This window comes from Sminthopsis crassicaudata, chromosome 2 (genome assembly GCF_048593235.1).
Source record: "Sminthopsis crassicaudata isolate SCR6 chromosome 2, ASM4859323v1, whole genome shotgun sequence".
NCBI classification, from domain to species: domain Eukaryota; kingdom Metazoa; phylum Chordata; class Mammalia; order Dasyuromorphia; family Dasyuridae; genus Sminthopsis; species Sminthopsis crassicaudata.
In genome coordinates this window covers 156309627-156381715 of record NC_133618.1, presented here as the reverse complement: position 1 = coordinate 156381715, position 72089 = coordinate 156309627, and positions in this window count along the sequence as shown.

Here is a 72089-nt window from a genome sequence, read left to right as displayed (position 1 = left end):
CTACAAATCTAATCCACAAAAGACAATGCTCATTGAATCAATTCGCAAGTCTTATTGAACCTATTTCTCTAACATTTTATAATCTGAAATATTCATATCATAACTATCCTAGTTTAATTTCTTATTCTTCCTAATTGTTTTCACTTCATTAACCCTCTCTTCTTTCTCTAATGCATCCTTCACACAATTCACACAAATGACCATATCATTTTCTATAAAAGAAGCTTCATTGTCTCCATATAACTTTTGGGTAAAATAGTAATAAAATAATCTCATCTAACATTTAAAGTCTTTCAAAGTTTGTCCTTGGCCTATCTTTCTAGACTAATAATTTGTTATTCTCTCTCACAAATTTTATATTCCAGTCAAACTTGCCTAATAGCCATTCTATCTGCATGATATATCATCTTCCACTTTTATGTTTTTGCATAGGCTTTCTCCCAAGTTTAAAATGTTCTTCCTCTTCAAGTGTGCCTTCGAGACTTCCAGGTATGAATAGAAAGTGCCAAGCAAATGCTAAAGGAGATATAAGAATGGTGGACATAGAAAATGAACCTACATGTCTCCAACAGTTCTTTTAAACTTTTTTTACAATGAGATGATTCAGACCAGATCCAATGATCTTTGATGAAGAGAGCCATCTATACCCAGAGAGAAGACTGTGGCAATGCAGTGTGGATCCCAAGATAACATTTTCACTCTTTTTGTTGTTGTTTGCTTGCATTTTATTTCCTTTCTCATTTTTCCTTTTTGATTTGATTTTTCTTATGTAACAAGATAGTTGTATAACTATGTATGCATATATTGTATTTAACATATAATTCTTCCATGTTTAACATATATTGGATTACTTGCCATTTAGTGGATGGGGAAATTTGTAACACAAGATTTTACAAAGTTTAATGTTGGGACATTATTTATTCATATGTTTTGAAAATAAAAAGCAAAAAAATAAACTCCTTAATAGCTAAGACTATTCTATTATCATAGATTGATAGAATTCTCTATAAGTGAAGCAATTTTCAATAGTGTGACTTCTCTACCCTGGCCAAAGTGACTTCAATTCTACTACCAACTCTGCAGGCAATTCCAGCAAACAATGACAGGGCTTCATTGCAATAGCAGCTAATTTGAAATCTACTAGGTAAGGCTCCAAGAGCTGGCTCTCCTATTTGGGGATGACTGTTCTGGACTTTTGTGCCTTCAAAAATATTTTCATTGTACATTCACCATGATGGAATAGAAAACATTTGATTTCTGCTGAAATGGTTGGGCTTATAAGAAAACAGCAGTCATTTGAGCCCCAAACTAGATGTCATTAATCCTGTGGCTTTAGTGGAATGCCTTGCATTTACGCAACACTTTTCATCTGACCAGTTTATTGCATTGCTGTAATTAGTTCATTAATCAGGCACTAGTTCAAGAACTGAGGATCGAAACACTACAGCTGACTACTGCTTCTAGGCAACACCAGCTCAATCATTTCAGAACCACAGGTATGAATAGAAAGTGCCAAGGAAACACTGGAGGAGATATGGGAATGGTAGGGGTCGTGGGGCAGTGAAAGTGAACCCATGTGTCTCTAACAGTGCTTTTAAACTTTCCATGACAGCTCAATGTATGCTTCCTTAGCAACTCCTCTTGGATTTCTTCCAAGAATGGTTTATGGTTTAAAAAAAAGAGAGAGGTTATATCACGAGCACAACCAAATATTGTTAAAGAGAAGGTTATAGAAGGACCTCATAAGTCTCACCTAGAGTATGAAGAGGAAATATTCAAAAGCATCTTTTAAATTAGAAGGACTATGCCCTAGCTTTTCCCTCTTTATCTCAGGTTCTCCTTGAAGGCAACCTGGCACTGGGGAAAGACTAGTCAATGTAGAATCAGATGATACAGATTCAAATCCTGGCTCTGTCATTTACTATCCTGTATGAGTTATTTAACTTCTCTGAGTCTTGATTTCCTTTTCTTAATGATGGTTTTGGATTAAATGACGTCTAAAATACTGTTTAGATTTAAATCCTATCCTTCTTCTGTATGTCATCTAACAATCATTGATAACTTGAACATGGATTCCATGTGCATGTAAGTAGGAAACTTAAGCAATAACTAGGTAAAGATTGACAATGGTGGGTGAAAACCAAATATAGCAAATCTAATTTTTAAAATAATTTTATTAATATTCTTTCTTACACTTTTATTCTTGTCTATATTATTATTCAGGTCTTTGGTAGCCTAAATTAATAATACTTAATAGAGCCTAATGAGTTATAATGAAATATTATTCATCATCCCCACTGTTATCATTTATGTCATAACAGTATTAAAGTAATTAAAGATGTCAGTCAGGAACCATTAGCAAATATTTCAGGCATATGAATTATTATTAAATGCTAAGGATACATGGTATAGATTAGACATAGTTTTATTCTCAAGAAACTTGTAAGTTTTAGCGCTGAATCTTATAACTCCCTAAAAATACTGGGTACTTATCAAAGTTTCCAAACCAAATAGGCATTTCCCTTACTGTTAACTTATTCCTTATATGCTCTGTCACACATTCTTTACTAGTGGGGCTTTCCTTATCCATTCCAGGCTCTTCATTTATTACCTTTTCCTATGATGGACTTTATTTCATGGCTTACAGCATATGGCTTCCTTTTTCTGAAAATTCGTTCTCCAGAAAGACAAAAAATAACATGTTTTCACTAAAAGTATGTGCATTTTTATGCTAAGTATGTAATAAGTATCATACAAATATATTAATGTATGCTGCTACTATTATATATTATGGTACTATCATAGTATAATAGATAGAGGATATTTAGTTAGATGGAACAGTGAATAGAATGTAGGAAGACCTGAGTTCATATAATGCCTGAGATGCTTCTAGACCTTAAGCAAATCACTTATGTTTTTTGTGCCTCAATTTCTTAATGTCTAAAATGGTAGGTTCGACTCTATGGTCCTTCCAATTCTAAATATTTCATCCTGTGACCACAGACAAGTCACTTTATGTCTAATTTGATTTTCCAAGTTAGATGCAGAGAATTATTGATCTGCTTGAATGGAGAGAGTTATCCCACTGAAAATTCTCTACACTGACAAAAATCAAAGTTGGTACAAAAAATAAAACATGCATAAATGTAATACTAATATTGGGGAATGTAAAAAAACCAAAACCTATAATACAGTTATTCCTTTACTTTCAAATGTAGTAAATATTGAAGATTTTTGCAAAAAGGTTTCTGGGTCTTCATGGTCCAAGGTTCATAGTTCTCAAATTCCTATAGGCAGAATTAAATAGAGTCAAAGATCTAAAGAAGTTTTTCTCTTCATTGACACCTTTATTGGGAATTTGGTTTCTCTCTGGCCTTCCATTAATCTTGTAGCTCAGCCTTGTCACTAGGGATAGTAATAAGGGCTCATATTTAATTAGAAAACAATGTATTAGCATTGTCTATATCTGCTGAATTTTTAATGATTTTGTCAAATCTTTCCTAAGTACCCTTTAATTTGATTCAGCAGCAATAATGGTCACAAGTGTTTGAAATCTCTGAACCTTCCTATCAGGCATTTATCAGGTATTTATTAGGCACTTGTTATGTGTTAACTCCTGAGGCTACAATGAAAGACAAAAAGAGACCCTGCCTCAAGTTGCTCAAACATGAAGATACCTATGTACTGATATGTAACATGTAAAAGGGAAGTAATTCCAGAGGAAAGGCATTGGCTGTGTGGGTGATGATAAATTTAGGGTAACAGGTTTTATTCATGTATGAATTATAGTAAAGGCTCAGGTGTGCTAAGTTGACACTTTTCCTAAGACAGAGTATGTGTCACTAAAACTCCAAATATTAACACAATCACAAATTTCATCAACAAAAGCCATGTCTATGGAGTCTCATTAAAAGAAATGGAGTTTTAAAAAAATTTCTATTTTTAAAATCTGAGTTTTTATTTTTGTTTCATGATAGATTGTGCGTTTGGGCTGTAAGGGAATATAATGATCATTTAGCTCACTCTTCTATTTTTATGATAAGAAAATTTAGCACAAGGACCACAAGAATAAAGGATCATAAAATCATAAATGTAGATTTGGAATGAAAATAATAGTTAGCATTCACATAGTACTTTAAGGTTTGCAAAGTTCTTTTCAATATTATCTGATTGTACCCTCAAACCAATCCTGGGAGTTAGGTGATTTTATCATCCTCATTTTACAAAGAGAGAAACTGAAGTAGACAGGTTAAGGGTGACACATGATCACCTAACTATTAGGTTTTTGGCCTAATTAGTTCTGGCCTAATAGGCCAGATTTTATCAGATCTTCTTACCTCCAAGTTCAATAGCCTATCTACTGCAGTAAAAATTTGTTGATAGGCTCTTAAAACTGTATATACTCATTTTATAGTTGAGGAAACTTGAGATACAGAAAAGTGAAGGGACCTTTACCCAGGTGGTAAAGCTGGGATATTAAAATATAAATATATATCCATATATTATTTTGAGTAATATTTATTTTGAATTAAATATAATATAATATTAAAAGAAATATTTAAATATTTATTAAATAAAGATGGGATTTAAAGAGATCCTCTTAATTCAAACCCAAAGCATTTTCCACTACACACTGTTTGTTGCTTTCAAAGAAACTAGGTCATTTTAATCACATTTCATAGAATAATAAAGATTATCATATTACACCCAAAGTTCAATATATTTATTGATCTTCCAGAACTTTGAAAAAAGTCAGCTGAAAATGTTTTCAAATAACTCTATGTTCTATGATTGCACTGGGGTCAGCAGTTCATAGAACCACCAAGATGCAGAGACTGTGATTAGTATTCTTCTTTTGTTTTTTACTTCAAAATTTCAAAAATCTGCACTTTTATTTGTGTGTCTATTTCCCTCACCAAAATTGTTCTTATTATCCTTTTTCTTTTCTTCCTATTCCTTCAATGCATCCCCCCATCAAATTGTGCAAGTTTATATACTTGTGTGTTTCACCTTATAAGTGAAAATGAATTTCAAATTCAAGGAATACCAGCTCTTCTTCCCCCATTTTTCCCCATTTGAATATACTTCTTGCCTACCCCAACAATAATTCCCCCCATCTTTTCTCTTACTTTTATACTAGGGAGTCCTTCTCCTTTCTATCTTATTATTGATGCTGACATCATCAATTTATATAGAAATCTACTTTAGTTTACTAAAATACTGTTGTTATTACTTACAAGATTTAGCAAGCTAGTTAACAAATGTGTATACAAGACTTTAAGATTTGCAAAATTTTACACATGTAAAACGTGTAAGTTAGGTGTTTTACACATAAAGGAAATTGAAGCAGAAAGAAGTTAATTGAATTGACTAGGATCACTTAGACAGATACTTTCTGAGGTGAGAATTAAACTTAGATCTTCCTGATGTTGAATTCTTGAAATCTAGTTAGGTGTCATCTAGCTGTCTCTAACATAAACTAAAATACCAATTATTGCTTTATAAACAAAATAGCTCTGAATTATTTATATGAATGTAGGTCAAAATAAGTAAAAAGTTATTCAATTCTATCTAAGTCTTCCATGACCGCACTTGGGATGTTTTTTGGCAAAGATACTGGAGTGGCTTGTCTTTTCCTTCTCCAGCTCATTTTACATATAGGAAAACTGAGGTAAACTGGGTTAAGTGACTTGCACATTATGTATACAGACTTGTGTATACAGCTAGTAAGTGTCTGAGACCAAATCTGAATTCACAAACATGAGACTTTCTGAATCTAGATCTGGCACTCTTTCCACTGAATCACCTAATTTCCTCCAATAAAATTAGTAAATAATTTCAAAGTCATTTGTTTTACTTTAGATTGCAAAGTCACAAAGACATCCAGAGATGCTTGTTTTAAAATACATGTGAATCCCACTCTGCTCAGAGCCTTAATAATCTGGTAATTCTTTGTGCTCTACTGACTGGGACTAAACTAAGGGCATTGTGAAAGGGAGACATCCTGAGCACCTGCAAGTTATGTATAAAATAGACAATGTACTTGTCAATGATGGGCATTTGTGTTTTGAAACAAAAGTAATTGAGATTACTCAGCATTTTATATTCTTCAGTGGAAACAGCACTGGTGTATTTGAGTTGGTTTTAATTCTAGATTATCCTTGAATTTTTTTTTTTTATTCTAATGAGTTGCCCCTTCATTGGTGGGGATGAGCTGAAGATTTGATAAACTGACAGATAATTCTAAAGAGAGCAGGCTAAAATACATTTTTAAGGAGCAAAATGAAATTAATCTTAAAACATTATTATTTTGGAGTATATCTTACAGTGTTAAGGATTTTTAGTCATATTAAAAAGTTTATTTCCTTTCCTTCAGAGAAAACCCCCTTCTTTACATTAAGGAAAAAGAAATCCTAGAATACTGACACTTCCTCAGAATTGTATGTATAGTGAGTGAGGGACCAAACAGCAGATAGACAGATCCCAAGACTTCTTTCTGAGTCAAAATTCTGGGCTCCCTTTTGGAATTCAGAGCCTCGCAGCTGCAGAGAATTAGAAAGTAAGTACACAACTGAACAGAGTTGGAATGGAACCTAAGTTTAGTATTTTTTCTTTATGCTAACTTCAGCGTACCAATGTCCATTACAGGATAAACTGGTAGGTCTTCAAATGTTTATTTCCTTTGGTCTTGTTGATTTGTCAAAAGAAGTATATAAATGTATGATATAGATGAAACCTGGAAAAATATTAGAAAGGGGAAGAGAAATTAAATTTGCACTCCCTCTTCCTTTGAAACCCTCCACCCCTCAACTCACTCACTTGTTGGCAGATTTTTAACATTATGTGCTTTTGGGCTTATGTCCAGATTCCCAAGGTTTAAGTGTGGAAAAAGTAGATTAATCTCTTGAAAAATCTCCCTGTGTATATTTTTCTTTAACAATTTTAAACTTAGCAGCCTTTAAACTATACTAAAAATCATTATCATTTCGATGCATTTTATTCTATTTTTAGAGCATTTCTTCTTGATATTGACAGAAGATATAAAATGTCATTTATCAAAGGAAGTTATGGACTACTGTCTCATTAAGCCAGTATATTAGTAATGGGAGCCTGACTTTCTCACATTTTTTTGGCTATTGAGACTGATTTGAGGTTATTTCCCACATGTCTTTTAGGCAGTTTTTTAAAAATTGTATTTTCTTAAAAAAGAGTACTAATGATCCAGGACTGAGATAATAGAACCCTGGAATCTTAAAGTCAGAGTAAGAAGGGGCCTTAGATACTATCCAGTGTAATCACCTCATTTTACATTTGAGAATACTCTTTTTTTCCACTAGAAGTCTCTTAAGCAACCCTCTAGCTTTTAATATGCATGTGTTGTCTCTCTGTTCATATTAAGGAGGCTATGTGTATGCATAAGAAGCCAAAAATAGATCCTTCTTATTAAGTTATCCTTGATCCTGGCTCTTAACTTCATCAAAGTCTGTCATAAACACACTCTGTACAGCATACATTTTGCAATAATATGCAAATGCCTTGGCTCCTGACAATAGCTTGAAAAGGAGTATGATGTTTTTACTTAAAGGATGTTTTCATACAGTTTAATAGCATCTCCATCTATGGCATTTATAACAGATGTTAACCAATGCATACAACATTTTCTAAGTAATCTAGCTGGATTTTAGCTGCTGAAATTTTCTGTATCATTTGGTGATCATATTTCATTTCAGACTTTTGAACATGACAGATTTTCCACCTGGATCTAATTTTGCCACATTTTATTGATGGCCTGACTCAGATCTTTCAAGTTTGTGCTAACTGACCTTGAAGGAGTCTCTTGTTGTTTAAATTTCATGACACTGAGAAGTAAACTGGTTGCAAATTATGCAACACAATGGTGATAGACAATGAGGTTTTTTTATTATTAATATTTATTGCTTATAGTTGAAGCAGTTAATAAGAACTGTTACACTCTAATGGTTCCTGGAATAGAAATTCCAAACTAGCTTTACTAGTTACACATGTGTTACGTTTAAAAATGTAAGAGAAAACAAAATTTCTGTTTTGCGACTCATGGACCATGGAGTGCCATGACATGGATTCATTCATGCATTCCTTTTTTTTTTTTTTTTGAAAAAGAAATATATTGATGCTGTTTTATTTTACATGGAAGTATTTTTTTATATAAAGATTCCCTTCTATCCGTGCTATAGAATCAAACCACCTCTTGTATTAAATTGTTAAACAAAAACAATTGTTAAAATTATCATAAATGACAATTTAGGTGACTTTCTCTTTGCAGTCAGTCCCTTATCTCTCTCTGTGGAGAGGAGAGGGGTATATTTTATTATCTCTATTTTAGGATAAGATTGGTTTTTGTAATTACTCAGAGTTTGCTTTCATTTATATGATAGTAGTATATGATATGATTGTAAGTCTATTATTCTGCCTTGCATCAATTCATACAAATCTTCCCATGTTTTTCGGAATTCTTCATATTTACTTTTTCTTATTTCATAGTAACATTCCATTACAGTCTTATATCATGTTGTGTTCATCAATGCCCCATTTCTTGGCACCTGCTTTATTGTGTATATTTTTTCTACTATAAAAAGCTGTTGTGAATATTTTCATACCTATTTAGTTCATGAAATCAATTCCTAAAACATTCTCAAAAATAAAAACACATTTTACTTTTGTAATTTCTTAAGCACTTTTAGGTATGCATGATAATTTAGACCTGTCAGCTAAGGACATAAAAGAAATCATCTTGAAAAATTTAAATTGAAAAATCACATATTGGACTATGCTTATTCAGGCTACTAATATACATTATGTTTTTTAATGTAGCCTTAGTGTGTCCTTGGCCAAATGTAGAGAGGTTACTAAGAATATACTAGAAGCATTGGGAAAAAAGAATAAAATTTGACAACATTCCTTCATGTCCTGAAACCTTCTGTTGTTTTTGAGTCCCATAATGTGACATCCCAACTAATCTCCTTTAGAACATAATTTTGGAGCAAAGAGATCTTGCCAAATACCCTTCCTATTTTAGCCATGTCTTTTCTATTTTTCACATTGTTTCTTTCTCCCATTGGTTAATACTTTAATATTTGATTACCTTGCTATTTGATACAATTCAATTCAACTGTTGTTCACTAAGCAATTCTTCTAATCCTATTGCAATACTTCCTTCCTTGATCCCTACTATTGGCAGTAACCATATTTCTACTTACTCATATAAATTTTCCCTCCTATTTATGATGTAGATGTAGTGTTGTATATCTGTCTTTATTTATGTCTTATTTTGCAACTATTAGACTGTAAGGTCCATAAGAGGGAGTACTGTCTTATTTAAAATTTGCATTTTCTCCCACCTATTATTAGTATTCCATCCCCACTGTGTATTAACAGCATTGTATTAAAATCAAATGAACAAAATTTACTTAAATCTGTTTGCAGTATTTAATACATTGTTGTGAATTGCTTAACTTCTTCAAGCCCCAGATTCCTCATCTATGAAATGAAGAGATTAAATTAAAAGATTTGTAAAGTCCTACCAGCTTTTTTAATTTTGAAAATACATTAGAGGGGCAGCTAGGTGGCGCAGTGGATAGAATACTAATCCTGAAGTCAGGAGGAACTGAGTTCAAATCTGTCTCAGACACTTAACACTTCCTGGCTGTGTGGCCCTAGGCAAGTCAGTTAACCCCAATTGCCTCGGCAAAAATAAATAAATAAATACATACATTAGAGCAAAAAGCACAACCAGTTTTCCACTTACATACACTTCAGCAAGTGTTATAATTGTGATGAGTAGGAAATAGACATATATGCTTGAGTGAAACTAGTAGATTTTATTTGTATGACTATAGCTTTGCTGCTTTTCTCATGGGTTATAGACCCTTTAGGGGAAGCTAAGATATCATAGTGGATTAAGCACAAGTCCTGGAATCAGGAGAACTTGAGTGCAAGTTTGACCTCAGATTCTTATTAGCTTTATGACCCTTCTATACAATTATAGAATTGTCCAATATTGGTTATAGGGATTTTGACTTTATTATTGGTATTAAACTGTTAATAAATTTGATCTTTTACTCTTTCTTAATTAGTGACTACTCTTACTCAATAAAGTTTTTGTAGAATTCATTATTCTCTAGGAAAGCTTTTTTACATAATCAAGAATTGTTCCCATTTTGAATAGCTTTTAAATTTAAATTATGTTTAGTGGTGCTTTAAATTCATATTTTGGACAATCAGGTAAATCCTTTAAACCCTTTTGCACAGTTTCCTTATTTATAAAAATGAAGTAGATAAGAAGATGGCAAACCATTTCAGTATCTTTTTCAAGAAAACCTCAAATAGGATCATAAAAAATCAAACTTGACTGAAATGATTGATCACCACCAAAAATACTAACCTATTTTGGAATCTACTACTTCCTTACCTCTATTTTATAGAATCTCTCTCTTTCTTCTAAATATTGATAAGGGTTCAACTTATTCAATATTTTCCCCAATGATTAAAGACCTTCCTCTCACAGCATCTTTTATATAACTTTGAATATTTAATTATTGATTCAATGTATATTTATTCTGTATATATTATGTGTATACTTATTACCATGTATACTTAAATAAGTGGGGTATATGGACTTTCAGGAAGGACCAGCAACTGTGGTGTGAGGGCTTATTGAGCCTTTTCAAGGACTTTCATTCACTTTTTGTGTCCACTTGACACTCAACTCTCATCTGTCATTCATGGTGACCACACCATAGTAAACTCTCTTGGTAGATGGACTAAAATCAGGTTGAGGTAAATCAATGGATTCCAAACCTTTTGGTCAGTTACGGAGTTTTTATGCATGTGAAATTTTCCCTGGTGGATTGGGAAGATGAAAAAAAATTGTTTTAATGGCCATTAAGGTTGCCGAAGTAGGTGCTAAGGAATGCTTAGAGCTTGGTCAAATTAAAAATACCAAAGTCACTTACTGCAACCTAAGCCTACACCAGTTGCCCTGTCTTATTTTGCTCCTAGACAGCAATGACGCTGGAAGAGATAGTGAAATTGATGACTTTATGTAACTCTGTCTTACTTAAATCCAGTTTACCCTTGAGTCAAAATGTCAGTCTATGATGTCAAGAATATAAGCTTCTTAAGAATATGAATTATTTTAATTCTTTGTATAATAGGGATTCAAGAACTGTATTTTGGAATTTTTAGTTCATGTGGACAAATATTCTCGTCTCAGACCTGGGGACTGATTTGGTATTATCATTATTTTCATTTTGATTTTATTTACTATTATGGGTATTTGCTTGTGTTATTACTTTTTGCCATCCTAAAGATGATGCAATTTTACTACTTTTTTGGTTTTAAATTTTTTTGTTTTTTTAACACTCACCTCTGCAAAAACTTGTGTTTCAAATTTTTTCTTCCCCCACTCTCTCCTCTTCCCTCTCCCAAATACCAAGCAATGTGACATAGGTAAAACATGTACAACTTTTCTAAAAATATTTCCATATTCATCATGCTGCACAGGAATCATATCAAAAGGGAAAAACATAAGAAAGAAAAAAAAAACAAACAAGTGAACTACAATGATGACAACAAAGGTGAAAATACTATGCTTTGATCATGTTCAATCTCCATAGTTCTTTTTGTGGATGCAGATGATACTTTCTTTCCCAAGTCTATTGGAATTTTCTTGAAATCACCTCATTGTTGAAAAGAGTCCATCACATATTCTTGTTGTTACCGTGTGCAATCTTCTCTTGGTTCTGCTCATTTCACTCAACATCAGTTCATATAAGTTTTTCCAGGCTTTTTGAAATCAGCCTGCTCATCATTTCCTATAGAATAATAGCAATATTTTATTTTCCCAGTTACATAAAACATTTTTACATTTGTTTTTAAAATATTGAATTCCATAACTGTATGTATATGTATATATATATATATATATTGTATTTAATATATACTTTAACATATTTAGCATGTATAGGTTTACCTATCATCTGGGGGAAGGAGGGGAAAAATTGGAGCAAAAGATTTTGCAACTGTCAATACTGAAAAATTACCTATGCATATATCTTGTAAATAAAAAGCTATATTTAAATATTTAATTCCAGATTTTCCCTGTTCCTCCCCAATCACATCCCTATTGAGAAGACTCATGTAAAAACATTTCCATAAGGGTCATCTTGCAAAAGATACAAAAGAAAACATAAATCCCGCTTCTTCCCTCCAAAAAAAGAACTTCAAGGAAAAAATAATTTTTAAAAAGTATACTTCAGTTTGTATTGAGATATAATCAATTCTTTCTTTGGGTATGGACAGCATTTTTCACCATAAATCTTTTAGAATTGTCAGGGATCATGGTATTGATGAAAATAGCAAAATCATTTGCAGCTTATTAACCCATAATTTTGTTACTATGATCTACACATTGCATTTCATTTTGCTTAAGATAGAGGACTTTCCAGGTTTTTCTGATAACATCCTGCTCATCACTTCTTATAGAACGATATCATACCTTCATAATCACATACCACAATTTTATTCAGCCATTCTCAAATTGATGGGCCTCCCCTCAGTTTCCAATTCTTTGCCCTGAGAAAAGAGCTGCTATAAATATTTTTACATATAGGTTCTTTTCTTTTTTAAAATCTTTTTTTGGGACTTATGCCTAGTAGTGGTTTTGTTAGGTCAAAAGATATGCATGTTTTTATAACTCTTTGGGCATATATAATATCTTTTGAACATTTATCAATTGGGGAATAGATTTTAAAAACAAATTACTCAGTTCATTTCTTCTTCTTTTCCTACTTACCAGATGAGTGAGATAGATTTCTATATCCATATTGAGTATGTACATTATTTTCTCTTTGAGCCAACTCTGCTGAGAGCAAAATTCATACTTCTCCCCCACCTCTATTCTCTCTTCCTTTTCCTCTTCCCCTTTACTGTAAAAGCTTTTATTTGCCCCTTTTAAGGCAGATAATTTACATCACTCCACCTCTCCCTATCCCTTCCTCCTAGCACATTCCTACCTCACTCCTTGAGTTCATTTTATGTTTTGGATACTATCCTTTCATATTCAACTCACATTTATGCCCTTTGTCTAAATATTCTCCTTCTAAGTGCCATAAGTTCTTATGAGTTACAAGTATCATTTTTCCATGTAGAAATGTAAACAAATAAACCTTGTTGAGTCCCTTGTAATTTCCCTTCCTAATTACCTCCTTATATTTCTTTGGCTCCTGTATTTGAAAATCCAAATTTGCATTCAGCTCTGATCTTTTCATCAAAAATACTTGAAGATCCTTTATTTGCTGAATATTCATCTTACCCTCTGAAGTATTATACTCATTTTTGCAGGGTAGCTGATTTTGTATTGTAATCCTAGCTATGTTGTTCCCTGAAGTATCATATTCCAAATCTTCCGATCCTTTAATATGGAAGCTATAAAATCTTGTATTATCCTGACTGTGGATCTAATATACTTGAACTGTTTTGTTTTGTTTTTCTGGATGCTTATAATGTCTTCTTCTTGCTCTGGAGGTTCTGGAATTTGGCTACAATTTTTCTGCAAGTTTCAGGAAGTGATTAGTGGATTCCTTCAATTTCTCTTTTACCCTCTGGTTATAGAATATCAGTACAGTTTTCCTTGATAAGTTTTTGAAAGTGGTGTCCAAGTTTATTTTTTGATTATGGCTTTTAGGTAAACCAATAATTTTAACATGATCTCTTCCAGATATATTTTCCAGGTCACTTGTTTTTCCAGTGAGGAATTTCACATTGTTTTCTACTTTTTTCATTCTTTTGGTTTTGTTTTATTATATTTTGATTTCTTATAAAGTCATTAGCTTCATTTGCAGAATTCTAATTTTTGAGGAATTATTTTCCTCAGCAAGCTTTTGTACCTCCTTCGTATTTGGACAATTTTGCTTTTTAAAGATATCCTTCTCCTTAGCTTTTTGTTTTTTTCTTTTTCCTTCACTCTTATTCCTCTTCCCAAATTTTTTTCTACCTCTTTTACTTGATTTTCAAAATCTCTTTTGGGCTCTTCCATAGCCTGAGATCAATTATTTTTCTTAGAGGGTTTGGATATAGGAGCTTTGACTTTATTATCATCTTCTATGTGTTTGTGTTTTTTTTTTTTTTTTAATCTTCCTTGTCACCATAGTAGTTTTCTATAATTAGGGTCTTTTTCCGTTGTTTGCTCATTTTCTCAGCTTATTAATTGAATTTTAACTCTTTGTTGAAGTAGGGCTGTTTCTAGGGTGAAGGGTGTGATGCCCCAACCTTCTGGAGTTTTGTGTTCTGTTTTCAGAGACGTTCTTAGGGAGTTGTACTGTGAGACAGCATGGCTACCAGGTGTGAGTATGGGCAAAACAACAGAGTCCTGCAATCTACTTCTGATCAGCTATTTTCTTCCCCTCCTCACCCTCCCACTTCGGCATATACCTCTGTGCTGAGATCTCTGGAAACTATTGCTGTTGCTGCTGCAGCTGCTTTTGTTACTACCTGGTTAATGGTACTACTGAGCTGCTGCCCTTGCTGTTGATTCAGTGGCTCCTAAAACCATACTGTGAGCTGGGGTTCTCCTTATACTTTAGTTTGTCAAATTTTTCCTGCTGAATTGCCTTTACCTCTGTTGGCTGAGAGGTCTGGAGATCACTGCCACTGCCACAAATTTAGAGGACTCCACAGCTTGTTCCTGGTTTCCTGGGGCCTAGGCTTTGCTGGCACAGTCTGTATCACTTTGTACTCCAGACTCATTCCAATGCAATAGACCTTTCCTGCTGATCCTCTAAGTCATCTTTGGCTGGAATATTGTTTCACTCCATCTTTTTTTGTGGATTCTGATGTTTTAAAGTTTGTTTAGTCATTACTTAAAGGTATTTAAAGAGAAGTGGGGGAAAACTCAGGTGAATCCATATTCCACCTTCTATTTAGAGATGTATGTACTTTAAGATCTCTGCATGTGATATATTATGCAAGTTATTTAGATTTGAAGTTACAGAAGTAACCCTGCAGCAATCATACATTGTACAAAATCTATTGCATGTAATTCAATCTATACATTTACTCTGAATGCACCTAAGGTGATTTCATGGGATCCATGCTTAATAGGCCTTTTGTCAAATCCTGATACAATTTGAAAATTTCATTTGTCAGGTACCCTAACATCAATTTTGCAAGAGATTGCAAATTTCTGACTCCTGGTGAGGAATGTTATGATGGTTTGTGAACGGATTTGGGATTTGTAGTTCACAGGAAAAAGTATTTCACTTATCCTTAGTTGTGATTTAGAATTCTAATGATCTTTAAGGCAGGATTGAATTATGGCCTTGAATTCTTGGTTTGAGAGGACATGAGAAGTAGTAGTTAATTTTAACACCAAGCAGCAGCAACAATAGGAGGAAGACATAAAGCATTAATTAAGCCATTGACAGATCCTTGGCTAAGTATTTTATAAAAGTCATCTTATTTGATCCTCACAACAATCCTGTGAGGTAAGTTTTATTATGACTTTTTTTGTACAATTGAGGAAAATGAGTCAAATAGCATTTGAATGGCTTACTTTGCTTCACACAGTTAGAGATGCTTTCTGGTTTTTCCAGTAATTTTTGTTTATATTACATCTTTAACTTAGTATCTGGAGTTCATGTGTTTATCAAACATTAATTCTTCTAGGTTTTTTTGCATCTAATATGTTCTACTTATCTTTTGTTTTTTTGCTAGAAGTATCATTATTAATTGTAATATATTTCAAGATCTAGTATTATGAGGTCTCACTTTCTTCCCAGATTTTTCCTTTAATTTGCTGGGGTCTTTCCAGATGAATTTTGCTTTTATTTTTCTAGCTCTACAAAATAATCCTCAGATAATTTGGTTCATGTGGCACTGAATCTGTAAATTAAGAAAAAATATATATATTGGTAGAATCCAAGGATGAGAATTGAATAATTTTCCAATTATATGGGTCTGTCTTTATTTCTCTAAAGAGCAGTTTATTGTTTTATTTAAGATCAGAGAGTTATAAGAATCAAATGAGATAATACATGTAAAGTACTACATAAATGTAAGTTATTATATTTTTATTATATAATTCTTGTATGTTTCTTAATGCCTTGACTCCTAGATATTTTATATATCTTATACTTATTTTGAATGATGTTTTTCATAATTTCCAGGTGTATTTTGATGGTAATATGGAGAAAAGTTGATTATTTCATAATATTATTTTATATATTGTCACTTCACAGAAGTTATTATTTCAATTAATTTTAGTTGAATATGTATGGGTCTCATCTGTAACATCATCTTTAAAAAATAATAGTCTGATTGTTTTTTGCCTAAAATTATCATGTTTCCTTTCTTAGGGGTCTTATTGTCATGTCTACAAATATTTTTAGAACTATAGCAATTAAAGAGTGTTGCTATTAGAAATCCTGGTGGTACTTCTGATCTTACTAAAAAGACCAATAATAGTCTTCTTCCCTCACCAAAAATACTAGCTCTTTTTTTTAGTGAGATACTATTAACTACATTTAACATCAGGTTTTAAATGCTTTTTTTGAACATGTAATTGTTGAATTTTGTCAAAAGCTTTTCTCCATATACTGACATTATCCTGCTACTATTATTTTTGTTATTAACATGAATTATTACATATATAGTTTTACTTCTATTGAACAAATCTTACATTCTTGATATAAATCCAAGCTGGAGATATGGTATAATTTTAGTATATCTTTTTAGTTCCTTTACTAATATTTAGATATGCTTGCACAAAAATCATTAGAGATATTAGAACATACTTATCTACTTTATTCCTCCATGACTTAGACATCAGAGCAATTTTTGATATTGGTGAATTGTTGTCTCTTTTTGTGTATGTGTAAGATTACCTATTTTTTTTAACCATTATAAAACCCTAATGCCTTATATATTTCTAGTAGAGCATGAGATTCTTGATCTCAAGGTCATGGATTTGAGCCTCACATTGGGGGCCATTTGTTGTGACCAGCACAACACAAATGGGCTAGTGATGGTTGAAAATAAGGACATGGGGTTGTTGATAATTCAACAGAGCCATCGGACTACTTGCCATCCAAGAGATGGGGTGAGGGGAAGGAGGGAAAAATTTGGAACAAAAATTTTTGCAAGGGTCAAGTCTGAAAAATTACCCATGATATGTTTTGTGAATAAAAAAAAAAGCTTTAATAAAAAAAAAAGATATGTTATTATGAAAGACATTGTTCTGTGACCAACCCTAATTTTTGTTTTCTATAATCTAACTCTCTGAAACATGTTGTTAGTTTCCAGAGACTCAACCTTATGTAAAGTTCACAGTGCTCCAGTAATTATGCCAGGATCTTATTTTTTCTCATGATTTCAAGCTTAAATGCACTCTTGATTAATTTTAAGAGGAGGGCAATATTCCACTTACTGAAGTTTCTAGCTTCCTGGGAGTTCTCTACATCCAATGATTCAATTTTTGTTTGTTTTCAACTTTTATCTCCTCTTTGACTCAGATTTTCAATGTTTATTTAAGTTTTAAAATTTGATTGTTTTTGTATTTTCTTTTGAGTTGCATGCTTAATTAATTGATTTCTTTTTTTCCCCCCTCTTCTGTTGATGAAAATATTTAGAGATAAAAGTTTTTTCTAAAGACTGCTTTGGATGCATTCCAAATGCTTTGATATATTATTTTATTTTTTATCATTTTATTTAACTACATTATGTTTTATTTTTAGGATTCTTTAGTTGAGCAATTCTTCAAGATTAAATTACTTGCTACAATTAAGCTTAAATTCTTTCTTTCTTTAGTCACTCTTTATGGAATATGTCTATTGGATTCTGGTCAGCTAATTATGTTTTAAGATTTCTGCTTTTCTGAATTTGTTTATCAAGGTTTTATACTCCACTGAAAGGATAGAGTCTTGAATAACTGAAAAATATATATTAACTAAAATTCTTTGTGAGTAATTTTTATAAAATAATTTCTTACTGATGTTAAAAATCTTAGGAGTCCTTATTTCTTCCTCGTTTTAATGTAATTATTCTACATCTATATCTTAAAAGGACACAGAAAGATCCCCCATCCATTTTATTTTATGTTCTACTTTCTTCTACAAATTTGATGAACTTTTCCTCTAATCATCTTTTCTGAGTTGCTATGCCATTTGACATATTTATGTTAATTCATCGTCTACAGTGCCTTAAGTCATAGCATAGCTTCTCAATTCATCTAACTTTGCCTACTTTTATTATTGCTATGTCTGAAATAATTATTGATCAATTTTTGACTTTTTTTTTGAAAGGAGAATAAGGATGAGGAGTAGGCAGTAAAGCTTGAGTTCAAATCTGACCTTAGACACTTATTTGTTGTGTGACCCTGAACAAAACACTTAACCTCTATTTTCCTCAGTTTACTCAACTGCCACATGAATATAACAATAACATCTACCTCCCAGGGTTATTATGAAGGGTAAATGAGAAAATAATTGTAAACTACTTAGCACAGTACCTAGAACATGGTAGTGTTATATGGATGTTAGCTGGCTATTTGTTGAATTTTGCTTCAGTCCCTGATTTTACCTTTTTAATTTTGAACTTTTAATATTTCAAGTGTGTTTTTTAATGAATGATATAATATTGGATTCTGTTTTCTAATCCATACTGTTTCTTCTGTTCTATAAATGATTGCCTTCTATTCATATTACTTCTATGATTGTTAATCGCACATTTCCCTTCAGTAAAATCATTTATGCTGCTTCATCTTCCTACTTTACTATTTATAAGGAAGAGGCTAGAGAAAGAAAAGTAATCTTATTAAAAATAGTAATCTATAATTGAAGTCATCAGTTTTTAGCCTTATGCCATTCATCTTTTCCCCAACACAAACTTCAGTCTCTGATCTTTATGCTCTCTTTATATTTAATTACAACCTTTATGGCCAATATTTGATGCTAAACTTTATTTTTTCTGGAAACTATTTCATTTCTAGTCTTTTTTACATACTTCATTCTTCCCTTTCCCTGATCTTACTATTTTCTTTTTTAACTTAATACATATATTCTCCATGTTCTATGTGTATATATAGTCTAGTTTCTTTTATCAAATTCACATTTCTATTTTAATAATTATTTTGTTTTAAGACTAGGGGCAATGTAAAGTTCTCTTGTGTCCTTCAGGTTATTTCCTTGACTGCTTTAGGGAACTTGTATTGAACTAAAAATAAGGTATATAATGACAATTGCTCTGACTTCCCAGTTGAGTAAATTCCCATTATTTAAGCAGAATTCGTGATCTCCAACCTACCTGATGTTCATATCTATAAATAATTTCTGGTCTTTTTTGTGGTTTCAGCAAAATTCAGATTACTGAAAAATTTCAGTAAAGAAGTAGTAGAGTTTCTAATGATGTTTGTGAATAAGTAAATACAGAGAAGAAAAGTTGGAGAAAGATAATGTTTTTCTTTGAACTTCTTTCAGTCCTTAAGGAGATAAGTATAACTAGTGACACAAAGTCTTCTATTCTGAGATGTCTGATGCCTATCGAAATCACATGCATTTTTTCAGATCATGATGCAATAAAAATCATATGCAACATAAGGTCAAAAAATTAATTTGTAATTAAATAATCTAATCCTAAAGAATGAATGGGTAAAATGACAAATCATAGACACAATCAACTACTTCATCCAAGAAAATGACAATAATGAGACAACATACCAAAATTTGTGGGATGCAGCCAAAATGGTTATAAGGGGAAATTCTATAGCTCTAGATGCTTAGTTGCACAAAATAGAGAAAGAGAAGATCAATGAATTGGACTTACAACTAAAAAAGCTAGAAAAAGAACAAATTAAAAACCCTCAATTAAATACCAAATTTGAAATTCTGAAAATAAAAGGGGAGATTGATAAAACTGAAAATAAGGAAACTATTGAATTAATAAATAAAACTAAGAGTTGGTTTTATGAAAAAACAAACAAAAATAGATAAATCTTTACTTAATTTGCTTAGAAAAAGGAAAGAAAATCAAATTGTTATTCTCAAAAATGAAAAGGGAAAACTTTCCACCAATGAAGAGGAAATTAGAGTAATAAGTATGAATTAATTTGATAATCTAAATGAAATGGAGGAATATATACAAAAATATAGATTGCCCAGGTTAACAGAAGAGGAAATAAATTATTTAAATAGTCCTATTTAAAAAAAAAGAAATAGAACAAACTATTAATCACTCCCTAAGGGAAAAAAAAAATCTCCAGGGCCAGATGAATTCTACCAAACATTAAAAAAAAACAAAAAAACCAAAAAAAACAATTGATTCTAATACTATATAAACTACTTAAAAATATGGAAAGATGGAGTCCTACCAAATTCCTTTTATGACAAAGATATGGTACACCAGGTAAGGTGAAAATAGAGAAAGAAAATTATAGACCAATTTTTCTAATGAATATTGATGAAAAAAATCTTAAATAAAATATGAGCAATGAGATTATAGAAAGTCATCCTTAGGATAATACACTTAGGAAAACTATTAGCACAATTGACTGTATCAATAACCAAACTAACAAAAATCATGATTGCCTCAATAGATGCAGCAAAAAACATTTGATAAAATCCAACATCCATCCCTATTAAAATACTAGAGAATATAGGAATAAATGGACTTTTCTTTTAAATGACCACTAGAAAACATTTTTACATTTAAGAATTATGATAAAGGCCTCATTTCTAAAATATATAGAGAATTGGCTCAAATTTATAAGAATTCAAGCTATTCTCCAATTGATAAATGGTCAAAGGATATGAACAGACAATTTTCAGATGAAGAAATTGAAACCATTTCTAATCATATGAAAAGGTGCTCTAAATCACTATTGATCCGAGAAATGCAAATTAAGACAACTCTGAGATACCACTGCATGCCTCTCAGATTGGTTAAGATGACAGGAAAAGATAAAGATCGATGTTGGAGGGGTGTGGGAAAACTGGGACACTAATACATTGTTGATGGACCTGTGAACAGATCCTGCCATTCTGGAGACCAATTTGGAACTATACTCAAAAAGGGTATGTGTATGCCCTTTGATCCAGCAGTGTTTCTATTGGGCCTATATGCCAAAGATATCTTAAAAATGTTTGTGTAAAATGTTTGTGGCAGCCCTTTTCATAGTGTCAAGATACTGGAAACTGTGTGGTTGCCCATCAGTTGGAGAATGGCTCAATAAGTTATAGTATATGGATGTTATGGAATGTTATTGTTCTGTAAGAAACAACTAGCAGGATGATTGCAGAGAGGCCTAGAGAGACTTACATGAACTGATGTAAATAAAATGAACAAAACCAGGAGATCATTATACACAGCAACAGCAATATTATATACTGATCATTTCTGATGAACGTGACTCTAACAATGATGATTGATAGTTCCCATGATCTTATGATGAAGATAGCCATCTGCACCCACAGAGACGATTGTGGGACCTGAATGTGGATCACAACATAACATTCTCACTCTTTTTGTTGTTGTTACTTGCATTTTAATTTCTTATTCATTTTTTCTTTTTGATCTATTTTTTCTTGTGCAGCAAGAGAATTGTATAAATATGTTTATACATATTGGATTTAATACATATTTTAACATGTATAATATATATTGGATTGCTTGCCATCTAGGAGAGAGAGTAGGGGGAAGGAGAGGGAAATCTGAAACACAAGGCTATGCAAGGGTCAATGTTGAAAAGTTATCCATGAAAAATATAATTGAAAAATTATATGTTTTTAAAATAAAAAAACAAACTTTTAAAAAGGGCTGCTGTTTTAATAATTGTTTTTTTCAAAAAATGCAAAGCTGGTTTCTAACATTCAACTTTTCAAAATCTCGTGTTCCAAATTTTCCTCCTTCCCCTCTCATTCTCTTCCCTAGATAGCAAGCAATTCAATACAGGTTAAATGCAACTCTAAATATATTTCCAGATTCATTCTTATGATTCTTAATGGATGTTTGTCTCTTCTTCTATTTTAATGCAAACATTATATCATTTAAATACTTCTAATTGCTAAGATGTATTTAATTTTCCAGGTTTCTCTTATCTCTCATATTAGTACTTCAAAGTTTCTATTTAACATTGGCTTTTTATTAGGAATTCTGAGTAGAATTATATTAGCTTTCCCAAGATAAATTATTCTTGGAAATAAATATTTTTCTTTTTAGAATAAGGATTTTATTTCCTTCTAATTATTGCTTACTGAATGTTGTATGATTTTGAATTTGATTTCTTGTTATGTGCACTCTTTTATTAGGCATATTATGGTATTCTTTTGACTTGGAAAATCTAAATTTTGACTAGGACATTCCTTGGGCTTCATTTTTTTTTATCAGTTTAGGATTTATTTTAAAAGGTGCCCAATATATTTTCTATTTTTTACTTTTCCTTCTAATTCTATTATTGGATTTAAAAAAAATGTTTTTAATAGAAGGAACAAATGTATTGCTTGGTCCTAGTTTTCAAAGAGTTTGATAATTTTTAAACTCTTTACCTGTTTTTCAGCTCAGTTTTTAGTTTTCCAATATTTTGTCTGTATTTTGACATTTTTCCCCCATAAAGTTAGCAGGTTCTCTTTTATGAATTCATTTTTCAGGAATTTATTACATAGGTATGTTTTTTTTAACCTTCCATTTTAAGTTGTTTTTGTTTGTATTTTAGACCTTTGAACTCCAATTTTATATATAATCTAATTGTTTTTCCTTTTGATTCTTTACTTCCAGCCATCTTTGTAGACATTATAGCCAAGAGTGTCACAAAAGAACCTCTGATACTTTGCTTGTAGTTCAAGTTTTTGTGATTACCTTTTAAGATTCTCTTAATCTTAATATTTCTTCATCCTATCCAGCGTCTTCTCCTCTTTGCTCATACTTTTAGCCTCACTTCTTGGATTCAGAATCTGTGTTTAGGGCAGTTCCCTCCATACTTTTAGATGGATTAAAGGAGATCTTATTTGTTTCTGTTTCCTTTACATTCCACATACAACAAACATTGCTTATCCGAATGGGGTGGCTGGTGCTAATTATCAATACAATATTAGGTCTCCTTATCTCCCTCAGTTCCTGTCTTTTGTGTTTATTTTTATTTTTTGGCATATAAACTATGGATTTAGGTTTTGGTAGGCTTCAGCCTTCTCTCTGCATAATGCTTAACTAAAAATTGGTTTTGCCTCCTGCTAGGGCTCTAACAGGCTTCACTGCTTAATTGGAAATCAAGATGGTCACAGGATCTCTTGTAGGGCACATCCTTCCCCATCTGGCACTCATACTTAAACAAAGAGTTAACCTCGTTTTCTGTGTATATACTTTATCTCATGTACATATGAAGGTATTAAAACATGTGGTAGTGGGAATTAAGTGATCCACATTGACTCAATTTTGTGATTGAATTCTGGAGCTACCTTTTATTCAATTATGGATCTAGTCTAATTTCTGTTTTGTGACACTTTATTCAGTTGTGGGAATCATGAGAAAACTTTATTGCATTGTTTGAAGCTAGCACTGTGCAACACTGAGTCACCTCTACCTGCCACTTAGAGATCCTTATTTAAGGACCTGGGTTATGCTGACCAGAAACCCGATCAAATATGAAAGCTGATACAAGGAGGTTTCTCACAATTACATATCTCAGGCAACCCATATGTCTTATTTGAAACTGGTCCTATATTGGTCAATCAGTTATTGTTTCATATTCTTTTGATTGAATACAGATATTTGAGGAGAATGGGACATCTTTTTCTCTGATTTCAGAGAATCACTCCTTTTTGTGCTCTTCTTGCTAATTTGCAATATTTCTAATTTTTTATCCTATTAGAAATTAGATTACCTAATTTTATATCATACTTAATTGTTTTCCTTTAATTGGTCTTATTTGATGAATTGTTTTAATGCATAAAAATCTGTCTCCCCTGTTTTAAGTGCCCTAGCTGAAAGGTCTAATCATGATTTGTCATGCAACTGACAGACATTGTTTAATAAAGTGAGACAGTCAGAAGCTTGTACCTTTGTTTCCCCAATCATTTCACCTTTTACCTAATATATATCTCCAGTAAACCTCTCCCCAAGATTGCTCTACTGATTACTGCAAAACAATGGATAGCAAATCCAGCAATTCAGTTCTCTGAGGATGACAATAATTTTTTTCATTCCTTTCAGAAATTATTAATGTCTTCTCCATAGAAGAGAATTAAAATTAATTTTCTAAAAATATCTTTTCAGTTTCCTAAAATATATTAACTCTCAAAGTTCCTCTCATTATAATTAACTTATTTCCTAACATGCTATTTGTCTGTGATGGCTAACTTCTTTCACCAGACTTTGAAAAACACATTCAATCTTCTCTCAGTAGCTTCACATAGATTCCTTTAATGACCAGTATTATAATTGCATCTCTTAAAAGTATAGAAACAGTCTCTAATATCACTATGGAAAGTACCATTTAAGCTGGACTTAGATATACATATTCACACACATATAAGTATGTACATTATATATTTATAAATATCATATATCCATATCTTTGCAATATATTGTTAAAGAAAAAAATGATGGGGTCCATGATTTAGGCATAAAGAGGGAGATAATAAATAGATTAGAGGAACAGAGGATAGTCTACCTCTCAGACTTGTGGAGGAGGAAGGAATTTATGACCAGAGGAGAACTAGAGATCATTATTGATCACAAAATAGAAGATTTTGATTACATCAAACTAAAAAGTTTCCGTACAAATAATACTAATGCAAACAAGATTAGAAGGGAAGTAACAAATTGGGAAAATATTTTTAAAAGCAAAGGTTCTGACAAAGGTCTCATTTCCAAAATATATGGAGAACTGACCCTGATTTATAGGAAACCGAACCATTCTCCAATTGATAAATGGTCAAAGGATATGAACAGACAATTCTCAGATGAAGAAATTGAAACTATATCCACTCACATGAAAGAGTGTTCCAATCACTACTGATCAGAGAAATGCAAATTAAGACAACTCTGAGATACCACTACACACCTGTCAGATTGGCTAAAATGACAGGAACAAATAATGATGAATGTTGGAGGGGATGTGGGGAAACTGGGACACTGATACATTGTTGGTGGAGTTGCGAAAGAATCCAGCCATTCTGGAGAGCAATCTGGAATTATGCCCAAAAAGCTATCAAACTGTGCATACCCTTTGACCCAGCAGCGCTACTACTGGGCTTATATCCCAAAGAAATACTAAAGAGCGGGAAGAGACATATATGTGCCAAAATGTTTGTGGCAGTTCTTTTTGTTGTAGCTAGAAACTGGAAGATGAATGGATGTCCATCAGTTGGAGAATGGTTGGGTAAATTGTGGTATATGAAGGTTATGGAATATTATTGCTCTGTAAGAAATGACCAGCAGGAGGAATACAGAGAGGCCTGGAGAGACTTACATCAACTGATGCTGAGTGAAATGAGCAGAACCCAAAGATCACTATATACTTCAACAACAATACTGTATGAGGATGTATTCTGATGGAAGTGGAAATCTTCAACATAAAGAAGAACCAACTCACTTCCAGTTGATCAATGATGGACAGAGGTAGCTACACCCAGAGAAGAAACACTGGGAAGTGAATGTAAATTTTTAGCACTAATATCTGTCTGCCCAGGTTACATGTACCTTCGGAATCTAATGCTTATTGTGCAACAAGAAAATGGTATTTGCACACATGTATTGTACCTAGACTATATTGTAACACATGTAAAATGTATGGGATTGCCTGTCATCGGGGGGAGGGAGTAGAGGGAGGGAGGGATAATTTGGAAAAATGAATACAAGGGATAATATTATAAATATATATATAATAAAAATTATTAATAATAAAAAAAGAAAAGGAAAAAAAAAAGAAGAAAAAAGAAAGAAAAAAAAATGATGAACTGAGTTCAGGCTTTGCCTTGCTATTTGACATGGACAAATCACTTAATTTCTCAATATCCAAGACTATGCTCTATGGCTATAAGCTGTAGAATATTTGCAGATCAGAATAGATAGTTTTCTTTTCAGGAGTTTTATAATACCAACAATACCACAGATACTCTTTCTCAATATCATAGATACACACGCTCTCTCTCTCACTCTCTCTCACTCTCTCTGGTCTCTTTCTCTCTCTCTTCTCCCCTCTTTCTCCTTCCCTCCCTCTCCTTCTCTCTGTCTCTCTTTCTCAGTCTCTCTCTCTCTCTTTTTCTGTGTATGTTTTACTCCAACTCTCTGTATCTGCCTGCCTGTCCCTCTGTGTTTTTTTCTCTTTCCTTGTATATGAGTAAACAAAATATATGCACATATACATGTAACATACCTTGCAAACATATACATGCATGTACTTATCTTAATGTGTTTATATCCCATACTAAAATTTAACTACAAGTCCTTTGAATGAAGAAATTGAACACTATTCATATAATTACTTTAAGTACTAAGCAGCCAGATGGCATAGTGGACAGAACACTGTACTTGGATTCAGGAAGACTCATTTTTGAGTTTAAATCCAGCCTCAAATACTAACCAAGCAGCTATATTACCACAAGCAAGCCTCTTACCCTTTCTTGCTTCAGTTCTTCCATCTGTAAAATGAGCTAGTTAAGGCAATGGTAAAATGCTTCAAGTTTTCTTTGTCAAGAAAACTTCAAATGAATTCACAAAGAATCAGACACAATTGAAAATTATTGAATAACAAGGATACTTAGTATCTTAGAACAGTGCCCTGCCTCAGAGTAGGCACTCAACTATTTTTTGTTGAGTTAATGGCCTTAGTTTCTCTGTTTCCATGAGTCTCATTTTGTAGAATCTGTACCTTATCACCACAAAGATAAATGTGGCTTGCCATCAGGAAGTTATAGAGAAAAGGCTAGTAACAATTAATAATTTCTCCATATTCTCTTTCTTCTAAATATACATTGAACACAGGAAGCCCATAAATTTTCCTACTATAAAGAACAAAATTTTTCTTCAGGTTTTTTTTTTTAACCCGGACCAAATTCATCAGGGTTGAAAACATGTAATTTTAGACTCCTATAATTAAAACTCAAGTGGCAAATAATATATATATATATATATATATATATATATATATATATATATATATATATATATATATATATATATATATACATATAATATATTTATATCTATGTAAAATCTTTGGTTAAACACACAATTTCTCTCCTTAGGCTTAGACATTTACTAAAAACAATTATTATATCCTTACTTGTGGCAGAATGGGAAAGGAAATATGAATATTCTGATGTAACTTTGCTCTATGATCTTCACATCATTTGTTTATATGAGACCTGGTTAAGAAAACTCAATTGTCAAGCCAATTTAAATTAAATGCTAAAAATTAATTTTATACAGTATATTGGTCATTCTTTCTTCTTTTAGTTAACATTAGAAGATCAGCTTCTGGTGATCAATTCAGTTCCCCTCCACAAATCTTGATGTATCCAATCTGATACATCTTTACACAGACACACACACACACACACACACACACACACACACACACCCCACCTAGTGATTCTCACACCAAGTCTTTAGATGTCTGGAATCAATTTGATAGTCTTCTGAACATTATATTCTTGAAGTGTCCAACAGCTCCTATGATAATTCTGAGAGATGTGAATGCCAGCATCGAATGGTTCTGCCAAGGCTTCATCTATAGGAAATCTGGAATGGAAAACTATTACCCCATGGGATTTCTCCTCAGGAATAATTGCTTGAAGCAAAGAGGAAAACATCTGGTCAAACTCATTTATCACCACATCCTTATAATATTAAGTGGCAGTCCCTGGGATAAATCTAAGGAAAAATATATACCTCTCTCTAGCCAAGAAGGCAGAATTATTGTCCATTTAATATCATCCTTTTGTTGCTTATCTCCACCTTACTGACAGATATTTGATAGACATGTCAAAAGTAAATAGTTCTCTCTTCTTTTGACCTTTGGGGTTGTTGATCATAAGCCTGAATGAAAACTTAATTGAATCAGTGAGGTTTGGAGAGATAAAGAAACTAATATAGAGGGAAGAAGAGTCCCTTTAAAATGGTATTAATGAACTTCTGAGGCTTTAGTATTCATTCATTCATGAGTCAGTAACTAACTTCTAGTCTATCCAAACTCTGTAAATTGTTAAGGGAAATATGATATGAAAGTCTACAATCACCCCACCACCCTCTGATTTCAAGCTAGAAAAAAATACTATAATATATTACTTTGTCAGGAAGTAACTTTGTCAGGAAGTCCTAATTGTCCTATTCTCACACTAATATTTAGGAGATACCTCTTTAACTATATATCTATAGATATTAAATAGGCTGAAACCAAGACTTGACTACTTCTTGGTTGAGAAAGCAGAATATTAGCTGTCCCGTCTCCTGGTTGAAAAAAGGCCAACAGCCCAGAATTTCCTGGCAAAGTTATTAAAACAATATCACAAATGGATTGTTCAACTTTATAATAATCTCTTTTTTTGTCTCTTCTTCTCTAGTCTTCCCCCTACCTTCATCCCTACTTACCTCCCTTTCTCCCCTTTTTTGTCTTCTGTCTTTCTGTGTCTGTCTGTCTCTCTCTGTCTCTCTCCATCTCTTTGCCTCTCTCAGTCTTCCTGGCTCTTTGTCTTCAGAATCTATCTTTCTGGGATTCAGCAATTCCATATATTTTAACATATATATCAATGATACAACACTAAGAAAGCTCCAAGAAGATTTCTTTTTACTTACTTTTTTCCCCCAGAATCTTCTCTTAATGATATGCCCCAATCCATGTCACATTTATCTTAATAAATACGATTGGTATAATTCCTATGATAAGACATACCCCATTTTAAAAAAGGGAAATCCTTTATCATATCAAAATACGAATCAATAATATTTCCAGAAAATTCCTTTTAAGACCATTCTAGATTTTACCTCAACACACTCTCTCAAAGAAAAAAAAAAACAAAACTTGCATAAAGAATAGTCAAGAACCAGACACAATTATTCTCTCACTAATAAATTACCATATTCTTATTTGTATTTTAATATTTGATTTAAAAAGATAGATCTTCTTTGGATCAAATTATACATCCTTGATATTGTTATGAAAGCTTCTTCAATACCTTATACAAGCAACACTTATTTAAATAAGAGCATATGGAAATAGTATCTTGATAGCTGTAATTCCAATCTTAAATGTTTTCAAGCAGGGATGTGTGCTAGCACTCCTTTTCTATAACCTATGTATCATTGGTACAAGAATTCCAACATGGATCTGCAACTTAAGAGTTTTAGAGTTTCCTGAAGCTCCAATAGGCTGGGTGATATTTCAATTATAACACAGGTGGGCCTGTAGTCAAGAAGATTCATCTCCCTGAGTTCAAATCCAGCCTTAGACATTTATTAACTGTATTATCCTGGGTAAGCTATTTTACTCTTTTTGCCTCAGTTTCCTCATATGTAAAATGAGCTGGACAAGGAAGTGGCAAGCTATTCCAGCATCTTTGTGGAGAAAACTCCAAATGAGGTCACAGAGAGTCTGAAACAATAGAATGCAACATCAACATTTGATTAATCAACTTAAAACAATCCCATCTAGTACATCAATCTATTAAATTGTCAGTTGTGCACTTTTTCCCAGCTAATTTGGTAGATTCAACAGAATGCAGCTATTCTTAAAAGTAAACATTTCTTGAGACCATATAAAAGACCAGGTTCTTTAATGAATGATATCAAACGAAAACATTTACTGAAAAAATTATTTTACATTCACTGAAAATTGAATTTATAAATTCATTTATAGAAATGTTCAAGGTCATTAAAAGTTCTTTTTGAAGAAGATACTATTTTTACTTATAGAAGATACTATTTTTACCATACTTAAGCCAAGGTGCTGATGGTTTTCTGTTTGGGGGAATGAGAACACATAGAGTTTAAGCTTCCTCAGCAGAGTTTCAATTTGTTCTCATTATGTTAGATAGCTAAAGCACACAATTCTCCACTTAACCAATATCATGGAGTATGTGTACTTTTAAATGTTTGTTTAAAAATTCAGTTTTGAATTGACTAACCTGATACTTAGCAAGAACTTAAGATATTTCATATTTAAGAATTTAATCAATATATCAGCCATTCAATCTCCATGTTTCATTCCTGTATTATCAGAAATCAAAGAACCCAAATAATATTACTTTAACTTCCTGAAGGAATACCTTCAATAAATTATATGCAATTAGAATACCCTCCATCTTTATAATTCAATGCTAAAATTATTTACTTGAATAATTTGTTGTCTTTTGTCTTTTCAAAAAGTATAAAAATATAAATATGTGTCTTTTGCAAAAGTATAATGACTGTTACCCAATGTTCACAAATAAGGATCCACATAATAAATCTGTCTAGTTTCATGAAGTTTTTTTATCTTTATGAATATTTTGTATGTTTCCTATTATTAGAAAATATAATCTCTGAAAATGGTTTCCTTTTTTAAATCTACTAATAAACTCAGAGACAAATTCTGTGCTCTAAAATATTATTTCAAGAGCTGATTAACATGTACTTTCTCTCTCTCTCTTTTATTTTGATGGTTTTAGTTCTGCTTTTTAACAGTTAATAATATGTAAGAGTAGAATGTGAACCTGTGATTTCTGAAACTTGTCTATGGTTTTTAACTTTAATCATGGTTTTACTTCAAGGTTGTGTCCTGTCCTTCTCTTTTCTGTCTATTTTATTAGATAGGGACCTCATTAGTTTTCACAGTTTTCATTATGATTTTCTATGCAGATTTATCCTTGATATCTATATCTAGTTCTATATTTTTTGCCTAAATTTCTTCAGTTATTTACAAATGATTGATTACCAATTGTATATGCCAAACTGGATGTCCCAGAGACATCTCAAATTCAGCATGTTCAGAACAGAACTCATTATCTTTTACCTAAACATACTTCTCTTCCAGATTTATATATTTCTGTTAAGGACACCTTCTAGTCATCCATGCATACAATTTCAATATGATAGTAGACTCCACAACCTGACCTACCTCACATATTTAATTAGATGCCAACACTTTTTATTTCTATTTTTACAGCATTTTTTCTATACATTCCCTTCTGTCTATTCACAAGTCCAGCATCTTAGCTCAGACCTATTTTATCACCTATTTACAGGACTATTATAAAATCTCATAATTATTTTATCTACCTTAATTCTCTATCCATTTGGATCTCTATATTCACCAAAATGATTTGTATAAAATATAGGACTAATTATATCACTCCGCTATCTAGTAGAATCCAGTGGGTTGAAGGTTATGTTTATAAATTTGTAATAACTGATTCTCGACTAGAGGAAAAATATGCACAACACAGTTTTAATTTTAATCTGTATAATTAGCAGTGTCTTAAGTCTAGACAGTCAAAAAACCCCACAATAAATCAAACCTTGATATGTTGCTGATTTCTGATGTATAAATGTTCTCTCTGAAAACTTAACATTTGGGAGGGAGGTGGTTTGATCTGGATCCAGCATATCCCTGAAGGATCCCTATTAATTCTATGATCAAATATAAACTCTTCTGTTTGGCATTTAATTTTTTTCACAGTCTAGTTTCATCATATTTTTCCAAGATTTTTAGACTGCTCATTTCTAAATATACTAAAGTCCATACATGCTAGTCATCTGCTTCTTCCACATATATTCCATTCAATCTCCTATCTCCATGGCTTTTCTGTGACTATTCCTTACATTTGAAACATTCTCCTTTCTCATATCCATTTTTGGAATCTGTTTTGTACTAAGGCTTTTTAGGACAGCTAAGTGGAGCAGTGGATAGAACACCAGTCCTGAAGTCAGGAGGACCTGAGTTCATATCTGATCTCAGACACTTAACACTTCCTAGCTGTGTGACCCTGGGCAAGTCACTTAATCCCAATTGCCTCAGGGAAAAAAAAAAAGACTAAGACTTTTTTCAGTCTCTCCAAGTTCTAGTATCATCTTTTCCAATGTCACTTCATCTACTCTGTATGCATTCTGTGAGTACATTTATATGTTATTTTCTCTGTCAAAACCGTAATTTCCTCAACATAAAAGACTGTTTTGTTTGTTATTTGTATGCTTAGTGCTTAATAGATTTTGTAAATACTTGTTAATAGATCATTTTCATTTCTATTTTCTTCTCTCACTTAGGATAATTGATATAATTTTCTTGGCCATTTAAGTTGGAAACAATATTTCCTTTTGTGTGTACTCCATCCTTCTACGTGTCCAAATTTAAGCACAATACAGTTCTTACTTATATGTTTGCAGGAACTGGAAAATGGCTTACTGCTACCTGTTTCACTGAAGTAAATTTCTCCTTTTGAGAAATCTATGCCTGTTTTCTTGTTTTTTAATATATTATAAAGGTCTATTGTTAAGTGTATAACTATAATTGGACACTAATGATATGGGATTTAAACATTGAACACATTCATTAAAGAAAAATTGGGTAATGATAGTCCTTTTCAGGAGAGTTTATTATTCTTAAGAATTCCATCATATTGCAAACTTATCTGCAATTTCTACTACCATTTTTGTAAGTTTTCCTAGGATAAAAACAATTTTTTACCCATAATTTTATTACTGAGGTTAGGACTCTGTCACATGCTTTATTTATATCTTCTCCCCAAATCCAGTTTAACTTGGAAATACCACATATACCTTTACTATAAAATAATGTTAATTCTAATGCTTTTCATTTTTAAATGAACTCATTCAATAGAAAAGCAGTTATTGTGCCTAATATGACTATTAGAAAAATATATTCACTCCATTCCATTACATACTCTAATCAAATTGTCTTTCTTTTCCCCCTCACACGTAGGATTCTATTTCCTATATATCTCTCTTAACTTTGTATGCGTTTTCCTCTTTCTGGAATATACTCTTTCACCTCAAAATTTCCAGATTTCCTCAATGTCAGTTGAAATGTAACTCTTATCTGAGACATTTTCTGATCCTTCCAGCTACCAATACTTGCCTTGTCCCATCATCTTATATTTACTTAAGCATGCATAAATTTCATATGTACTTAAGTTTGCATATTTTGTTAGATTCATAGAATGGAAACTCCTCAAGAGGAGGAATTAATTCACTTCTGTCTTTGGCTCTTCAGAGCCTAGCACAGCATCTGATATATGATAGATAATTCATGCTTGCTAATTGATTGATTAGTCCCCAATTTTTGTTCATCTGATTTTACTTGAAGCTAATGATAATCTATTACTTTCTAGAGCAGTGAAATCCACATTTGGAGATCATATATATATATATATATATATATATATATATATATATATATATATATATATATATATATATATATATTATTGTTAATTACCTTGAGGACTGGAACTATTTTTACTTTTTTTTGTTGTTGTTGTTCTTAGTATATAGGAGAATACTTTGCATATGTTAAATACTTAATAAATATTTGGTAATGGAAATTAAATTGAAGCAAGTCTAAATTAGTACTTCAGCAACTTCAGCCATCTCTCCTACTCTATGAAGCCAGGCAGAATGTATTTAAAATACTTGAAAATTATTAATATTGACTCATAGTTTTTCTTCTTCAGGTTAAACATTCTTGATCTTTCCACAATTCTCACATGACACATTCTTGAAGTCCTTTTCTAGTCTTGTCATCATTCTCTGGATGCTTTCCAACTTAATGATTATTCTTCCTAAAACATGTCATTGACAATAGAACACAATAATTCAGGTAGAGACTGATGCATTGACTAGGTAAGAATATAGATGATTAATGTGTCAGTTTAACACAAGATCCCACTAAATTTTCATTGCATTAGATATTGGCAGGTACTCATAAGAAGATGAGACATAGCCATGATTTTAAAAAAGCCAAATAAGATTACAAGGCAGTCTGAATGCTGAAGTGCCAACTTTGTAGAACCAATAAATATATAGGGTTCAAGGAAGGAGGCATGAACTCTGGGTTGAAATAATCACATGTTTTTGGACATGAGATTTGGACTTTGAATGGTTGGCAGCATTTGGGTAGGTAGATGGGGAAGGGGGAAAGAATTTCTTATTTATCCAATGATCAAATCATGCTATAAAAAACTCAAAATAATCCAGAAAGACAGACAAACAGACAAAGACAGAGAGAAACAGAGATAGAGAGATAGAGAAATAAAAAAAGAGGTCTCATTGTCCTACTCTTAATCAAGAATGGGATTCTTACAACATGGAGGCTGACATTCTAGGGACCCACTCTATTGTTCTGTATGTTCAGTTGAGTAGTATAGAAAGGCAATGATAAGTATTATGCCCTAATGGAGGGTTTGACGCACTATACTATGACATACACACACACACACACACACACACACACACACACACACACACACACACACTCCTCCCTAAACATACATATATCCCCTATAGGTGGGGCTAGACAAACAAGTTTGCTTTCATTGAGAATTGTAAATGGTTTTTCTGCTCAACTTGTTAATATTAGTATTAAAAAGTATAGCTAGGAGTTACTATTTTCTCCTCCAGATAGTTCTTCCAAAATAAATCAATTGCCCTGCTCCTGAAGCTTACTTCATGCTTTTTCATGCTTGGCATCTGAGTCACTGCAAAAGTGCCTCTCCAAATCACCCTCAGTGACTGTCGAATCAAGGTTTCCATAGCATACTCAGAGGATAAGCACTTACTGACTTCTTCCAGCCCTAGACTAATAATGAATCATTTTGGGGTTCTGTAAACTCTTCTCTTAGCAAAGCCTGTGTAGATATTCTCCCTTTTTCCTCCTGAGACTATAGGAAAAATACTGTAAAAAACTTACTTTATCCTTCCTTTTTTTGCTGTCTTGCAGCATTTTAATTAATCCTTCTCTTGCTCTTATTTTTTTCTCAATTAGCAATTCCTTTCCTACAATGTTTTTTATCCTTTTTTTTTTTTTTTTTTTTTTTTTTTTTGCTTTCCTCCCATTGTTATTGTTCAATTATTCAGTTGTGTCCAATTCTTTGTGACCTTGTGGACCATACTGGGTTTTCTTGGTAAAGATACAGAATGGTTTGCCATTTCCTTCCCAATAGACTAATGTAAGAAAGTTAAGCCTATTAGGCTTTCCTTACTCCGGACTCAGCACTCTATCCACTGAGCCATCTACCTCTTCCCATTACAATTCTAGGTAATTCTATGACACATACTCATTAAGCTCCTGCTACTTTCTCAAGTTCTTTTCTTGTACTAATGATATTCTTCCTCTTTCCTACCCTTTTTTGGCTCCTCCTATATGCCTCTCTAAAAATGTAATTTTGTTACCCTTCTTTAGCTGATAAAGAGTTCTTCTGGCGAATGAAGATTTTTGATTCATTTGTTGATTATTTAAACATACATTCTCTTTGAGATACTTGAGGATAGCTATTGTACAACAGCATCTCACAAAACTGATAAATAGAAATGACACTGATTTTTCTCAAGTCATATAGTAAGTAACTAGAATAGCATATCTCTTGATGTCCTATCCAGTGAACTTTCAGATAGACTAAAAAATCCACAAGTATCTGCAAAAAAATCAATATAGTTATTTCCATATTTGCAAAAACAAGGCAATGTAATTTACCTAATGTCATACAATGAGTCAGTGCTAAAGACTGAAGCAGATACTAATACTCCTTTAGTTAGTAATATTTGCTGCTTGCCAGACAGCAAATTTTAGTTAAAATAAATAGTTTATTTTTAAACATGTTTTCTCCTCTTAGTTGTGGAAGGATACCATCTCTGGAAAAACATGAAGCAAAATAGCATGGTTGCACACACATACACACACACACGACCTTTTACTCTCAATTAGGCCAAGTTTGCACAAACCAAAGAGGAATGTTGCAATGTTCAAAAATGGATGTGCGTATTCCCTTGTTGCTCTGCCATTTGTGCCAAGAGATTTTGTTTTTAGATTTTGGAGGAAGAATTCTAGCCTGTTATGAAAGTGTAGATTAGAATGTCACAAAATATAATTATTCAAATAGTCCATTTTCCCACAACTTCAGCAATATGCACTTCATCAAAATATAATTTTGTTTCTGACAGTAAGTTGCATTTTCTATCATGGTTCTCAAAAAGATTTTTTTAAATTATTATTATGTATGGCTAATTAAAACAATATGCCCTGTGGTGCCACTCTTACAGGGCTATGCTATCAAAATGGTAGCATCTTTGTTTATTTTTAGTTTAAAAAAGTACCAAGTGGGACTTCCTTTCCCTCTTCACTTTACAGGCTGCCCTAGAACCCACTTTTCACCTTTTCAACTATGTCTTTTTCCCCTTTCTCTCTTCAAATGAAACAGTAAGCCTGTTCTTCCTCCAGCCCTATCTGTGCTCTACTCTAATGCTTCAGTCTACTCCCTGTTCCATTGATTGTATGTCTCATCACCTCCTGACAGTCTTTCACGGACTTTAAATAATTCCAGGTCTTGGTATCTCCCTTATATTTGAACTATTAGGAATTCAGGCCTTTTTATTTGTCTGCAACTAAACTCTGCTGTATATTCTGTCCTCCCCAATTAGAATATGAGACCATAAGAGCAAGCACTGTATTCTTTTTCTGTTTTTGTCCCCCAGCTTTTAGCATAATGCTGGGCTTATCAGAAGTAGTTAATTACTCTCCCTTCCCCCATTCATTGATTTATTGAATTTCTCCATATTAGGGTAACCAGAATTTAACTTTTTATTTATACTCTAAATAGGAGTCAAGATACAAATGAACAGAACTTAGAGCACATAGAATAAAATTAACTGATTAATAGGTAAGGAGTGATTGTGAGTAAATTGAAAGTCATTTATGGAAGAAATTGAAGGCTCTTCACAAAAGTTATTATTGCCCAGGTAAAGTCTGGAATAAACTGGGACCTAAATTAATAAGCAACTTCTACTCTATAAAAATATTTCCTGGGGCAGCTAGGTGGCACAGTGGATAGAGCACCAGCCCTGAATTCAGGAGGACCCGAGTTCAAATCTGGTCTCAGACACTTAACACTTCCTAGCTGTGTGACCCTGGGCAAGTCACTTAACCCCAACCTCAAAAAAAAAAAAAAAAATTCCTGAGACAGTAATAGCTGAATAATTAACATATTTACATCACTATTAAATATAACCTCTCATTTGATACTTACTATTGAAGTATCAAATATAAAACAGTTACTGAAGATATTATTTTTATCATCTTTTACTGCTAAATAATGAAGATCCTTTTCAAAGTTTCCATTTTAGACACCTTTTGAATCAGAGTTTCTTCATATTGCCAAAATCAGAATAAGTTTTTTGTTTGATATTTTGGGGTTTTTTTTGTTCGAACATTTTTTCATCTATTGTGAAAAATGTTGTCTGATTAGTAAACTGAGGTTCAGGAAGGTTTTCACATGACTAGTATCAAAAACAAGATACAAACCTAAATCACTCTGATTTCAAATTTTTCTCATTTCCAAGTATGCTACCTACTACAGATGTCAAGTTAACAAGCATTTATGTGCCTACTGCATATAAGCCTCTGTGAGAAGTTCTGGGGATGGAAAGAAATGGCAAAGCAATCTCTGCTTTAAAGGAACTCATAGCCTGATAAGGGAGACAATGTGCAAATTACAATGTACAAATAAGATATGAATAAAGTAGTTGTGAGAGAATCTCAGAGGGAAGACATCAAGATTAAAGAGGACTTGGAAAGATTTCTTTTTATAGATTTTTATATGCAAAACATATGCATGGGTAATTTTTCAACACTGACCCTTGCAAAAGTTTCTGTTTCAATTTTTCCCCTCTTTCCCTCCACCCCCTCTCCTAGATGTCAGATAGTGCCATACATGTTAAATATGTTAAATATAATATGTGTATACATATTTATACAGTTATCTTGTTGCACAAGAAAGATCGCATTTAGAAAGAAGGTAAAAATTACCTGAGAAGAAAAAACAAAAATTCAAGCAAACAATAACAGAAAGAATGGAAATGTTATGTTGGTTCATATTCATGTCCCAGTGTTCTTTCTCTGGGTGTAACTGGTTCTGTTCAGTACAGATCAATTGGAACTGATTTGGATTGGAAAGGTTTCTTAAAGAAAGTGAGGCTTTAATTGAGACTTGAAGGAAGACAGAAAAGGAAGAAGACAGAGAATATTCTAAAGCATGAGAAATAGCCAGTGAAAATGTCTACAGTGAAGAAAAGTGTTGCATGCAAGGAATCACAAGGAGGCCAGTAGCATTCATTGCAAAATATATTAAGGTGAGGATAAAGGGTAAAGTTTAAGAAGAGTAGGGGACAAAAAGGGGGTAAATTATAAAGAGCTTTAAATCCAAACAGGGAATTTCATATTTTATCCTTGTTATAGCAAATTAATGAATTTATTGTATACACAGGTGATGTGGTAAAATTTGTTCTTAGAAAATCAATTTGCAAATAGTGGAGGGCAGAGAGACTTCAGGCAGAGACTGCCTAAAAGGTTATATTGCCTTAGTCCAGATGAGGGCCTTCACAACTGCAGGGAGGTTTCAATGTCCAAGAAGAGAAGAGCAAATATGGAAGAGATGTTATTGAGGTAGAAATAACAAGACTTATCAACTAATTAGATATGAGTAATGAGAGAGGATGAGAAGTCACATGGTGAAGCTAGATTTTGAAACTGGGAGAACGGTGGTATTCTCAATAGTAATAATAAAGCAAGAAAAAAGGTGGATTGTTTTTGGGGAAAGATAATTAGTTATCTAATTAGTTAAATTTTTGACATATTGAATTTAAGATATCATTGTGATATCTAGTTTGTTGTGCCCAAAAGACATTTGGAGTTGTGAGACTGGAGGTCTAGGGAAAGGTTAGGACTGGAGAAATTCAACACAAAATTATCTGCACAGAGATTGCTGTTGAATCTATAAGAAATATTAGCCATAGGAGCTCTGTTAACAATCAGACCTTAGATGAAAATCCAGCAAAGAAGAATGAGGAGTGGTCAGGCAGAATAGGAAGAGAGCAAGGAGAGACAGGTGCCAATCCCTCCTAACACTGCCCACCCTCCAAAAAAAAAAAACATGGAGAGAAGATTTAGGGAAAAGATCACATAACAGAGTCAGACACAACAAGGAAGTCAAGACACTTGAAGCTTAAGAAAAGGAAGGAAAGAGGAAGGAAGGTAGCAAGCATTAATTGCTGACTATGAGTCAGACACTACTAAATGCTTTACAAATCTTATTTCACTCTCACAACAAGAGCTATTATTATCCCCATTTTGCACTTGAGGAAATTGAAGCAAACAAAAGTTATGACTTGCCTGGATTCATATAGCTAATATCTGAGATTTGAACTGGATTTGAACTCAGATTTTGCTGACTAGATATAAAAGTATTTTTCCTGTGTAGCAGCCAGACGACATATTTAAAAAGAGAGACAGAGAAAAGGAAGTAGAAGCATTCGTTGTAGATAGCTTCCTTTAAAAAAAATAATTCAATTGTATTTTATTTTCAGTTCTAGATTATCTTCTAATCCTCTTTTTCACCCATAGAGAAGACAAGAAATACAAAAACTATTACAAATGTGAAGTTGTATAGAACAAATTTCTATAGTATCCAGATTCAAAAAACAAAAAAGAAAAAAAGAAAAATATGCTTTAGTTTGTACTCTGAGTCTATCAATTCTCTATCTGGAGGTAGATAGCATTTTTCATCATGAGTCCTTTGAAATTGTACTGAGTTATTATTCTGATCAGTTACTGTCTTTTAAAATTGATTTTTTTACAATAGTACTCTTACTGTAAAAATTGTTCTGGTTCTGCTCATTTCACTTGGTATCAATTCATAAAATTCTTCCCACATTTTTCTGAAATTAATGTATTTATCCTTCTTTATAACACAAGAGTATTCCATTGCATTCATATTCCATAATATGTTCACTCATTCCCTAACTTATGGGCATCTCTTCAATTTCTTTTTTGTTTGTTTTTGTTTTTTACTAGGCAATTGGAGTTAAATGACTTGCACAGGGTCACACATCTGGGACACGTTAAGTGTCTAAGGCCAGATTTGAACTTAGGTTCTTTTCTGCTTTTTGTTTATTTGTTTGATTCCCTCAATTTCTAGTTCTTTGCCACAACAAAAAAAGATCTGCTATAAATATTTTTGCACATACTGATATTTTCCCTATTTAAATCTTTTTGGATATTGATATAGAAGCAATATTGCTAGGTCAAATAGTAAGTACAATTTAAATTTAGCTTGTTGATCACAATTCCAAATTGTTTTTCAAAATGGTTGAACTAGTTAGTTCATAGCTTTACCAACATATATATATATATATATATATATATATATATATATATATATAAAATCAGTATATCAATTTCTCTATATCCTTTCCACAATTTTTTTTTTTTTGCCATGTTAGCCAATGTGATGGATGTGAAGTAATATCTCAGAGTTGTTTAAAATTGCATTTCTCTATTAGTGATTTCAACCATTTTTCTGTTGAGATAATTTTTTGGTCAAAGCAAACACTTTTTCAACAATCCAAAGGTGACTATGGACAGTACAAAATGAACAATCTTGAAATTATATTAATTATCTACTTGTGGCCAAAGATGGAAAAGCTCTCAAGTCAGTTAAAGCAGAACCTGTAGTGTGGTACAAAGGGCTATTTGCTGGATTTGGAGCCAAAGGACTAGTAATCATATTTTGTCTTTGTTTTTTATTACTTGTGTTTTTCCCATTTATGAAAAAAAGGGAGTTGGTCCAGAAGACTTCTTATATCCCTTTCAGATAGAGAGGCAGCATGGCAATATGAAATGATGCTGGATTGTGAGTCAGAAGTCCTGCATTTAATTCCCATTTCTGCCACTTGCTATCTGGTATGTGTTGAGTAAGTCATTTTCTAGACCCCAGGGTCCTTATCTGTAAAATAAGGAAGTTAGACTAAATGAACTCAGATCTTAGCAGGGAGCTAGGTGGCTCAATAGATAGAATGCTGGACCTTAAGTCAAATCTGGCCTTAGATACTTACTAGCCATGCGACCCTAGGCAAATTACTAATCTCTCATTGCCTTAATCCATTGAGAAGGAAAAAAAATAAACCACTTCAGTATCAAGAAAATCTCATGGACAGTACTGATATGATATGGTTTGTGGCCTCACAAAGACTACTTATATAACTGACTGATTAACAAGGACACTAAAGATCTAAATCAATGAATCTTATCATTTCACATTAATTCATCAAAATTTTGCAGGGATAATATTTAATGCAATACATAGCCATGGATACCTTGGATTAGAAATGTGTCAATTTCTCTTAAAGTTTATCCAATCCAATGTCATGTGATTTGTGAAGATAATCTCCTAATAATGTTCTTGCTATCTTGATAGAAAGAGCAGTAGTTGCTGTGATAAAGACTAATTTGAAAGTAGCTTTCTTGGCTAAGTCTTGTTGGATGAGTTTGACAGCTATTTATTTGCTTCAATTGATTCCTTCAGTGCAAAATAGAAGGTCTATACATATGTCATTATGTATGAATAACACCAAGAAGTAAATAGAACATAAAAGGCTTTATAAAACAATGAACAGTTGTGCCATAAATAAGTTTAAGATGAACAGTCTCTTTGAGATGTTCTTTGTTTTGTTATCTGGTATTAAATATTTTCTCATTCAGTCATTTAGCTTCTGTTCCTTATTACTGAATATTCATTGTGTTTTCACTTAAAGGATTCTTGACTAAAAAGGAAATAGCAGGAGGAAAGTATTTTGGTGTGTGTAAATAAATGTTTACCAAAAGCATATAATTTTTCTTTTAATCCCAACAGCTTTAAATATAACATTTTCCAAATCAAAGCCATTTCTGTGGTATGAAAACTTGTATGTAACATATTTGAATTTTAATCATCATATACAATTATATGATATCCATATTTAGATAAAATATAATAGCATATTCACATATAAGTACATGTATATATATATATACGTTATATATATCTATATATAATATACTAAAGATGTAGCCATCTCTCAATTTTAAAGATTCTAAGTACTAAGATTATTTTTTCTAATTCAATGGAATGAATTTTTAAGGGTATGATAGTTGTGCTTGATTACATTAGAAGTGAAAAAAATAACATACAACAAAAATAGTATAATTAAAGTTAAAAGAAAAATAACAGGGTTAGAAGATTTATGGAAATATAAAACTAGACATTTAAAATATTAAAAAAGTATCATAAATTCCTGATGCATTAATAATACCCTGCCTATATTACTGGTAGATTAGTAGTTAAAGGTTTAAACAAACAATTTTCAAAAGAAAAAAGAAAGCTCAAATAGTCAATAAGTAATTGCAAAAATGGTCAGCTTCACTAATAACTAAGTGATACCAATCTATATAAATACATTTTAAAAAATTAAGCTCTTAAAATTGTTAAAAAATTGAGAGGAACAGGGTATATATATATATATATATATATACATATATATATATATATACACATACATATATAGGTATATATTACCAAAAATAAGAGTAAACTCATATATAATTATTAAAAATATTAAAAAAACTGCAAACTTAAATGTCTAACAATATGATAATGGTTAAATAAATTGTGATACATGAATTTAATGGAATAACATAATATTAATAGGACCAGTTAGTTTGAATAATAAACTGGAAAGACATAAAATAAGTAGAACAAGAAATAACGGGGTACAAAGCACCCCATTATTAAGACTATATTCAAGGACAAGTATATAATAATGATGAGTTAAACAAAGCTTTTTTAAAGACTTAAAAGGGGGAAATGACAAAATACTATCATAATTTTTTCATTGAAACTTATTAAATTAAAACTTCAACAGTTAGTTGGTATTAATGCTCAATATTGTTTTTAATAAAACATTTGTTATTAAAAACAAGAGCTTAGAATTGTAGATTTAGAGCTGAAAAGGAACTTAAACATCTTCTGGTTCAACTTCATTTTAAAAATGAGGAAATTAAGATCCATAAAAGCAACCTAACTTCTTCAAGAAGGTGGATAGCTGGTGGTACACTGGAAAGAAAGTTGGCCTAGAGTCAAGAAGTCTCTGGTTTAAATACAATCTAAGATATTTACCAGCTCTGATAACTTCTGCTCAGTTTTCTCAACTGTAATGTGGGGATATTACTTTGCTGGGTTGTTGTGAAAATCAAATGAGATAACATTTATAAAACACTTAGCATAGTGACTAGCATATAATTGGTGCTATATAAATGTTTATTTTCTTTATTTCCCCTTTCCAAGGTCACAAAGATAGTCACACAACTGTCAGGATTTGTATCTGGTCTTTTGTCTCCAATTCTCTTTCCACTATATTACCCCTTAAAAATAAAAGTACTTTAAGAAGAGAAAGAAAAGAAAAGAAAAAGTCCTGTGTACTTTAAAAGTGGGTACCTATTTAAGAGTAAAAACATATCATATGGCATTCTGCAAACATTTAGATTTCTACAATTTAACAAACATTTATTCAACATCTTTGTTCAAAGCTTTGTAGCCATTGTTGAGGCTATAAAAATTTAATGATACATATTCCTTTATGTCAAGAAGCTAACAATTTAATTAGACATTTATACAAATAACCTTAATATAAAATAAATTGTGATTATACACAAAATGTGGTTCCAAAGAAAATACTGTTGGAAAGGCAAAATTACTTTTAGCCTGGAATTCAGGGAAATGTCCAACCTATTACTCTATTCCTCTTCTGTACCTTACTAGCTGTACAACCTAGACAAATCACTTAATCTGTTTACCTCAATTGCCTCAACTGTAAAATAGGGATCATATTAGCACCTACTCTACAACGTTCTTGTGAGGATAGAATGAAATGATACTTGCAAAGTGCTAAGTACAGTGGCTGGTAAATAATAGATACAAATATTATTGTTATTTGAGTCACAAGGAAATTAAAGGTGCGTGTGAGATTCATATATCTTTTAGAACTATAGAAAGGTAAAAATGATTACACATAAACTACCCTCACCTTTAGAATGATAATTCCTGAGGCAGAATGTTCTTCAGTAGTGTTAAACTCCTCATGACCCCATTTGTGGTTTTCTTGGCAAAGATACTGAAGTGGCTTGCCATTTCCTGAGGCAGAAAACTTGGCCAAAAAATCTCAGAATCTTGAAGTTGGAATGGATCACAAAAGCCATCTACTCCAACCTTTATGTGAACAAGAATTCTCTCAACAATACCTCTACCACATAGTCCATTAGCATTTATATGAGGACCTCTAGTGAAAGGACACCTATCCAAGATATTAATTTCATTTAAAATTTATTGTAATTTTTAGGAAGATTTTTCAATATGTTAATCCTAAATGTACTCTCAGCATGTATCTTTTCTATCTTGCCTTCTCCTTTTCACCAAGCACACATTAGTTTTTCACTTTCTTTGCTTTGGGAAGTTTGTTTCCATTCCTACTGGAAAAGATGTGATAATTGACTGTACTATTGCTCTACTCATAATCCATGTAATTGTAGACAAAAATTCTCTTCCTTGGATCCGAATTCTCTTGTATTCCATTAGAATATAAGCTCCTTGAAGGCAGAGACTGTCTCATTTTTGTGTTTGTAATTCCTACAGCTACCTCAGTATCTAGCATATAGTAGATGTTTAATAAATGCTCATTCATTCGTAACTGTTTAAAAGTTCCTCCCTCCCTCAAGAAAAATAAGTTTATCTATCTTCTATATAACAGACCTTCAAATACTTGAAAACAACTATACCTCCCTAATAGGTCTTCTCTTCTCCTAATTAAAAAAAAAAAAAAACAAAAAAAAAAACACTGGTTATTTTTACTGATCTTCATATAGATTGAATTTGGGATTCTACACTACCATGATTATACAACTCCTGAAGTTCTCTAGTCTATTAATGTCTTTCCTAAAATGTGGCACCATATTAGTATATCAATTTTCCATGTAGAGTATGTAGATAGAAAAGAAAAGAAGACTGAATATAAGGCCTTGCAAAATTCCAACACTTAGGATGTTAGAGCATAGAGTGGTCGTTTTTCTGGGTGTATGTACTAATATAATATACTAAAGTACAATTTAGAATATTTTTAAATCTTAAGGTTTTTGTTCTTTTTTTTTGTTGAGACACTTGGAGTTAAATGACTTGCCCAGTATCACACAGCTAAGGAAGTGTTAAGTGTCTGAGACAAGATTTGAACCCAAGTCCTCCTGACTTCAGGGCTGGTACTCTAACCATTGCACTACCTAGTTTCCCCTTGAACCTTAAGTTTTAATTTCTTCAGGGTAGGGAGTTAATAGTGAAAAATGCCCTGACCAATCAGAGCATCAACTATTTTGAAACTCACAGACTTTAATAACAGATCATGGTCCAAGGCACTTAGAGGTTAAGAATATGTTCACAGTTTCACACAGAAATACAACTTAAAAACAAAACAGAAACTAATGAGCTGTGATATTTATTATATTCTCCTTTGTAAATTTTTTGCATTGTTTTATTTTTTTTCCTAATTATATTTAGCGATTATTTGTAGCATTCACTTTGAAAAGATTTTGAATTCCAATTGTTCTCTCTCCTACCTTCTCTTCTTTTCTTAAAATGGTAAGCAATTTGATATAGATTGTACATGTGTTATCATGTAAAACATGTTTGCCTATTAGTCACAGTTGTGAAAGAAGAGACAGATCAAAAGAAAAAAATGAAAAAGAATAAAATAAATAAAATGTATATGCTTCAATCTGCAGAATCCATCAATTCTCTATATCAGATGCAGATAGCATTTTCTTATATAAGGTCTTTCTTTGCCTTAGATCATTGTCTTACTGAGAAGAGTTGAGTTAATCATAACTAATGCTCTCACAATGTTGCTGTAACTGTACACAATGTTTTCCTGGTTCTGCAAATTTTACTTTGCACTGGTTTGTTCAAGTCTTTATAGGCTTTTCCAAAATATACCTGTTCATCATAATACTATTTTTTAAAATACCTAGTATATAATCACATTAGTAGTCATGAAGAGGAAATCCCAAAACTCTTCTCCTTGGACTCTGCCTCAGGGACTCTGCCCCACCCCAAGCATAAACAGTTTCCTCCTTATCTAAAAACCCTTTGAATTCTATTCTAACCCTGGCTGAAGCTCTAGTTCGAAGCCAACCTGGGACTCCACCCATGAATTCCTTCAGATGATCAAAAGCCCCCCTATAATAAAAAGGGTTAAACTGGAGTCCACTCTTTGCAGAGATCCCAAACATGGCATCCTCATGCCAGTCTTGTCAAGGATTTCTACCCACCCAGACCTGAAGTTCCAGTGCCCGCACATTTTCTTTTTCTTTTTCAAAACCCCCCACTCTTTCTATAGAGAGGTGAATAGTCCAATTTCCCGGGACCTGATCGGACACTATTTGAAGCTATTACGCATAGCTGGGTATTTCCATTGAGACATCATTGAGAATACTTCTGCTAACTGACAAAAATTAAAGTTTTTGTCATATCTCTCTCTCTTGGGGACACCCAAAGAGAATGAAAAGCTATAGAATTGGAGTGCTCAGGGCCTCTTAATACAGAGATTCACTTGCCTTGAAAAACACTACCACTCATAGTTTGAATACTGAATAGATTAGCTGATCTCCCTCCTTCCACCTTGAAAGGAGCTTCCTTTGCATTTTACCACTTCTACTCTCAGACAAAAGGCTAACACCTCTTTCAAAGCAAGAGAGGACTTAATGCTTCTTCCATTCAGCATTGCTTTTCTTAAGTGAGGAAGACCACCACAGCGAACACCACAAGGGTTGAACTGGCCCCCTGGTATCCTGCTCCCTGGTAGGGATTTGGGGTCCTGCCTTGTTTCCTTTTTATTCCAGGACAGTCCGAACACCTCAGGGGCTGTTAAGCTGGGTGTGCAGCGCTGATACTGTGCATCCCTTCTGACTCCTTCCACCCCCTCCCCCATAAGAGTGGGGAAACTAGGATGGAAAAGTTCAGGATCTTTGCTTATTTTTCTGGTAAGATTGAGAAACCAACCCCCTATTTTAAGGAAAAGCAGTACAGTTAAAAGATTTCCTAGAGCTTAAACTGCATTCTCATCTCACAAACAGGGATATGCTCATCCTCAGACCCAGCCTCACAAAAAGAGCAGTGGCTTTATTAAATCACACCAAGGCCTGCAGCCTCCCCCTGACTTCTGAGTCCACACCCTTTAATCCTGACCTTGGGGAGAAATTAGCTTTGCTTATAATCTTTTGTTCTCAGCATTTTCTCCTACTCCACTTTAATAGTTAGATAAGCCATCCGCAGCCCAGGAGAGGACCTGATGCATTTCCCCATTCCTGAATGTCACCATCTCCACCTGGATGACACTTCACTTTTAATCTGCTCCAGAGATCTGTTTTCTCTAGGCTTCAAATTTTGGATTCTCAGCTGCCCTTCAGCCTGGAGAACATGGGACAACTGACGGGGGACGCCTGACCTGGACACCTTTTAGATGCCCTGCTGCCATCCCCCATACCTCACGCCTTACCTCTTGGCATGAACCCCCAAATTTCTACAACCCTTGTCATCTCGAAGCAGTTAAGAGAAGATCATTGCCCCTTTTCCCCACATGCATCTGGAGGTGACTGCTTGAGGGGGTAAAATGAAGAAGGGACCCCAATATTCTGAAGATCCTTGGAGAAAATCTTCAACCCTGCCTCAATAAGGGACACTGCCCCAACTTTTTTTTTTTTTAAATGAATTTAAGTTTTAACTGCTTGAGAGGGGAAATGATGAGGAAACCCCAAAACTCTTTTCCTCGGACTCTGCCTCTGGGACTCTACCCCACCCCAAGCATGAACTGTTTCCTCCTTATCTAAAAACCCATTGAATTCTATTCAAATTCTAACCCTGACTGAAGCTCAAGCTAGAAGCCAATCTTGGACTCCACCCAGGAGCCCCTTCAGATTATCAAAAGCCCCCCCTATTATAAAAAGGGCTAAACTGGAGACAACTCTTTGCAGAGATCCCAAACATGACATCCTTATGCCAATCATGTCAAGGATTTCTGCCCACCTGGACCTGTAGTTCCAATGCCCTTTTATCTCTATCCTCAACTTTACTAACTAAACTTTACTTCCAAACCCCACAATAAACCTCTTTTATCAATCTAGGCTTTTGGGTCTATAAATTCCTTTACAGAGGACTCTTGCACAGCTACTAGACCTCATTTAACTCTGTATCCTTGTGCCGAATCCAAAGGGGTTGCAGGGGAGCTCTGTTTGACTCCCTGTACCCCAAACCTGCCACTAGACCTCAATTAAACCTAATTTCATTTAGGTACTCTTTATCTAGTTCTCATCAGTCATAGTATTATCATATTAAATTACTATAGTATTAAATAGTAATGCTATTAGTATTAATCAACAGTATTATTATATCAATAGTATTAAATACTAATAGTATTGTTATATTTATGTCCCACAGTTTGTCATTCCTCTATTAATGGGCATTCCCACAATTTCCAATATTTTGCCACTATGAAAAGAACTTCTGTAAATATTTTTGCCTTTGTAGGTCCTTTTCCATTTTTTATGAACTTTTTGGGAAATAATCCTAGTAGTGATGCTGCTGGGTCAAAGGATATGCACAATTTCATTGCCCAAAGTTCCAAATTGCTCTCCAGAATGGTTAGATAATTCACAACTCCAACAATAAGGTATTAGTGTCCCAGTTTTCCCCCATCCTCTCTAACATTTTTCTTTTTTGTCATATTATCCAGTCTGATAAGTGTGATATGATACCTCTAATTTTAATTTTTTTTAATCAAAAGAGATTTAAATTATTTCTTCATATGTTTATAGATAGGATTGATTTCTTCATCTGAAAACTTTTGTTCACATCCTTTGACCATGTATCAATCAGGCAATGACTTGTATTCTTATATATTTGATTCAGTTCTTGAGAAATGAGCTCTTTATCAGATATACTTGCAGTAAAGATTGTTCCCCAACTTTCTACTTTCCTCCTAATGCTGATAGGTTTGTTTGTACAAAAGCTTTTTAATTTAATATATTCAAAATGATGTATTTTGCATTTTGTAATCTTCTTTATCTCTTATTTGATCAGGAATTCCCCCCTCCTTCCTATATATTTGACAGGTAGACTTTTCTAATTTGTTTTTGATGTTTTCCTTAATGCCTAAATCATGAAGCAATTTTCAACTTATTTTCGTATGCAATTACTTGCATACTAACATTGCATTCAAAAATAAGTTAAGTGTAATTACCTTGCTAGTATTCATTTCAATTTTTTTGCATTGGTATTAATTAGGGAAATTGGCCTACAATTTTCTTTCTCTGTGTTAGCTCTTCCTGGTTTCACCACAATATTTATGTCATAAAAGGAATTTGGTAGGACTCCTTCTTCACCTATTTTTCTAAATAGTTTATGGAGATTTGAAATTAATTGTTCTTTAAATGTTTGACAGAATTTCTTTTTGAACCCATCTGATTTTGGGGATTTTTTAATTAGAAAGTTCTCTAATGTCTTGTTCAATTTCTTTTTTTCCCCCCCAAAATAAGGCTATTTATGCATTCTATTTCCTTATCTGTTAATCTAGATAATTTATGTTTTTCATAAATATAAATTACTTTTCATATTTTTATAAATATTCATCAACTATTATATTTATTGGCATTTAACTGGACAAAATATTTCCTAAAGAACACTTTAATTTCTTCTTCATTGGTGCTTTTCATTTTTGGTACTGGATATTTGGTTTTTTCCTTAAAAAAAATCAAATTAACCAATGGCTTATTTTACCAATATACCAATATCTTATGAAGAAATGCTGATGAAAACCACATAAATATGTGGTTTTGTTTTGTATCCTGAAATTTTGCTAAAATTGCTAATTATTTTAAATAGTTTTTTTAATGATTCTCTAGTGGTAAGGACCATGCCTAGGTGAAGAGGCAGGTCAATTCTCCCCAAGCCTCCACAGTTGTGAACATCTGAAGGAGTTGAAAAGCAGCCATTACTGACGAAGGTGTTACTTTTATGAATGAAAAAAATTGGAGGCATAGGGAAGAAGAGAGAGGTCAGACAACACAATTGCCTCTCATTAGAGAGGTCAGAGAACAGCAACTGCCTCTCAGTCTTCTTGAATTATCATCATCCTTTCACATGAGGATATCCATTCTATAGATCTGAGTTAGATTTCTAGAAGCCACTAGCAGGTAGCTCCTATATCACAACACTCTAGGGTTCTCTAAGTATACAATCATGCCATCCCTAGGCATACTATTATCTTATTTTTTCCCATAAAACCGACAATTATTAGCTCAATATATATATATTTTTAAATTTTCTTGTTTTTACTTTCAGTTTTGCTAATTTCATCTTTGATTTTCAGGATTTTCAATTTGATGCTCAATTAATAATTTTTAATTTCATCTTTTTAAAAAAAATAGTTGCATGCCCAACTCATTGAGCTGTTTTTTCTATATTTTGTTTAAGTAATAATTTAGATAAATATAATTTCTCCTAAGTACCACTTTGCATTCCATAAATTTTGGGATATTGTCACATCTTTGTCATTATTTTTAATGAAAATATGATTGTTCCTATATTTTGTTTTTTGATACACTTGTTCTCTAGGATTATGTAGTTTCCAAGTAATTTTTAATCTTTCCTTCTACTATTCTTTGTTAAATACAATTTTATCATTTTATTATCTGAAAAAATACATTTAATGTTTCTGTTTTTTAAATTTGATTTTGAAGCTTTTGTGCCCTTACATATGGTCATTTTTTGTGTTAACAAGAAAAAGGAATACAATTTTCTGTCCCTATTCATTTTTCTTCCAAGGTCTATCAGATCTAAATTTTCTAATATTCCATTATTCTATTTACTTCCCTAGTTTATTTCTTGCTTATTTTTTGGTTGGCTTTATTGAGTTTTGAAAGGGACCATTTGAGGTTCCCCACTAGTATAGTTTTGCTGTCCTTTCCCCCCCTGTAACTCAGTTAATTTCTCTTTTGAGAATTTGGATACTATACTATTTAGTTCATATGTTTATTATTGATGTTACTTTATTATTTATTGTATCTTTTAGCAAAATGTAATCACCTTCCCTATATCTTTTAATTAGGTCTGTTTTTGCTTTTGCTTTGTCTGAGATCAGAAGTGCTATCCTTGTTTTGTTTTCTAGTTTGTTTCTGCTGAAGCACAATTGGTACTCCAGCCCCTTACCTTTACTCTGTGTGAATCTTTCTTCAAGTGTATTTCCTGTAAACAACATATTGTATGATTCTCTTTTTTGATCCACTCTGCTATTTGCTTTTATTTTATGGAAGAGGTCATCCTATTCACATTCATGTTATGATCACTCATTGTGTATTTTCCTCTATCCTATTTCCCTTGCTGTTTGTCTTCTCTCTTCTTTTACTCTTTCCTTTCTTGTTTTTATTCTCTCTTCCATCTCTTCTGATCTGCTCACTCTTGTCATACCACATTCCCCTTCCTTTTATTTATCTCCTCTTCTCCTACTTCCCTGAGAGGGAAGATAGATGTCTTTATTCTGCTGATTTAGTATTGTCATATGGGAGCCACCTGACAGTGGCTGCTGAAGATCCAACCCAGACCTGCAGAATGAATCTCCTCATGTGAGAAGATGATACAAGGAGACTGAGAGGCAGTTGCTGTTCTCTGACCTCTCTGACTGAGAGGCCATTGTGTTGTCTGACCTCTCTCCTCTTCCCTATGCCTCCAATTTATTTCATTCCCAATCTGCAACACCTATGTCAGCAAAGGTTGTCCTGCAACTCTATATAGAGGACTATATAGAGGCAGGAAGGCAAGGAAGAAGAGCCCAGTAAGACTTTTTTAGTCAAGGAAATTAAATGGGCCAACACATCAAAGGGCTGAATCAGGAGACTGATGAGAGACTTAAATGCCTGTTCTGACTATAGTCCTCTTGTCCATTTGAAAGTTTGCCTCGATCAACACTTACTACAACCATCCATAGATGATAGTTCTGCTTGCATTCCTCAGTGTGCGCACTATGCTGTGGGAGGAAAATGACCGCAAAAAACAAAAAAATGGGGAATTTTTAAGGGGCAGATCAATTCTCTGAGATTTTTCCACAATTGCAAATCATAACATCAGAAGGAGCTGCAAGGCAGCCTTTGCTGACACAGGATTTGTGGACTGAGAATGAGATAAAGTAGAGGCAGAGGGAAGAGGAGAGAGGTCAGACAACTCAAAAGCCTCTCAGGCAGAGAGATCAGCGAACAGCAACTACCACTCAGTCTCTTTGTATCAACCCCTCAAACAAGGAGATCCATTCTGCAAGTCTGGGTTGGATCTTCAGCAATCACTGTCAGGTGGCTCTGGGTAACATAATAATTTAGTCTATAATTTCCTCTTTGAGTTAATACTGATGAGAGTAAGTTTCAAATGATGCCCATCATCCAACCTCTCACCTTTCACTCCATTGTAATAGATTGCCTATTAATGAAATAATTTACCTCATTTTACTTCTGTACCCAATATACTCCTTTTCCTTCATCCTTAATTATTTTTTATCATTTTCTCAAAATCATTTATTTTTCATTCTAATCAAATTTATAGCCTCTGTGTATGTTATTTTTATTCTAGTTGTACTATTTGTGGTACCCATTTTAAAGAATTACAAGTATCATCTTCCCATATATAAACAATTGAGCTCCATTGAATCCCTTATGTTTCCTGTTCCTTTTTTTTTTTTTTTTTAAACTTTTTAAGGCTTCTTTTAGGTCTTGATATTAGAGATAAATTTTTTTCCTTATCAAAGCTTGAAATCCTTCTATTTTACTGAATGAGCATTTTTCCACCTTGAAATATTATACTTACTTTCATCAAATAGGTTATATTTGGTTGTAGTGACACTTCCTTTGCCTTAAAATATCATGCTCAATGAAATCTAATTCTTTAATGCTGTAGTTGCTAAGTCCTATGTGATCCTAATTGTGGCTTCCTGATGTTTGAATTGTTTCTTTCTGGACACTTGTAAATTGTTTTCCTTGACCTAATAGTTCTGTAATTTGGCTATAATTTTTCTTGGAGTTTTTACTTTGGGATCTCTTAGCTGAGGTAATTTGTACATTCTTTCAATGCCCATTTTGCCTTCTGCATCCAGGATATTACAGCACTTTTTCTTGATAATTTTTTTGAAAAATGATGAACAGGTTCTCTTTTTGATTATGGCTTTCAGATAATCCAATGATTCTGACATTATCTCTGTTTTTTTTAAGAGCAGTTGTTTTTCCAATGAGGTATTTTACATGCTTTTCTATTTTTAAAATTTCTTTTGAATTTGTTTAATTGATTCTCAATGTTTCATATAGTCATTACCTTTTACTTGTGTGTTAACTTTAAATTATTTTCCTTAATTTTTGTATTTCCTTTTCCACTTGTGAGAGTTGTTGTTTGCAAGGCAATTAGGATTGTGATTGGCTTAGGGTCAAATAGCTATTAAGCGTTAAGTATCTGAGGTCAAATTTGAACTCCAGTCCTTCTGACATCAAGGTTTATGCTCTGTCCACTGTGCCATCCAGCTGCCCATCAATAGTATTTTTGAGAGTTATTTGCTTCAGTGGATTTTTGTATTTTCTTCTCCATTTGACTAATTCAGCTTTGCAAATGTGTTTACTTTTTCCAAACCATTGATTCATTATATAATTCTCTTGCATCACTTTCATTTTACTTTGACATTTCTTATCTGATTTTAAGTTCCTTTTTCAGCTCTTCCATAAATTCTTTCTGGACTTACTGTTTTTCTTTGGAGTCTGTGCCTTTATTTTTCCTGTCACCATAATAACTTCCTATAGTCAGATTTTTCTTTTTTTTTGTTCTTTATTTGCTCAGCTTTTTGGGGCATTTTCCCTTTCTTTTAAATTTGAATCCTGCTCCAAGAGTGCAAGGGGCACTGTTTCAAGCTTGTTACAGGGGCTTCAGACCCTAACTGTTTATCTGGTGCTGCGCTGATGTTGTTTTGAGCTCCATGAGGGACTCTCATTTCTGATGCTATTCTGAGAGAGTGTAATGGGGGTTGCTGGAGACTGTAAGGGTCTGTCTGGCAGCTTACCTGGTATAAGACTGGCTGATGTGGCATTTGACAAGCTCTAAGGACGGTGGAGTGTTTCTGTATTTATCAGGGTTATGCTAAAGCATGTGATGGTTCTGAGAGTGCAATCTACCCATTCTCCTGGTTATGGTGATTGCCTGATCCACCACATAGGGACTCAAGATCTTCTACTAGTTTGCTGAGATAGGGATTACTGATGGCTTTCTTCCTGTCCTGGACTGTTTTCCTTTTGACACAGACCTTTCTTGCTGATCTTCCAAGCTTCTTAGTCTAAAAAGTTATTTCACCCCATTTTCTGATGGTCCTGCTTTTTCAGGATTTGTTGTGGGGCATTATTTTATGATTTTTTGGAGGTGAATATGGAAAGGTTATAGCGATTTACTGCTTATTCCACCATTTTGGCTCCCTTCCTTTTTATTTTTAAAGCAAAAACTATTGCTAGGTGGAAGGGACACACAAATAACAGAAGCAGGCTCTGACCTTTACTGTGTGACTCTTTGCCCTGTCCCATTAATTATTATGGTGAAAGACTAACTAACAGCTTTATAATAAGCAAGCCAAAATGTTTTTGGCAGCATCCTTTCATTCTATAATACTAGACATATTTCATTCCCTTTTCTAACTACTTCCATCCCACTGTACCTACTCTGGAAAATTAATTTCCCACCACTTTATCCTGTTTTCTTTTCCTTAATGCCCAACACTTCACTGAATATTCTAGAGTTCCTGTGTTGTAGCCAAACGGATATTATAGATTCAGAGATTAGATGGACCAAACTCAGAACCAAACCTTTAGTTATTTTAGGGGTCAAATGGTAGAAGTAGATTGGTCTTGGCTGGTACACACTGGGCTAGAGTTTTAATTTGGAGTCTCTTCTCTTCCTCTCTTAAAGGCTCATTTAAGCTCTTTGTGTTTTAGTCCTTGAGTATAGAACTGTTTTCCTGAGAAGCAAGAATGACAGAAGCATAACTCCTAGAAAGTTTGGGAAGTAACTTCTAAATGTCCTATGGTGCCAGGAAAGAAAGTTAGAAATACTAACAGAGATCTGTTGTACATTCTTTGACCCCTGGCCTCTCATTCTGGGAAAAATCCTCATAACTTTAAAAGTTACCATTCTGCTTTAAAACACACACATTCCTGTTTTCCTTATGAGACCACCTTGTTTTTTGTCCAAGGACTAGACATAGGTACCAAGATAAAATTATGGGGGATGGGCAATTGTGGTGAGGATAGATGGGGAGGGAGGAGAATTCTCCTTCTTTTAGTTGCAGCTAATTTTATTGTTCAGTCCTTTGACCCTGGCTGCCAAAGAGATTTGTCTAACCCTGAAGATGATGTCTCTTCAGGGATTCATTTACTTTTGCTGGCTGAATACTGCAAACTGTGAAATACTTTCAGGTTCTACACAAAAGTGGGAACTCAGTGTTACTGGTCTCAATTGGCCACATACTTCCCTATCCCCTAAATTTTACCTAACACCAGCTTCAATTTTCAACAAATCTTGCTCAAAAGCCAAGAAAAATAATTTTATGTGTATCACAGAATCAGGGAATCTCAGAGTTGGAAGAGACCTCAGAGGCAACATAAATCCAGCTGGTTGGGTGGAAGTTGCTAAGAGGAAAATTTAGGTTTGATGTAAAAGACAACTTACTAGCAGTTAGATCCTCGAGAGGTAGCAAGTTTCCTGTTCTCAGAGGTCTTCAATCAAAGATTAGATGAACAACTATTAGGGATGTAATAAAGGAGATTTAGGGCAGAGGGGCTAAATGACTAATGAAATTCATTGCAATTCTGAAATTTACTCATGGTGGGATCATTTATACCATAGGAAGAAGTCACTCTAAAAGATAACCCAACCAATGGTTCATCCAACCGTTCTTTGAAGAACTTCAATGAAGGGGAATGATCTACCTCCTCCTGTAATCAATTTCACTTTTCAAAATCTCTATTAGGAAGTTATATTAACCCCACATCTGTGTCTTCAAAACATTCACTCATTGCTGCTAGATCTACTTTCAGAGATCAAGAAGAAAATATAGGTTGAACTAGTGATTGAGAACCCTTTAAAATCTTTAATTCTGTGAGGTATACACACATTCAGACACACAGAGAGACAGAGAGAGGGAGAAAAACAGAGACAGAGAGATAAAAAGAGAAGAGGGAAGGTGAGGGAGGGAGAGAGAAAAAGTGAGAGAGACAGAGACAGAGAGACAGAGACAGAGACAGGGATAGAAACAGGGACAGAATGAATTGGAGGGGCCTCAGTGCAACCCATATCAAAAAGCAATCTCCATTGTAACAAATATTGGAAATAATAATCCAGCTTCTAATTGAACGTCTTCTATGATGGAGAATCATCACTTCCTGAAACAACCCATTATAATTTTAGGTAGATCTATTTAAGAAATTTTCTTCATATTATGTTCCAATTGGTTGCTTTACAACATCCTCCTGATTCTGCTTTATGAGGTGAAGAAAAACAAATCTAAACCAAATTCCATATTATATTTCTTCAAATACTTGCTATAATCTCCCTTGGGTCCTCTGGAATCTTTTCTATCTGTCATCCTTAGTTCCTTCAACTACTTTTCTTATGCCATAGATTCATTGCACTTTATCACCATGATTGCCCTTTTCTGAATTATCTCCAGCTCCTTGTGATTTCTGGAAGTAAGGATAATATTCTATATCTAGTACCAGGGTAGAATTTATCAGAAATCATGCTCTTCAATATATCTAAGATTACATTAGTTTTTTTAGGCTTTCTTATCAAATTGCTGAACATTTTTTAAAAATTTATTTTTGCAATTATATGTTAAGACAATTTTTAGCATTCACTTTTACAAGATTTTGAATTCTCCTCCCTACCTTCCAGTCTTCTTTCACCTTTCAGCTACTATTCCTTCTCCACAAAACATGTACTCCTCAATCCAATGATAGTAGCCTTCTTGGTCTTTCTTAAATAAGAAATTCTCTCTTCTTTGAGCATGTTTTTCTGGCTGGAAATATTCTGCCATGCCTAGAATATTCTCCCTCCTCATCACTGCTTCATGGCTTCCCTGTATTTCTTTTATCTCTCACTAGATATTCTCCTAGAGGTTTTGTTCTTGATCCCTCTTTATTCTAGTGTTTTTCCTCTGTTACTTATTTCTTATTAGTCTTATATATTGTTTATTTGCAAATAATTATATTGCATGTTGCCTCTTCCTATAAGCTCCTTTAGGATATGAATTGTCTTTTTCCTTTCAATTTCCAGCACTTAGTTTAGTACCTGGAGCACTGTAGATGCTTAATAAATACTTATTGACTGGTAATATTTTTATAATTATCTTGATTTTTATTAACTGTTTTATGGAAAATTGATTATAATATATTATATAATATATATGTATATTATAATAATTTTACAATTTACCCTGCAAATGAAGTCACTGGCCTATGATTTCTAGAACTAGTCTCTCGCTTTCTTTGTTTTTATCTTTGAAATCAAGACATTATTATTTTTTGACTTCTGTTGTGCTGTATCCTGTTTTCATTACCCCCTCATAATTCTAAGAAGTAGTTCTTTCCCTATTTTGCATCTCTGATGTCCTTCACTATATATTTAAAAATACACATAAACTTCATATTGTTTTGAAGTAATCATTAAGGCAATAAAGAGTTAGTAACTCTTCTTTTGGCAGCAAGAAAGCTCTAACAAGTGTTTCAAATGTAGAAGACTTCTATTACTCATAGATTATACATCTGTGCCAGGTTTGCATTTTGCTTCACAAACTCATCTATTTTCTCTTTCTGCCTAGAATCTGCATAGAGATTCTGTCTGTAGTATGCACTGATAACAAAATTGTTTTTGCTTTTCTCTTAATTGATCTTTACCCAAATGCTTTCTAGCTCATTTTCTCCTCTGATGCATAGATTTTCTTCCATAAACATTTTTAATATATGCTGTCTGTCTCCTCTTTTATTTGGTCTGTTTCTTTTTAGTAATATATATCCTTTTACAGCCAAATTCAAATCCTAGGTTTCATTCCAAAAAGCTTTGCAAATCTAAAATACTATGTAAATATTAGTTTATTCTTATCATTATTACTAATGATATTAACTAAGCCAAATTTGCCTCCTCAAGTTAGTACCTTTACTCTTTCACCTATTTTGAAGTGTACACACACACATACACACACACATACACACCCCCCCACACACACACACAGAGATTATTCATTTCTTGGACTTTGTCTCCTCTGACTTTCTGACTTTCTCTTTTCTCTTTTCATTAATTCTCTTGAAATTCTTGACCTTTTGTTTTTCCAGATGAACTTTGTTATTATTTTTTCTAGATTATAAAATAATTTCTTGGGAATTTGATTGGTATGGCACTGAATAAGTAGATTAATTTGGATAGTATTATAATTTTTATTATATTCCCTTAGACTATGAACTTATCCCACTTTTTAAACTTGCATTTCCAAGATAACTAATACATCCTCACCAGTCATTTATCTTCCAGCAATCCTTTACATTCTCAAGGATTAATGTTTTATCCAATTACTTATATCCCAAACATATATGTATGTATATGTGTATTCTTCTTTGTCCTTTAGTGAGCAGCAGCAAAGAAAACAATATACATCATGTGGTCTTTACTTCCTTGCCCCAAAGTGCTTAATAGTTCACAATAATTTTAATCTTCATTCTGGAATGGTCATTCATGGCCATGGAGATCACCAGAAGTACTTACTAATAATCTATTTTTATATGTTCCCGGAAATTACATTCCCTGGAAAGACAAAACAAGTTTTTATTGATATTATCAGTTAGAAAATAACGATGAATGTTGGAGGGGCTGTGGGAAAACTGGGACACTGATGCATTGTTGGTGGAGTTGTGAAAGAATCCAACCATTCTGGAAAGCAATCTGGAACTAAACCCAAAAAGTTATCAAACTGTGCATACCCTTTGACCCAGCAGTGCTACTAGTGGGTTTATATCCCAAGGAAATACTAAAGAAGGGAAAGGGACCTGTATGTGCCAAAATGTTTGTGGCAGCCCTTTTCATAGTGGCTAGAAACTGGAAAATGAATGGATGTCCATCAATTGGAGAATGGTTGGGTAAATTATGGTATAAGAATGTTATAGAATATTATTGTTCTGTAAGAAATGACCAGCAGGATGAATACAGAGAGGCTTGGCGAGACTTACATCAACTGAGGCTGAGTGAAACAAGCAGGACTAGGGGATCATTATACACTTCAACAATGATACTGTATGAGGATGTGTTCTGATGGAAGTGGATATCTTCAGCATAGAGAAGAGCTAATCCAATTCCAATTGATCAATGATGGACAGAATCAGCTACACCCAGAAAAGGAACACTGGGCAATGAGTGTAAACTGTGAGCATTTTTTTTGTTTGTTTTGTTTTGTTTTGTTTCTCTTCCCAGATTATTTTTACCTTGCGAATACAATCCTTCCTTTGCAACAACAACAACAAAATTCGATTCTGCACATATATATGGTACCTAGGATATACTTTAAGATATTTAATATGTATGGGAATGCCTGCCATTTAGGGGAGGGGGTGGAGGGAAGGAGGGGAAAAACTCGGAACAGAAGGGAGTACAAGGGATAATGTTGTTAAAAAAAATTACCTATGCATATGTACTGTCAAAGAAAATTTTATAATTATAAAAATTAATAAAAAAATTAAAAAAACCCAAAACAACAACAAAAAGATATTATCAGTTAGAGATAGAGTTACTTTGGCATTCCTGAGTAAGGAGTCACAAACTGCCTATGTACTCATCCTCTGATATTTATTAAATATTTTCTCCTCCAGTATCTTCTATGGATCTACTTTATCATTCCAGAAAATTCAAGTAGCACCTTGTTCTTGAAAAAGAGCATCACAGTTCTCTTTTTAGTTCCAAGTTTATAACACAGCCTTTATTTTCCTTATCTTCCTCTTCTTTCTTTTTTCTTCTCTTCAACTACATAACAATGGTTTTCTACCTTCCCACATGTTAGATTATTTTTGCTTTATTGAAGTTAAGCTTCATTTATTCTTAAATCACTTTCCCTGATAACCTAGAGTATGGAGAGTATTCTTTGAGTCAATGTACTTTTTTATGAGAGACACTAGCTTCTTATTGGCCTATGGTAGAAGTATAAATGTCCTGTACACATTAGTAGTCAGCTAGGTAGTACAGTAGACAGAACTTCAGATCTGGAGTCAGGAAGAACTCACTTCAAATCCAATGCCAGACAATTACTAAATATATAACTTTGAGCAAATTTTAATCTAGTTTAGTCTTTTATAACATAGGAATAATATTAGCACCTACCTCCCAGGGTGATTGTGAAGATCAAATGAGATAATATGTATAAAGTACTTGGTATAGTGCTTGGCTCCATCACTAAAACTCATCCTATTATCAAACTTGACAAATTTCAACCTTAATTTTGAACTCCTTGGTTTTTTTACACTTTACAAATCTTATAATTCTCTATCAGTGTTAACAATCATTGCTTTTTATTATTATTAGACTATGGAAACAAGAACAAGTAGTAGGCTATAAATGTATATGTATATATACATATGCATGTGTGTATGTATAGGTCTACATGTACAATATATGCATATATATACATATAAAACATACATGTGTGTATATACATTTTTATAAAATAATTTAATACCTTTGTCTCTGTCCTCAAATACAACCCCACAATCCTGAGAAACAGGAATGGCTAAACTGTAGTTTTCATAAAGTTTTAAAAATAAATTATACAAAGCATCTGATATGTATATATACATACATATATGTGTATATATGTGTGTGTGTACATATATATTCATATATACACACATTCATGAATATTTATGTCCTTCAAAATTAGAAGGAATAGAGCTATAATTTAAAAATAAAAAGCTTATACAACAGAAAGCTGATACCACTGCATTTTCTTCCTCTCTAACTTTATCAACTTTTATAAAGAATAAAATGGTTCCCAATTCTCTCAGTATGTTGCAAAGGAGAGAACAAACAATCTAACTCTATTAATGTCTTCTAGTCTATGACAGAGAACAGGTTTTTTGGAACTGACGATTTTTATTATTTCAGAAAAGAACTGGCTTAGCCTGTAGACCTCTCACTCAAAATTGAGAGAAAAATCTGAGTGTAAATCTAGGTTTCCCAAAGGGGAGAAAATGAGAAGGCACTTCCTATCCATTAAAGTACCCAAAATAATTTTAAGGGAAAGTTAAGCCTCTCCAGATGCTAAGCACTTTATTTCTTAAAAAACTGAAAAACATTGTAGTCTGCCAAAAACCTTGCATATGTTGTAGTTCACCTAGGCAGCTTCCTAGTGACAACCTTCTTTCCTATTAGGTGGACCAACAGCTCCTTGTTAGATTTACCTTTGCCTGTAGAGATGGAGAGCTAACTCATCATGCATAACTAAACTTGTATATAACTTCTTAAGTGATCCAGAGCTCTGTCTCAGAAGAAAATTAATTTCTTGTATTATTCAGTATACTGAATAATATACCTGGATTAGGAAAAATATTATATAGCAGAAGGAATGATGTAGCATTACAGATAAAAGAAAGTTACAATACAGAGTATTGTACTTGTACACTTGTACACTTGTACAGAGTAAGTCTTTGGTGTCTTGAGCTCACATGTTGATCCTTGAAATGTTATATGTGGCTCTTTAAGGAATTATGATAAAAAACATTTAATTCAAGAAAAATGATTTGTAAAAGGCATAAATATTCTTCATGGAAAATTCATTAAACAGGGGGCAGCTACGTGGTGCAGTGGATAAAGCACCAGCCCTGAAGTCAGGAGGATCTGAGTTCAAATCTGGTCTCAGGCACCTAACACTTCCTAACTGTGTGATCCTGGGCAAGTGATTAACCCCAATTGCCTCACAAAAATAAAAAAATAAAAATAAAAAAAAGGAAAGGGAAAAAAAGGAAATGCATTAAACATGCAAATGAATAAATGCAGTAATGCAGATATTTGTTAGTTTGTTTTGAGTGTGATAAAGTATATTATTAAGATATTGTATTGTGACAAAGTATATTATTAAGATATTGTATATTGTACAGTCTAATATTCCAATTTAAATAATCTTTCACAATTAATTATTTCATTCCTTTATTAAGATCTCTGATAAACTTTAGTTTCTATCTTTTATTAAAAATGTGATTCCAGTTATAAATTAAAATCTAAAGCCATGTTACAGTCCATTGGATAGAGAGCTGGACTTGAAGTCCTGAGTTAAAATCCTCCCTTGGACATTTTATTAGTTGTATGACTGTGCATAGATTACTTTATTTTTTTTTTTCAATCTCAGTCTCCTCTGTAAATTAAGAATCATGGGAACATTATAACAGGGGTATGCTAGAAAAAGATAAGATTATTGTTAATGTTCAGATTTAGCATGTATATATCAAAAATCAGCAAGTACTGTGAATTGGGGCTTGATCTATTATTTTATTGATTGTCTAGACTTAAGAAAGTGATAAAGAAAATTTGAATGATACAGTTTGAATTTAATGATATTCATTAAATAAATACTATGAATATTCTTTTTTGAGGGAGAGACATTTATTAAATGCTTACCATCATACTTTTGTTTATAATAGATATGAGGATCACATGAGATAATATATTAAAATACTTGGCAAACCTTAAAACTTTAACGAAAATGCAGAGAAAAAGGAAAATTAAATCATAAGAATACAGCACATATTATCTAGTATAATATAAATAGGTACCAATAAAGAAAAATTTCTCCATTGAAGTATTCCTCTGATGTTTTTCACATGGCATAGAAGTGACTCTGATTTCTCAAAGGCTATGCCAGCCAGATGAACACAAATTATTTCTATCAATCTAAAAGAGTCTTGACTGTGGACACCTGAGTGTATTGGGACTCAACAAGAGGTCAGCTATGACATGATGAAGTTATTTGTTCAAAATGCGTCAAAAAGAATGTTAAAAACAAACCTAATCTAATCCAATAAATATTTATTATGTGCCCACTATGTGCTAAGCATTCTCTTAAAGGCTGAGAATACAACTGATAAAAAGAAATATAGTCCTTGCCCTCAAAGTGCTTACAATCCTATGGGTAGGATTGTAACAAAGAAGCAGAAAAGCATATTGATGGGGGGAGTATACTAGGGGATACCTAGAGTGGAAACATTTTGTTTCATGCAGCTGAAATCAGATCGAGAAGAAAATACAAAATAGAGTTGTACAAAGGAAGGCATTGGGAAGAATTTGGTACTACATCCTCAAATCTTCCAATAAGAAGGGAGAAAAGGTTGAGAAAAGGTACCAAACAAGCCTTGAATTAGGAGTATGGTAATGAGATTAAGCAGTGATGAGTTTAATCTCAGAAATTTATCCTGTTATCCAGGATATTGAAAGGAAGAAGAACAGCAGATGCAAAGTGGAGAGTTTGTCTTAAGGAATCTCACACTGATGATTTATATGACCTTGAAAATTAGTTTAGGTAAATGATGAAGAGAGAGTCAATTTATTCTGCTTGGCCCCAGAGAGAAATAGCAGCCCAGGATGAAAGTTGCAAAGAGGCAATTTAGTCTTGATGTAAGAAAAAAAAAAAAAAAAAAAAAAAAAGTGTTATTCAGTGGACTCTTACTCTTTGTGACCCCAGTTAGGACTTTCTTAGCAAAGATACTAGAGTGATTTGTCACTTCCTTCTGCAGATCATTTTAAGATGAAGAAACTGAGGCAGAGAGGGTTAGGTGACTTGCCTCACTGACACTATGTTAGAGCTCAGGAAGCTGAGTCTTCCTGACTCCAGACTAGGTTCTGTATCCATTGTGCCACCTCCTGGTTTAAGAAAGAAAATAACTTTAAACTAAAAAAAAAAGTGGATTTGAGAGAAAACTGAATGAGCCTGTATGTAAGTATATAGGTATGTATGTATGTATGTATGTATGAAAGAATGAATGTATTTATCCCAAACTTGATAGGAATAGAGATTAGCCACCACAAAAGTTAAAGATAAGCAGATGAGGCACTCAGAAGTTCACAAAGAGATAAAATCCAAGAAAGAATTCAATAGTAAATCCACATTTTCAAATGTCTATGTATATACTCTAAATTTAGACAACAAATAAGAGGAAATAAGAGGCCTGAATTTAAGCAGGTATTATCTCCATTTGTCACATCTGCACATCCACTGAAGATTAATGGCTTGATTGAATGTTCACTACTATGACTAAAATATATATCTACATGGATATATCTTGTAAAAAGGAAATAACGTTAGATAAAAGAGCATGTGGAATAGCATTTTATATATTAAGAAGTTATTATTTAACTGAATCAGTCATGAAGTCAGAGAAAGATCGGTCAAAGAGGCAAGAACAGTTAACAGTGAACATTTGGGTTATCTAACTTCATCTGGTGGCTTATTAATGAATCACATACACAATCCATTATGCTTAATGATTGGTGGATAAAGAGGGTGAAGAAATTTTCTCATTATTATGCATTACCAAACAACTGAACAAAACAAGGAAAATGCTAATGAGTTCAGAAAAAAATCAGAAACATGATGGTGGATTTACATGATCAAGGCACCTACTAAAATTTTCTTTCTTCTAAAAGTTAAATTCTTTTTTTTTTTTTTAATAAATTCTTGACTTGTCTTGGTAATTTCTACCTTCAAAACTTGACCCGAGTTTGTTGTTCTTAGTTTCGTCAACCTCAGCTCGTTCCAGATCTCAATTCTCTTGACAAAATTGTTAAAAGACCATACCATTCTCTTGTACTCTTCCCATTATCTGCCCTTACTTCCATATTAAGTATATATATTTGTTTAAAAATCTAAACTTGCTGATGAGTCCTAAGTGCATCCTTTTCATTCTATTAAAACAAATGCAGTTTTTAAATTATGAAATTATTTTTATGTCTGTAATTAAATTCTTGACCATTTTTCTTCTTCCTGTTTGTAATTATTCCTCAGAATTTTAATCTACTGTTTCCAGCTTATCCTCCCTTTGGTCAGTTTTGAAATCTGTTCTCTCAATATCCACAGTGTAAATCAGACTATAATTAAGTTTTCTTCCCTACATCCATAACAGGATTGATGAGAGAATGAATTTCTTCTTTCCAAGGTTTTTAAACTTTTCACCTAAAAACCTAGTTCTTTCGTATTAATGACAATCAGATCTAGTATTATATTTACTATGATAGTTCCTCCACTGTTTGGGACCTCCCTGCAGGAAAACAATTCTTCTACTTCATAATTGATTTTTTTATTTCCCTTACCACAGCAGTTGTTCTGAACTTTTACATTTGTTCTCACATCTCCTGTGCACTCCTCTGCTTTCTATCTCAGCTGAAGACCTTATCTTATACTTCATGGGGAAAAATGAGGCTATTCATCCTACCTCACCCTTTGTTCTCTTAAGTATCTTTGATTTCACCTGTTTGTACTTTCTCTCCATTTTCACTTTGAAGAGCTAGGTTTTTTCCCTTTGCCAAGGCCAACTTCACTACATGTATCATTGATCCTTTCTATGTCCCCCCATACTGTATCCAATAATCCCCACTATAATCCCCAACTTCTCTTTTCTTCATTATTTCTCTATTTGCTCCTATATTACAACCTAAAGGAAACCCGATTCTTTAGTTATTTTTAAAAAATGATCCTACCATCTACACCAAATATAGTTATACCTCTCATATATTTTTCTGCTAAATTTCTTGCAAAAGTAGGCAATCCTTTATCCCTACACTTTCTTTCCTCTTTTCTTTTTCATTTGTAACCTGGTTTCTGATTATATTATTCAACTGAAACTATGCCCTTTAAAAAAAGTATCTATGATCTTTTATTTGACAAATCTAAAAGTCTTTGTGATTACCTTTCCTTCTTAAACTCTGCAGCAGTTGACTGTTGTTAGTCACCTAGATACATTGTCTATTTTGTACACCACTTCCTCTTTGCTATCTTTCCTGTTTAACTATTTTTGAGTCTCTTTTTCTGAGTCTCTATCCATGTCATGCCCACTAATTATGAGTGACTAGCACAGATATATAGTGGAATCTCTATTCTTTCTCTCTATAGAGATAGGAGACACTGAGAAATAACATCTATATTGAAGTTGACTTTTTTTTTAATTGTTCATTTGTAAAGTTGTTTTAATTACTTTTTATGTTTTAGAAAATTCTTGTTGAAATATGTATTTTATACTTTTATATTTAAAGTTGCAGTAGAGTTTTTATATTCTATTTTCAGTTTTTTTTAATATTTTATATATTTAAATTCAGTGTTTATAACTTATTGTCTACTTTTTTAGATCACTGAGGTAGCAGAAAATTATGGCAAAAGGAGGAAAATTTGGCAAATCATCCAAGTACCTTTTCCAAGAAACCACCATTGACACTATTAAAATGGTAGACTGTAAGCATAGGCAGATTTCAGGAAATAGTGAAGGACAGAAGGGTCTGATGGGCTATGGTATACAGAGCCTGAACTTTGGACAAGCATGCTTGAAACAAGGTTTTAGTGGAATTTATGAGATGATTGTTCTCTAGTTCACATATATACTCAGTATTTAGCATGATGATGTAATGGTTCTCTAAGTTTAAACATAATCAGTATGCTGTAATGATGTAATTACAATAAGGTATATAAGGGCTAAGAAGGACTAGAAGAAAGACATTCTATCTTTTATCAGCCTCATGGTGGCTCTCATACTTCCTGCACTAAGATCAAGACTGGGCCAGAATAAAGAATCTAGATTTTTTTCTTAACCATTGTGATAGTGTCTATCCTGTTGAGACCAAGGCCCTTCCAAGAGGTTTATAAAACCTTTGTGCCAGAGCCAGTGCATCTTTATAAAAAATAAAAAAAAATAATGGTATAAAGAGCTAAATTTTAAGTTCTCTAGGGTTACCCCTTCCTTTTGTTTTTGGAGGAGCATCTTGATATCTCTGTTTCTCCTCTCTACTCTATGGTCCATAGGGTTATGAATAGTTAAATGCAAATCAATGACTAAACAACAACAAAATTAAAATAATTACTTTTTGGAGTCAAATAGAAGTATGAATATGCAGTTTATTTTTTATAAGTTTCCTAAAAGAAGCTTTAGCATAATTTCAGTAGCAAACAGGACAATGGGCATGATATGTACCTCCTTCTATCCTCTTCCCATGGCGTTTTATTTTCTTTTATAAGATTATGACAGTTGGAAAGATTTTCATTCCATGTAGTTCAGAGTTATACATTATGGTGGCATCTACTAAAATATTCTGAATTTTTAAAAATATCATTATCATTTCCAAGTACAATAGGATCAGTATCCATCAGGGTTCTGTCCTATCCCACAATCTATATAGGTTAGGCTAATTCTTTCTTTTCTTAAAAGGCAAGAAAGCTGTCTTCAAGACTTAATTGGTCCAGTGAGCAGAAGCTCAAGTTGCCTTATAGTTGACTCAGCTTTTTGGTGGACCCAATTGCTCTATACTATGGTCACCAAATGACATAAAAAGTATAGCCTCTTAGATTTAGGACCCTTCAAACCTGGTGATGTAATCTCCTTACCATGATCACCAGATTATATCCCATTTAGAATAAAGATGAAGGGCCTTGTTCACCCAAATAAATAAATCCTTATTGAATATCCTTTGTATCATATGTTGAAGTGAATCTTTTATTAACTCTCAAGTGAACTGGTATCATTATTCTAGAATCCAATATAAAGCAATATGCCAGAAGATTTCCCTGAGTCAGGCTCAGCACACAACATCAAGTAATTGTGGGCAACAGTTTTATCTGTGGAAGCATACTAGTTTAAGTATAGTTTCTTTGTAGAATTCTAAAACATAGTTTGGGATTTGTATTTGTAGTATATGAGTTATTCCACAAAAGATAATGAGATGAACTTCTGATACAGAAAGACACAATCAATGTTGATTATGTCTTTCTTGGTGTCTGGTAGATATTAAATTTTTGCATATATCATTAGTGATTTTCTCATTATTCAATAAAATATCTTTCAAGATCTGTTCGAGGATAAACTATTTGCAATTTATAATGTTAATTAGTTGATCCTAAATGACTATCATAAACAGATTGTTTCTACTGATGAATTTGCATGATTCAGTTTTTTGTTTGTAACTTATTTGTCATCATATTGTTGTTAGAGTACATGTAAATGTTATGTATGAAAGTTTTTTTTATTTGTTATTATAATTTAGATACTTAATAGACTACATCTGGAGGTAAATCACTTCTGGTTCCATTTGACAATTCCATGAAGACATATTTGTAAGCCTTTTCTGTTGGCTGATGAAGAAATGTCTGTTTTTTTTTCCAAAAATACTTCAGTAAGTTTTTAGGGCATTTATTTTTCAGGCGCTCTGAGAATACTTATTAATTCTCTTTTTCATAAGGAAGTGTTAATTTTTCTATAATTATATTGGGATTATAGACTCTCTGTTTTCTAAATAACATATGGATTTTTCTTGGTATATTGTCTAAGTCTACTGTTCATTCATTCATTCATTCATTCATCATCATCATCTTCATCATTTTCTCCAAAGAAATTCCTTTAACTTTTCCAAATGTGTTTCTGGACATAGATCTTGACCTGATGACTAATGAATTCTTAATATTTTAGTACTTGGTTTGAAGAGATTTCTTACTTCTAGATTAGTGTTGTGAAGAAATAAAATTCTCAAAAAGAAAAATAGTTTTAGACATTTTATTCAAGAAATTAAATGTACTGTGCTTGCTTTTTTTTCCCGTTTGAATTGTTATTCTCATAGAGCAAATTTTAGAGGGCTGCATTTCAGAGGAGCTAATTTGCTCTTAAAAGATTAAATTCCTACTATTTCCAATCAGGAGAAAATGGAATCTTGAATTTTTTTAATCAACTTAATTGTTATATACTGTATCAAGTTCAAATGCAGATCATGTATTCATTTGTACCTGATTTTCAAACTTGAAAGTTTTTTGCTCAATATACAATTCAAATGAGTAATATTTATGGAAAACCTGTATTATATTTGTATAAAATTGCTAAATATAAGTAGTCTCAATCTCATGTTAGACTCATATGTTTTCTCTAATTTCTTTTTATTACTCTTTTCTTAACTGTAAGGTAATACATTCTTCCAATTATAGAAACTACTGGCAAATATGAGCAGCCAATAGCTAGAAGTGGACACCCATTTCCTATACTATATATGATACATTTGATCCTTGAGCATAAGTCTATGCCTTAGTTCAGAATTACTGCCATCAGGAGGATTAGTGAAAACAGAACAAGTCCAAAACAAAAATGGTTGAGTTTACTGACCACAGAGTTTAAGGTCAACCAAAACAGCAAAAATCAAGAAATGAAAAACAATAATTACTGAATCTACTAGCCCCACTGCTAAGGTCAAAATCTAATCACCTAGGGCCAGATTCAATAAAATTTCTGTCTGGCTTTTATGCCAAGCAATGCAGGTCTGGAAAAATCAATTTTCTGGGGTTTGTACAGACTTCCATAGTCAGTGAGGAAGTCAGCATTTTAATTCATTTTGACTCTTAGGGAAACGTAGAGGACCCAGTCAACCAGAAAGCTAAATATAGATTACAGGACAGCAAATCTTGGCTGCTTTTACCAGGTTAGATTTGAAACACTTAGAAGAGTAAAGGATCAACTAAATAATATTTTTCCTATTTTTAAACTCAGCTTTTTCCATTGATTTTTATTTGAATTCTTCAAAGTTTTATTGGATTGCATGCATTGTTACTTTGAGCAATAACTTTAAATATTACCTTAAAGAACTCTATTCAACATTCTTTCTTTACTATTGTGAATGTTATTGAGTTAGAAATAACACAGGATAGGAGGATCCTTTTATAAGAAATATTTTGGGGATTGTTATTCCTTGCTACTTTCATTTATTTCAATCTATTCAAAAGTTAATAATCAATTCAATACTCATTTATTAAACATCAGGCAGTCTGCCAAGGATGGTGTTGACTGCTCTTAAAGAATTTATATTCTACAGCTTAAACTCATCCTAGTACTTAAGTGAACAAACTGAGAAATAGCTGGTATCTTTTGATAGTTTTCAAATAACTGCAAAGTATTGTTGTGGATGGAAAGCTCCCTAGATGGTAGGGAGAGCAGTCATCAGGATTTGTGGTCCCTATAGAATAATGAGATGATAAGTTTTTGGAATCTGGAGAACCTGTTCCTGGGCAAGCTTATAGATAACCAAAGAGTAACAGGAGTGATGGCAGGAAAATAGCTTCAGCAAAAGAAGTTGGCAGGATAAATAATTACAGTTGTGGTGGACTGCTAAGGGGAATGGATGACTAAGAAGGAAATAAGCATTAAGATAGTATCAACTATGTCCCATTTTTTTTTTTTTTTTTTACAATTTACAAATATATCATTTAATCTCATTGATTTGTCTGGATAACTGTATTATCTATAAGATAATGACTCATTGAGTTTTTGTGTGATTGTTTGATTTTTACTTGGAGGCAAAGACCTGCCAGTGGTAATTTTTTCCCTCAAAAGAGTTCTTTTGTTGTTGTTGTTTTGTGGCTGTTGCTTTACCATTAATTTCTATTTTTTGTTTTTGTTATTGTTGACCTTGGACACAAGGCAACTGTACACTTCAGTGAGAGAATTGTACCCAGAGATTTTGCTGGAAATAGGAATTACAGAAGTATGCCTGGTGATGTCTTTTAAAGTTAACATGATATTCTGGAAACAATATAAGATGGACAACCAAGAACAGCTAAGAATTGTATAATGTTGATAAAGAAATTCAGGCAGAGTATTTATATTTTGGTAATAAGTGACTTTGCAGATTTCTTGAGGCCTTCAGAACTAAGAATTATTCATTTTTAGTTTCTATTGTTAGAAATAGTCTTTTTTGCCTTACTTTTTTCTGTGATATTGTAATCTGGATACTTAAAAGTGGAGGAATTAGCCTTACTATGGAGGAAGGGGTAGACTTAGGTATATATTATCTTGGACTTCCTAGATAAGAATATTTGAGTCAAGAGGAGTGAGAAAAAAACTTCTGGCGTAGGTAGGATCATAATGTCCTGGGGTTCTCTGTTGCAAAGTTTACATTTTTATATTCTACTTTTCAGCTAGTATATTAGAATGAATAAAGGCAAGGACTTCTTGCTAATGACTTTATCTATCTATCTATTTGTTTATTTATTTATTTATTTTTGCTGGGGCAATTGGGATTAAGTGACTTCCTCAGAATCATACAGCTAGGAAGTGTTAAGTGTCTGAGACCACATTTGAACTCAGGTCCTCCTTACTTCAGGGCTCTATCTTCCGCAACAACTAGCTGCCCAATGACTTCATTTATAATTTTAACAGTGTATATCTGGATTAGTAGGGACAGAAAACAGGGTTTATAAAATTAAGGGAAAATATTGTGCACAACATTGGAGTAAAGATGTTATTACTGAATGAAATGTCTTTTGTGTTTCCTTTCATTGCTTCTATTATTCCTAATAGCCAATTCATTTGTTTCATGTTTTGCCATTATAATGGTACCCCTAAAATGTTAAAAGATCTAAAAAGAGATTCTTTTTCCATCCCCATGTAGATCTTCTATGGGAAGACATGGACAAGATTGTTGAAATTATTAAAGCTGTCAATTGTTCTCTTCAATTTCTTACACATTTTTTATAATTTGAGGGGTCTGCTTTCTGATTAAGGGGTCCCCAGCTTCCTCTACAGAACAGAGATATGAAAGGATGCTATCTTATGAACCGAGTGGAAAAGGTATGAGAGTGCTCTGGGAAAGAGTTCCCTCCTCCTCCTCCAGAAGTGGTTCAGAGCGGGG